This window comes from Acanthochromis polyacanthus, chromosome 18, assembly GCF_021347895.1.
Source record: "Acanthochromis polyacanthus isolate Apoly-LR-REF ecotype Palm Island chromosome 18, KAUST_Apoly_ChrSc, whole genome shotgun sequence".
Lineage (NCBI taxonomy): Eukaryota > Metazoa > Chordata > Actinopteri > Pomacentridae > Acanthochromis > Acanthochromis polyacanthus.
This window is the reverse complement of record NC_067130.1, coordinates 30,556,740-30,613,903: the sequence shown is the minus strand read 5'-3', so window position 1 is coordinate 30,613,903 and position 57,164 is coordinate 30,556,740. Positions and strand designations below refer to the sequence as shown.

General features: G+C 40.4%; 2 protein-coding genes across 2 annotated transcripts; both read right to left on the bottom strand.

The window, feature by feature from the left end:
- Positions 1–33,674: 33,674 nt before the first annotated feature.
- On the bottom strand, positions 33,675–36,094 carry LOC127530862 (tripartite motif-containing protein 16-like). The gene has a single exon (XM_051938629.1). It carries the CDS (start codon positions 36,060–36,062, stop codon positions 34,338–34,340), a length of 1,725 nt encoding a protein of 574 aa, XP_051794589.1. The 5' UTR covers positions 36,063–36,094; the 3' UTR covers positions 33,675–34,337.
- Positions 36,095–38,801: 2,707 nt separating this feature from the next.
- parm1 (prostate androgen-regulated mucin-like protein 1) lies at positions 38,802–49,897 on the bottom strand. Its single transcript, XM_022216679.2, has 4 exons — positions 49,759–49,897; positions 44,415–45,164; positions 40,003–40,081; positions 38,802–39,777 (listed from the first exon to the last, which is right to left on the bottom strand). The coding sequence occupies exons 1-4, from the start codon at positions 49,787–49,789 to the stop codon at positions 39,696–39,698; spliced, it is 942 nt and encodes a 313-aa protein (XP_022072371.2). The 5' UTR covers positions 49,790–49,897; the 3' UTR covers positions 38,802–39,695.
- Between the last annotated feature and the right edge of the window lie 7,267 nt (positions 49,898–57,164).

Below are 57,164 nucleotides of genomic sequence, written 5' to 3'. Positions count from 1 at the left end.
TCCTCTTTTTAGTCAAATCTATCAAACACCAGTTTTCACAGTGAGCTGCTGTTCTGACCTGGTTACTTCTTAAACAAAGATTCTCAAGACAACCTTTCAAAAATAATCAAACCCTCACTTTTTACAGTGAGTCATGCTTCTGATTTTTACACTGTTTCAACATTAAAGAATGTAAGAAATAGACACTTGGTTAGTTAACTCATTCATTAGGTTATGGCATAATCTGATCCTAAATCACAGGTTATAACATCACAATGTTTCCTTATTTAGCTGTTGTTCTGTCAGAGTCTCCCCTTTGTGGCTGATTCTGGGATCTCATATCTCCATGCTTCACAACAACGCCCATTCTTTGATTCCTCACAAAGACCAGCAGTTTTGGAGATGCTTTGACCCTTTCATCTAGTCATTGCACTTTGTCAAAATGGCTCAGATTCTTATGCTGCTCAGTTTTCCTGCGTCCCACACATCAATTTCAAGATGCGACTTTTTAGTTGCTTTTCAGCTGCCTAATATATCCGATCACCACGAAGAAGATCAATCAAATGCACATCACCAACGTCAGTGGCTCTGATGTTGGATGTTCAGTGTATATTTGTGTGATTTGTAAATGTTTGTAGCTGTTCAGAGGGTCTGATATAGTGACTTTTTGATAGATTTTATTGAATGCATGAGCATAAATAAGACTACTGTAGGTCTTCTTAGCAACTTTCCGATGTAATCTGTGTGTAACATTTTTAACTGGGTGATGTATTTTCTTCTTTGTCCAAATGAGTGTGAAACTATTTAAAAATTCAAAGACTTATCAGTCACATACACGAGCAGAATTTGTGGTGAAAGAGAGTGGATGTGCTAGAAACAGTAAATAGAAAATGTAAAGACAAAATCCAGACAGTGCCTCAAATCTGCATCTTTTTTAACAGCCAGCAGGGGGCGACTCTTCAGGTTGCAAAAAGAAATCCAATAGCAATTCAGTGACAAAATGATACATTTCCTGTTATCTGCTCCTTCATCGATCATTTTCCTAATCAGTTTATGATCTGATTGGTTAGTTTTGAGACTTTTTAACACAGTATGATGTCAATTTTTTTTTTTAAATTATTCTCGCATGTAGAGAAAATAAGGCTTTAAAAAAAGACAATCGCAATAACCAAATTCCAAATGTGAGGCCTCAAAATGACAGTCGACAAACCATGTGACGTCACTTTATCCATATTTTACATGCAGTCTGTGGTGAAAACTGTAAAATAAAGATTTGCAAAAATGTTTTAGAACAGATTTTAAGCAGCTCTTTGTTAAGTTTTGGGCTGTTGTAAAGTGTAACTGTCTCTAGATGAGGAAGCAAGTGGAACAGTTCCAGTCTTGTAGCTCCTCTCAGACCTCTAGTGTTTTGTTTTTGAAAGATTTTTGGGTGTTGAAGGACGTCCTGGTCCTGTTGACACCCATCCCCGCTGCCCTCTTCTTCACCCCAGCATCATCCCAGACCTTCAGGGACTCATCCACCAGTGGAAATACGCCTAAACTCAACCCTTACACAGAGGACTAACGTAATAATGGGACGATAACAGGATAATTGCGATGACTGCAGCTATCCATGAGTCACAGTCAATGGGATATGAAGAACAGATTAATAAATCAGAGACCAAACTGTCAAGAGAAGGAAAAGAAAAACAACATTTAAGACTTTAATGGACCCACCACAGTTTCTTGTGCTGCCTTCAGGGGCAGATAGTCTCTAATTTTAAAGCCACTGAGGGTTGGTCCATGTTTCTTGGTCGAAAAAGTGTAATTTTACAATTTACCGTAGATTTCACAGCCGTTATTATTCCCACAGGTTAGCAGGTGTATTTTCTGGCTCACATTTGCACACCACAAGCAAAATATTATTGCTCTTTCTTTGCTTCTGTCTCATTACATAAGTAATAGTTTAACATGTTATTCCAGAACCAGAGGCATTAATCTGCAGATATAACCGTCTGCTGTTTTCCAGGAAGGTTTTCCACAAGACCTGGCAGCAGAGATTCAGGAGCATTAGTGAGGTACATTACTGATGTTAGAGGCAAGATCTTCCACACCAAACTTGGAAAACCATTTCTTCATGGAGATGGCTTTCTACATGCAAAACACTGTACAGGTTAAATTGTAAAGGGTTATACACAAACTGTTGCAGCACATTATTATTGGTGCACTGTTGCATGAAGATTTTCCCTGAAGGTGTGTATATTCTTATTTATTTTGAAATTGCATCCATTAGTAGTCTTAATTCAGTTGTCCAAGCATCTAAACTGCTGTCAAAAGCCTGTCTGCAATCTTCGTTGACTGTAATAAATGATTTTTCCCACTAGATGGGGACAAGGCATTGAAATATTTCTCAGGGTTTTTGGTGTATCCAGCTAACATGATACATTATTGACCTCTATGGGAAAAATTCAGGCATTGCAGCAGCTGTATAGTAATAGGTACATCAAATAGTATATGATTCATTTTCATCAGACCTTTCTATGACCCTTGTGCCTTACACTGAAAAAAAAGAGAATTGTTGGACCAACTTCATTCAACTGCAAGTTACCAACTGAAGCAATTATTTTCACTTTATCTGAATTCAAATCATATTAAAGCCACTGGATTAAGCCAGATGTACTTAAATGATCTGATTCCTCTCAAGTGAACAGTTTGCAGTTGCATTGCTGTAACTACATTTTAAGGAAAGCCAGCTTGAAATCTCCCATATGCATATCGTAAAACCTGAACCCTATGACTTAATACCACTAGGGGGCAGTAAAACTACCCTTTGAATCTTAAAGCATGTGTGAAAAACACACTAAACTTCTCCGTTACGGAACCCTCTCTTTATACCGCATAGAGGAAACGTGAGAACTAAAGAGTGTAATTTATTCTTTTTTATATATATATTCTTTGGTTTTTATGCTTATCATAACACCAGTAGGTCTATACGGTTCTCCCAAGTGACTTATTGGACTCTGTTAATGTCCGATGTCCTTGAGTTTCTAAACAACTGGATTTAGACTCCATGTGGTGCTAAAAAAATGCGTCAAAATGTTGATAAATTCCCATTCATACTAAAATATGTCAAGATGATTGTCAAACCCTAATCAGATGTAAATGACTTCACTAATAAGACAGTTTTATGATATTTTAAATGATTTATTTATCATTATACACACACACAAAACACATCTGATCATGCAGGGCAAATCCAGTTAACAGACTGGAGTACAACACAGTTTATACCAACATGAAGGTGTTGTTTTTTTGGCTCTCTGCGCCGTGTTTAATTAGACGAAAGATAAATTCACAACCCGTAATTAAACCAGCCCCACTGCGGCAAGACCTCAGTCTTTGTCAGCATGTACAGACAACAGATGTGATGTTAGAAGACAAACAGGACGCACCCACAGTCCACAGCGTGTAAACACTCTGCTGTGGGTTACATACTGTGGATTCCTCACACACAAGGAGTTTGCTTTTGAACGGTTCCAGTGCAACATATAGATACAGCAACCATTGCTGGTTTACACATTTAATGGCGAGATTCATGTTTAAATGAGGCATTAAACTTAAGACAATCCTTAGGTAGACTGAATTTTAGCAGATATTCGGTGAATTTCCAACAATGAACAAAAAATAGTTAAAGTAGGCTCAATTGAACATGCAAGTAAGACACAGATGGGTGATGCTATGCCAACGTATATTTGTAAAAGTGGTTTGTAGCATCTGCAGCTCCTTATTGTTTATGTTGGAACGAGTGGCATCAGTATTTTCAAATTGATCTGACATTGTTCTGCCTAAAGACCTAAATCTGATTTGTTTTACAGTGTAAAGTTTGGACTATCTATGAAAATCAAGTAAATAATCAAGTAGGTCTAGTCTAGACTGCGCTAACATAAAGACTTAATTTGAAATAACAGCAAAAATGAGAAAGCAAGGCTCTGAACTGGCTCAAATGTTTTCTTGTAATTTTTTTTAAAAAAAGATGCACATTAGAGAAATTATCAAGAATTAGTTTCTTTAATGTGGAAAAAGCCAGACCACAATTGACCCACTGAACTTTAACTCTCGTAAATATACACAAAAAGCCCCAAAATGCATCCCAGTCTCCACTCAGTTACATTTCTGTACAACTAGACAACATTCTCAATTATTTTCTGATCAATTACATACATTTCTAATCAACGTATCTTTGTGATTCACTGTTGCTGCTTTTCAGCCAACAAATCATTCCAAGATGCTTTAAACTTGCAGAGGAAGTCGTATTTTACCCCAAAACATGACATTTTTCCAAACCGAGACCAAGTCATTTTGGTGTCTAACCATAACTTAGATTCTAACTCATAAAACTGTCCAACAAAGTGTGATCTTGTCATAACCACCTAGTTTTGATCCATAAACCCAAACCAGAAAAGTAGTTTTATTTCTGATACCGATGGTCTCTCGTACATCATTGGACACAAACTCTGGTCTTCTAGGTGAAAGTTCAGTAGCCAGTTTATGCCTCCATCCTCCCTTCCTGGCTCCTAACTTGAACCTTCCCACCATATTCCAGGCCACAAATTACATTCATATCAAATCAAAATGACATTCCCTTCAAGATGTATATTAGAATTCAGTTTAGTTGTATAGAAATGTGATTTTGTGGAGACTGGGTTGGAAAATAACCCTTGTGTACGAATATGGTTAGGTAATTGCTCAGTTGTCTCCTCTGTTGTCTGTGACGGGTTCTACTGTTGGGATCACATAAATAACACATTGACCACCGACACAAGGTGATGTGACATCGACAGGTATGGTCGGTGTCCCCGGCTGTTGCGTCATCTCCATCGTGGTCGGTCTGGTGGGTTTCGTGTCCGGTTCAGGGGCGATTGTACTTCCGTCCTCGGTAATGGCCGTCGTCACGGCAGCGGTGGTCTCAGCTGCTGTGGTCTGTTCGATGATAATCTCCTCAGAGGACTCAGACGACTCTGAGGATTCGCTGGAGTCGCTGTCCCGGTTGTACCCTCTGAACTGGTAAAGCCACCAGTTGTCCTGGTCCTGGAGCCCTTGAGTCCAGTCTTTGTCTGCGATGTCAGCGTCATGATGGTCACGATAACGCACCTGTGGAACGGGAAGCAATGTGAATTCAGAAACTGTCAAATAAAGCATCATAGTTTGTGTCCGATTTCCCAAATTTTATTTAAACTGGACGACTCTGCAGTGCATGATGTCAAAGTCAGAAAACAGTTGGTAAATTCTTTAAATTTGCAACCACAAGCTTTTGAAAGGACATCGTGACCATATTGTTGGTGCAAGAAATACAGAATTTCAACAATAGCACTGAATTTAAAAATTTTGTTGCCTGTAGTCCAAGATTTGACAAATTTCTACTCAAAAGAACAGTAAATACAAAGCATAACAGAAAACCCTACAAACGCTGACACAAGATATTTTTCAACTATTGTCAACTTGCTAATTAATTTCAGTATTTCCCAACTATTTTCTGAGCTTGTTTGTGGTTTAAAATCTTGCAAAGTCAAGCTAACTAGCAGCTAAAAATAATGAATAACTATAGCAGATATAAGTGCATAATCTTGCTCGGCATAAAGTAGTACAACATCTAAGTACGTCAAAACTGCAGGTAAGAACAGTATTTGAGTGAAAGCAGTGTGTTATTTTGCATCACCTCAAACACAACAGTAATAAAACAGACAGATAAGGAGCACTGAGGGAGGAAGACAGGGGAAGCCTGCAGTGTTATTGTGGTTAGCTCACCGGCTTAGCAGACGTTATTGTAAGGAGAGTGATGACGAGGGCGGTTTGCAGAAGCTCCATTTCCGATTGTTGCTGTCTGTGATGGAATGAAGCCGCAAACAAAAACACAGTTACATTATCCGCAAGAAGACACTGTTACTGTTAGAGAACCAGATATACAACAAAGAGTTAATATAAAAGGAAATTAAAGGGAAAAAGATGTTCACATATTTGGTAAGCTACTCATGAGCACATTTGAAAGTGATTCTGATTTAACATAATATGATGAGGCATAAATCAAAACAGCCAGAAAACTAAGTATTTTATTGAAAAAAAATAAATAAATCTTACCAGTCTGGTAGCAGATCTGCAGTTTTGTACGAGTTCCGTTAAATCCTGTGTAAAATAAATGGGATTCTGTGCAGCTGTGGTCAGTGGGTTTCCCTGCAGACTGAGCTCCATGCAGACTGCTGCTCATATATGCTGCCTGGGCAGAGAGGCTGGGCTGGGCCTCGATGAGCAGGAGGACCGGAGCTGAGGATTGGGCAAGACTGGATTTCCCGGAGCTAGAGTGGAGGTTTACCACACACTTAGAATAATACCTAAACTCTGCATCAGTGGCAGAGTTATTTGAGTTCTGACAACTTTTTGGAGCTAAATATGTCCAGAAGATATTTTAACAATCACAAACAAACTCACCGCCTTTACACCTTGTACCTTTGTAAAAGTGATGTTGGTTCAGTCAAACTGTAGTTTGCAATGAACATTCATGTGAATATAAGTGTGTCATCTGCATATATAGAGAATACGGGAGACAGAATTATGGTCAGAATTACCCCGAATTTCCACATAACGTGATCGCGCCGCGCTGTGCAACGGAGCGAAGCGCCGTCGTCTTGCTCCGAAAGTCAAAGCAGACAGCAAGCGCAGCGCAGCGGCGTGCCATCTGGATGGGGAGGGCTGCTCCTCAGGAGGCTCTCGTGTGAACAGCGATATCACGCGATAAAAACGCATGATATAAACAGAAAATAAATAAACCACACCTCATTTCGCTTCTACAAGGTCGCTCTGCTCGTCTCAGCCACATTGCTCTGTGATTTATAGTACTTCTAGCATGGTTGAGTACATGATTTATGTTTTGATCTCAAATGAGTGCTTTTCTTTATCCAATAGTTAATTTTGTATGGTTTATTCTGTATAAAAAATGGTAATTTCTCTTCGTCCATGGCGTCGTGTTGTATCTGGGACCCTGTTGACCTGATGCTCGTGCCTCCGGAGGTGTAATAACAACATATAGGAAAAAATTTACGTCCGAGAGGTTGTGTTTTTGAAAGTTCCGGTTTAACTTCCTGTCTGGTGCTTTCTCAACGACAGTGAATTTATGAGGTTTTGAAGTGGCGGCGCAGAAAATAGACCTGAAGCGAATCTCCAGCGCCGTGGCGCGCACCGGTGCTTCAGGGACGCGGCGCTGGCGCTCTGCAGCGCGTGCAATGGAAATTGTCTGATAGAAGAGAATGGGTTCTAAGTGCTGCGCAGTACGATTCAAGAGCACGGCGCTGCGCAGCGCGGCGCTTTCGCGTTATGTGGAAATTAGGGGTCAGGATGCAGTGTTGTTAATATGCAATCTGTGGCTGTTTTTCCTTCACTTTCACTCGGAAACAGAGTCTCTATGTTCTTCTTACATCCGGTTCTTCCCCGTTTAATATACATTTGCACCAACAAACTGCTAAACCTAATGATTTGTCCACATGTCTGCACATTAGTCCCATCCATTTGATTATCTGAGGAACATCTCAAGGGAATTGCTTCAAATTATAAACAACTAGACGAGCCCTCAGTAGAGGGCAGAACCACGCCCATGCATGATACTCTGTATCAATTTTGATCATCCTATGTATATCCCTTCCTACTTGATCTGCTGACCTCTAACTCCACAACTGAGCAGGGACCTTAGACTGATCTTCAGTGCCAAGTTTGATTATCCTGACTTCAGCACTTGCAGAGATATCTGACCAGACATACCCACCCACATACATACTTACCCAGCCAGATACCGAAGCGAATGCAGTAACCCCGCTGATGTACGTCAGGCGTGGTTAATTAGTCAGTTGGTCTCAAGGATAAAATGACTAAAAATTGTTGGCGGGAGGTCAAAGTTTTTATTTTTATAAAGCAATTATTTCTTTGACTTTTATAATTTGTTCATTTTATTGTTTTACCCTTTATATATCTAGTTCTTTTTTAAATTTATGTATATAGTTTTACCCTGTATTTTCTTTTATTCCACTATAATTCCTTCCATGACTTGGTGTTTTATTGTTCTGGTGTTATTGTACTCATTTATTTTGAAATGTTTATTTTTTTTAACTACTAACAACTCAGCCTTCTGTTGTTCAATTCTGAGTATCTTTTTCTTTTCCCCTTGTCTGTAAAGCACTTTATCAAAATACAAAAGTAACCAGTTCCTTTGTATAGCACCTTTTAAAAAACAGCATTTACAAAGTTCAGCTTCACAGCAACCTCATTTTGAGGAAAAACACCTTTCTGGTTGGTATTTAAAGCTTTACATTTAGAACAGAAGCAGAGATTGTTATATTTCACATAGGTTTGGGTACACAATTGGTGACAATCTGTTTGTGTAGAAAAGTGCTGACAGGTAGGTGTGTTTGTTTTCCTTATTAGAAGAACTGTCAGCTGTAATGGATCAGCTTAATTGGCCAAACATGCAAATGCTTGCAGGGATTTGATTCCATTTCAAACAAAGTCTTCACCACATGAGGAATATCACCAACGATGCTTTGGTGCCAAGTCAATACCACAATTATTTCCTTAGGTCTTAGTCTCTGGCATGATTTTTTTCAAATGTTAAAGAAAGAGAACTTTAGAACTCAGAGTTTTACAGAATCATCTGATATCTGCGTTCTTGACTGTGATGCTGTATGAAAGGCTGAATTTACATCAGACGAGGTGGTGACTGAGAAGTGATGACAGAAGTCTGCATGACTTTGCAGAGAAATGACTGAATATGGAGACAGAGTCTGGGGGGTGTCGAGACGTCGGTGGAATGTTACAGTAAAGACGGAATGAAGACACGCTTTGATCAGAGCTGCGTCTGAGGGTTTCACCACCGTGTTACTTCATCGCACCGAAACTTTCCCCTCCTGCCTTCCTCTCTGCTGTCTGTGAAAAATCGCCTCAGCGTGAATCATGAAGATGGATGTTGAGAAGGTTTCACTCAAGAAACAATTCAGAGATATTTGAGCAGCTCACAGAACCACGGAGACCAGATTTGTCTTTCTTTGAACAGTCAATTCACCAAATCCAGCCTTCATATACAGTATGATCAATGTTTAACTAGGACTGGTTTTAAACTTTACCTGTGCATGGTCAATATAAGTCTATGTGTGTTTTAATGGCTGCTTCAAAGCTGATGGAGATGTTGCTGAAGTTGCTGTAAGCATCTAATTGGTATACTTAAACTAATTAGCATTGCAATCCTCTGTGCTAATGCTATTGTGACTGTGTGTAATATTTCACAAACTTTTCTTTGCTAAAGGGCAAAAGTGAGCAGGTTTTAAGGCCGTTACATTTCTGTTTTACCCAAATTCCAGTAGAATGCATTGTGTTGCAAGAACAGATGGCTAATGCTAACATTTACTGTCTGTTTGTCCCTTGTCCTGCCAACATATTTAGCATACAAGTATTACCAGCTGGTGTGCCCGAAGACCACTAACCCAAATAACATAGCAAAATAGCTTCTTAGATTGTTAATTATGTATTTATTGTCATTTGACAAAAACACTGCCATACACCTGCAAAAATTAGGTTTATGTTCCATGCTAACATGCTAGCCATGATGGCAACCATGGTAAATTTACTTAACATGCCAAGGTCTGTGTTTGCACTGGGAGCATAGTTAATGCTATGCTAAGAATTTGGTGTTGGAAACATTGGTGTGCTACAAATACTGTATCATCACATTTAAATCAAATTTACTTATATAGAATGTTTAATACAATGAGAGTTGACCAAACTCTGCATGTTAACAGTCATTGCAGCAACAAAAAATGCAAAATGAATCAAATTGATGAAAATAAAACAAAACAAGGCAAAACAGGACAAGTTTGAAGACGAACATTGAAGACAAAATAAATATAAAATACTTAAAATTTAGGACCATTAATAAATTCCAAAAGTCACTGAAAACAGATACATCTTAAAGCAGAACTTCATTTTTTTTCCAACCTGGGGTCTGTTTTCATATGTCATTTCATACATGTGAGTGATGGAGAAATGAATTTTCGACATAGCGCCAGTATTTAGTCAGGCAGGCAGCTTTGCAGCTCAGCTAGCGAAAAGTATGGGGCAACGAAAACCTCCACATTACCTGGCGACCGCTCTTTGTTGTGGTCTGTATCCAAATCTCAGGACGCTAGAAAGCAAATCTCGTTCTGAAATCGCGCGATAGCTCTGTTTTGGCGCGAGCTATCGCGCGATTTCGGAACTCACTTCTCATCTCTAGTATGTTGTGGGACACTCATTGAGACTATCCAAGCTGTTCAGTGTGGGAGAAAAAGCACATTAGGGCGGACTTTGACGCAGGGGGGGAAGTTGCCCCATACTTTTTGCTAGCTGAGCTGCTAGCTGAGCTGCTAAGCTGCCTGCCTGACTAAATACTGGAGCTATGTCGAAAATTAATTTCTCCATCACTCACATGTATGAAATTACACATGGAAACAGACCCCAGGTTGAAAAAAAACGAAGTTCCCCTTTAAGGTAACAGCAGCCATTTTGTGGATGTGAAAGGCTTAAATTTTGAAATACCAAACTGCAACAAGAACTAAAAAATAACTTAAAGGGCCTCATGTTCATTATGGTGTCTGTAACAGCTGATTTGTTAAATTAGTGAAACCTGTAACAGTGTTTTGTTTATAAACCAAGCAGAAAAATTAATGCAAGTGCAGTTCGTCAAGTTGCCACTAGATGCAAACTCTAGAAACAAGTCAATCCCCACAGACCTCCATGGCTAAAATGTCCAACTTTACAGCAGAAAAAAAACCCAAGTTCAGTCTGGTATAAAAACAGTTTTGATCTCTATAGATGATTTCCCCATTTATGAAAAGTGTGAAGTGGGTGGATTTCTATACAACTGAATTGTTAAAATTGTATTAAGACTTAAAATTAAGCATAATTATGAGACTGGTTTGAGATACAGATGTTCAGGAAACCCATGTCATGGTGGGTTCATCTATTTTTATTTATAGCCACACATAATGAGGTCGAAAATTCTCCTTTAGTGTGATGTTGCAGATGATGCCCAGTCTGAATTCCTGGTATAAAGTGAAAATATAACCACCACACAGACGCTGACATGACTTCAGCAACATGACACATAATCCCACTTCCTACTGTAGCTGCACCCACACATCCAGCACAAGTTAATGGACAAATACAGCAGCACTGTTGAGTCACACACTGAAAGCAGTTTCAGTCATTAATTATAGTTTAACCGGTGGTCTTTGTGGAAAATCCCAATTCTGGCGAATGATTAGCATCTAAACACAGTCTCTGTGCTCATGTTTAGGAATTAGGACTTTAAACCAAGAGGTCAGTTTAGGAAAGTGAACAATGTTGTGGCAGGCAGACATTTGCACAGTAAACAGCTCTTAATGGTTAAACTGTAAAGCATTCGCTGAAGAAATGCTAATCACCGATAGAGCCTTTATTTGGTCACTTCACTGTTTTTACAGAAGGCCAATGTTACATCATTTCCTTGGAGAAGCAACACTTTACGTCAAAATGGTGACAAAATATATTACAATAGAAAACTTGTTCCCGTTTTTAAAATGACCCCAGATAAACTATGGGTGAATCAATGTTGAATCTATGTTGAGACCTAACGTCGAAATTATACAGAAAGTGCAAGGTTGATAAAATGTTGAGTCAACGTTTGCTTACATAGATTACATGTTTGCAAACATAGATTCAACATTAATTAAACATTGACCTGTCAAACATTTTAATTAAACCAAAATACAATGTAGATTCAATGGTATCTTTTAAACACAAACTTCAATGTTGACAAAATGTTGTAGAATCAACGTTGACCCAACCATCAGTCTTCAACCGTAACCACAATTCAACCTTCTTAATCCTAATTCAACATTGATTTAACATCTTTTGCTATCTGGGTAAAGTGTGATTTATGGTTGAAAAGCAAACGTTGACTCAACATTTTATCAACCTTGTGCTTTCTGTATAATTTCTACGTTAGGTCTCAACATAGATTCAACATTGATTCACCCATAGTTTGCTATCTGGGACAAAATCAGACAGACTGCACGTCCTCATACCACATTTGTTCCAAAGAAGAGAAAATCTAAAGAGCTGAAATAAAATGATAGGAAATAATGGCTTGAACTGCCAGCCCTCCCTTGCATTAATAATATTCCTAGCTATTAATATCTCAATCATTGTCTTTTGAAATGTTTGGATGCATTTCGTTTGTAGTTTTTTTGTTATCTCATTGGATGATTAGTTAAAAGTCCCTCTCCAGTCACTGATTCAACCCCTGAAACCTACACATTTAGAATTTTCTTGATGAAAATGATCTCTTCCCTTAAAAGAGCTTCAGATTTAACTCAACAACAACATCACCGCTTCAAAAATTTTATGCTACACAATGGCATGTTGCAGTATTGAAGTAGTTTAGCAATACATGTGGTTCTGCAAGTTTGTTTTGTATAAAACCTCAAAAATCTGAATCTTTGTTTTTAAGTAGCTGCAGTTTCAAGTTGGAAATGCTTATCCATAGCATTTGTTTATTTCGCTCCTGGTGTATTTTCAAGCATATGAAAACACACCATTTGGATTTCAACAAGCTGAAAAAAAAAACAACTCTGAATTTCACCAGAACGGTCTTTAAACAAGACAGCAACATGTGGTGCTGACCACAGATTATATTATAACTTCATATGAGGAGTTTAAATGTGTTTATTTCATTGAACAATTGGATAAACACATTAGTTGAGAGGTTTGAGTCCCCCTTAAAGAAACTTAAGGAAAGAACACTTCCTTTCCTCCATTCTGCTGAATTTTTGTGCATAAATGTGTAATTTTCAGCATCACTTAATGGTGTAAATACCTCAAGTAAGACACTAAATTCAGGCACCAGGTGACATTTTAAAGAAATCTACAGGATTATACTACATTAAGAACCCTAGGAATTCTGTTTTGTTTTTAAAAGTTTATTTTCTGTCCATCACCTTTTCCCTTCACCCATCAAATTTTATCTCTGCTGAGTCAACACACATTTATAGGCATGACTCTGATTTCTTCTGCATTTTGTTTGGGGAAGTTACTGATTTAAATGTGTAAGTGGCTCCATTTACATCAATGATAAATACATGAGTTCATTGTAAATAGTCTATTAAAAGGATACAAAAACCCCAAAATGTGCAAACTGGAAGCAGAAATGAAACACAAAGAGAATCAGGCTGGTGAACAGGAGGTAAGAAAACAGGATGAACTTGCAAACGACGGGCAAAAACTCAGGACTATCTAAAACAAAGGAACTGATTAGGGAGACAAGACTCATGTGGGATTGGAGACACAGGTGAAACTAATCAAAAGAGAAGGGGAAAGATGGAAAGGGAAGACAGAAAACAACCACAGAAACGAGAGGACATGGGTGTTTCTGAATAAAACAGAAGAAATAAGCTAAACTAATCCAAAGAGCATGACTATTTCTGTAATACTGTCTTTCATTTATTAAGAACTGAGTGGTTTCTAATTTACTACGAGCTAAAACTCAAACTCTACTTCATTGGTAGTCTCTCTCCCCTTAACGCTCTCTGAGTTGTTAATTGCAGAAGTGCATCCAGCTGTGCAAGAGGTCACATCACCTGTTTCTGATCACCCACCTCCACCATAAAAGCCCAGCTCAGACCTCCACTCTCTGTGATACCAGGGGTCTAGTTTGAGCCACATTCTTGTGATTTCCTGTGAAAACTGATGCAATACTGTTTATTTTACCTTCCACAACCCTGAAACTCCTGCTGCATTTCCCTACTGTCAGACCTTTCTCTGTAAAAATCACATCTTCTGCCTGCTTTTGCAACAGTCAAATACTGCTAAAGCTGCCAACCTGCCCCTGTTATAGCCTGAGCAGCTCAGACTCTGCATTGTATTCATGGTGCCTCTAGTAAACTCAAGCTTGTCCTTATTTCATTTGGGCTCTTAGCTGAACTCTAACATCCAACAAAGCACTCAAACAGAAACTCACTGGTTCCCAAAAAAGCCTCAACTCCAACAAACACACTAAGACTGTAGTTCAACTCTACTCCCTACAAAAGATCAAACCAGTGCTCCCCAAAAACACCTAACTTCTCCACATCTTCAGTCTCTGCTACCTTGCCAACAGAAGTCACCACTGGCCCAAAAATGCATGTTTTTCAAGATGGGAAAACAAACCCTTTCTCTCTAATTAAGCGGTTTATTTTCTAGTATTGGTGTCTCAAGAATCTTGTACAAAGACCTTTTTTCTGTTTGGAACAGCCTCCCAGAAAAGGATAGTCTGATATGAACACATTTCACACAGTATGGTGATTGGTTGCTGAACACAAACGCACTATTTAAATATTGAAATTGGCTAAAGGTGGGGATAAACCGTGGTTTAGACTTAGTTCTCCCATTAGTTGGTGCACAGATTTGTCCATATCTCTTGACACATGACTCATCCAATCTCCAATAACCAATCCTGTAAAAAGAATCCACCTAGAAACTTCTTCCCACTCTGTCAATCTTATTCCTTTTGCTAGCTGTGATGTAGCTACTGGTGGTATCTCCAAAGGAGAATTATTACAGCTGCCACCCTTAAACAGCCTTGAGTTAGCAGCTTCAGTGCAATTACTTGTTACCTATTTAAGGAAATATGAATATACTGTGAATCTAAGTCAAATCTCTTTATCTTTTTAGTGTGTTTGTGTGAAAACTATCCAGCTTGACCTGCCCCTGGTTGCGGCCATGTAGTCAGTCCTTCAGAGCGTGGGACTGATGCTCTCCCTCTGTTCAGGTCAATGCCATGATTACCTGCTTATAGTTGATTCAAAACACTCAATTCAGTGGTTCTGTTAAATCTCTACATGGTCCGACTCCACTCCACATTTCAGATAACGTGTCCCTTTATTCTGCACTTCATACCTCAGATCAGAGGATAAATTGGTGTTGAAAATCCCAGTATCTAGACTTAAACAAAGGGACAATGCTTTTACCGTTTTAGCCTCAACTGGTACCTTGTAGCTCCAGTTTTACTGGAGTGTAGCTCCAGTTTTAAATTTGTGTTGACTTTAGAGTGTTTTGTTTTGCATTTTTTTTTGTAAAATGCCTATTTTGTAGAAATCAAACATGTACACAAAGGGTACGTTAATGCAGGTGACAGCAGGTTATATTGGTAGCACTAAGTCACAACATTTGGTGAATGCTGAGGTTAATAGTTACCATCTAGGCAGACCTGCTGCAGTGTACAGGACTGGAACTAAGCATTCTTATTGCCTCGGTCATTGTATTTGGTCTGAATGGGTAACTTGTACACTTTTAATATCCTACAAAACTGAGTTATTCACTTGTTGAATGTAGTTTCTAGGACGACCTTAGAACTTCTTGGTCTGAGGCAAATGAAAGCTCAACAACTAGATCCTCGCTCTATTCTATACTATTCACAAATATTTCATCTGGAAAATTTTGATTTATGGATGAAGCAGCAGTCTATATAATAACTCAAAGTGAGGCCTGTTGCCAGCCTGCCTCATGGAAGTGAACTAATAAAACATTGTTGAAAGCTACTGGGGTGTGTTTTCTCGTAATCATTAGTAATGTTGGTGATGCGTCTGAAAAACAATGACTCAGTTCAGTCATGGTGCTGCAGGCCAAGATTCTATTTGTTGTTTTAGACATCTGTGGAAAGTCACTCATGAGAAAACTGCAGTGTTTATGTTGGAAACTGAAACGGTTACCACCGGCATATGTTTAATGGTAAAGTATTTTCCAGTCTGGAAGATGTGAAGTGGTTCAAAGTCCTGAGATTTATTTGCCCAACATCAACCATGGAGCAAATGAAGTTTAAGTCTTTGGAGATGAACCTGTGTGCCATAAATGAACCAGATTCACTAAGTGCTTCAAGACGCTTCACGGGTTTTTAACATCTTTTCTGATCTTTAATCAAGGGCTTTGGTTGACATAGGACTGGTTTAGTGCTTTACTTCCTGTTCCATTTTGGAAATGTCTTCGTGTATGCATTTACATCCCACACAGTGCATGTCTGAGTGGATTCTTCCCCACAAAACTGCAGACTGCTGTCTTGTATTCTGTTGCTTTGAATTCCAACAGTATTAACTCTAAGGCTGGGTTAAAGGTCTGGTGGGACAAAACATTTGATTCAGGTTAAGACACTTGATTTTAGTGAAATATTACTTATGTAAACCTCACTTTGCAGTTTGGAACAAGATGGAGTCATTTTAGGGGTAAATTGAGGTGACGGATGGCAAAACTCTGCTGTCAGGACTTGCAGATAAAGACCAGAAATGAGGGACGTGCACATGAAACATGGGCAATTTGAAAGTTGTTAATCAATCAATCTTTATTTGTATAGCACTTTTCATCCAATGAAATCGCACCACAAAGTGCTTCACAACATTAAAACATTGAATAAAAACAAGAAAATCTCTCCCTCCCACCCTAGGTATGTAATGAAGTCCAATTAGTGGTCTGAGCTTCTGCCTGATGGTTTTTATGATCTGTCAGTCTTTACTTTGAATTTGGCTGCTTTTAGTATATTGCAACACTTTTCAAAGGAAACAGAACAAACAAGAAATGCCCAAGAGGTACCGTTAGATAATCAGTCAAAAGGCAATATTATGAACTTGTCCTGAGTCATGACAAATGCATATTGTGATCATCATAATGATCATGTTTACACTTGATAAGTCTTTGCTGGGCTGTTAAAACTGCTGATTAGACCTGTTTCAATCCAAAACCTACATTTGAAAAAGTATGTCTTACCACTTGGCCTGGAAACCAGGAAAATCAATTCACGTACCATTTGTTCTGACAGAAATGCTGCTAAATTGCTCGATACATTCTAGCTTTGGTACAATGACAGTGCAGAGGAGCACCTTTGACTCCACTTTAGCACTGGAACGCTATGTTCCATGCGGTGCTGCTCGAATTGGTTGGTAAGTCCATGTAATTGTCATTTTTGTCGGCACCATGTCATAAAAAGCCAAGTCACAGGTTGTAGATGAATCTGCATTTGTTGATCTACTTGTCACCCATTTTACTGTAAAGGGTAAAACACCAGATCTCCCCAATACCCTCAAAATCAAGAGACCATCACATCCATACAGTAGTCAACATTTTCTTGGATGGTTTCATTACTCTAACTTGAAGAGAAGCTTTTTGTTAATCACAATTGTACTCGACTTTAATGCTAAGTATGGATATGTACATGTTTTTTGTTTTTTTTTAAAATTTCACTTTGTTTTGTTTTGGTTTTTTTTTGGCCTGACAGAATTAACTGTCTGGACCTCAAACAGTTCCTGGGTGTTCCTTGCTCATATTTTTACTCGCTGTGGGCTCATTTTTCACTGTATTATAAAGTCCTACACCTCCTATAGAAACGGAACAGCCAGGACTCAAGTACAGGAAGTCCTGCAGTTTACAATGTCAAAATGCAAAGAAAGAATGGAATTTCTTTGATTTATGTGACTAGTACAGCTCCTTTCTAGTGAAACCGGTCCTTTACAGAACCAGACTACATTGAGCATGCAGACTTTCCTTTCCTTGGAGCTTGTCTATTGCAAACACTAGTGATTGGTGCCATCTAGTGGAAATTAAAGCAAAGTGCAACTACAACAATGGATGAACCCTAAAGAATGACATTAAAGCTCAGGATTACTGGATCATGAACTGTCCACTGATGGTATCCACCTGTCACCCAAAGCAACCACAACCCTAATTATGCTTAAAGTTAAGGTTAGAGGTGATTTCTGCAACTTAATGTTTGTTTTTTGTTTTTTTGTTTGTTTTTAAACAGGCTGCTGCTTAAATCTTAAGGCTGTATGTCTCTAAGCATTGAGGCTTTTCTTTTTGTCTCAAGTCATTCGAAGCTTTGGGGCGTCGCTGTGAGGAGGAATAGTGGCATCTGGTAGCAGACTGTAATTACAACAGCTGTTTCATAATTTGACAAAAGCACTAGCACACAACATTGTTGTTTCAATCCCAAATGTGTGCAGTTGAACTCATTTAATTCTGCATGTTTATGAACAGATCTGACATGGAACACAACCTGTAGCAATGTGGCTTCTGACTTTAAATAGCAACCAGGTAAGTATTAGACAAAAGTATAGAGACCTGTGGTAATGGCTGGATTCAGTCTTTCAGCCAAAGTGAGGGGAAAACTTTTTTTTTTTTTTTTTGTTTCCCCAAATTTTATTTTAGGCCATATTAGTGAAGTATGATCTGATCGTGTCAGTAGCTGTGCTCTTTGCAGCGTTTGAACAGATCTTTATGGAGAAAAACAAGATATTTTCCACAGTGCTGGACTTCAAGTGGCTCCTTTTCTGACCATTTCCTCAGCTTTAGAAAAGATTCTCTCATAAGGAACAGAGGACACAAGTATACATAGATGCTCGGTCACTAGTAAGGTAATAACTTTATTTGTATAGCACCTTTCAGAAGAATATTCGCCAAGTGCTTTGACAGGTAGAACAGTGATAAAAGTAATATTACTTGAAGGCGAGTCTATAAAAGTGGAGCCGAGGGGCCCTGATGGAGAAGGCCCAGTCACTCTTAGATTTAAGACTTGACTTTGGAACAACTAGGAGGGAACCACTCAATGATCTAAGGCTGCACAAGGGGGATGTTGCGGGTTAGCATGTCTAAAATATGGCCAGGGACAAGGTGCTGCAAGCTTTAAAAGTGGTCAGTAAAATCAATTCGAAAATGGACCGGGAGCCAGAACTGGGAAATATGTCAGACAGATTTTTGTGAACTGTCCGATAAAAGCGAGTTGCAGTAATCAAGGCGGGGGGGGAGATGAGGACATGGATTTGGTTGGTTGTTTGTGTTTTTTTTGTTTGTTTGTTTGTTTTTCCTCCTAAGGTCTGACAAGGAGGATTGATTTGACAGGTTGGATACGGCTTATTCATCCCAAAACGCCAAATATTCAGGAAGGTGGTTGCAGCACCATCTTCAATTTTACTGTGGGTGCTGGTGGTGGAAGATCATGATTTTTAAAAAAAAAAAAAAACTTTGTATGCAAAATTATAGGCTTATACTCTCAATAATTTTTCAGTTATGGCATTTTCAAATTTTAATAATTTAGGCCAAAATGCCCTCCCCCCCAATCCTTGCCTGGAATTTTCAGGTTTTAAAATGCTTATATCTCTGCTTCTGGGTATCAGAGACTTGAAATTTTTTCTCCAAGCTCCCTACATGCTGGTGATGTCCTAGAAACAAAACACACACTCAGGAGAAGTCTCTACAGAGCAGGGGGGCTTGCCCAAAATGTATAAATTTGTAAAAAACACTCGCAGGTAGGGTTAAGGGTGTTAAAAATACCAGAAATCTGACAGATTTTTGTCTTAGCACCATTTAGTATTGCTCTAGACCAGACTGGTTTATAACTTATACAGGGGGAGCCCTCTAAGCACATTATTTAGATATGGACTGCTGAACATTGCCCCCTGTTACGGCCACCAGTATTGGTGTGCCGTCCGTTTTGAGGGGGTGTTTTGTTGGGGCCTTTGTGTGGGAGAAATGTGTGTGTGTGTGTGTGTGTGTGTGGGGGGGGGGGGGGGGGGTTCAGCTGTGGCTTTTACAGAGTCTTTGGAGCCCCAGCTGCTGGTCCTTTCAGCTGATGACACACAGAGCTGATGACGACCTGCACTTCAGTCTGGTTCTCCCCGCCCTCCGGCCATCCTGATTGGGCCACCCTCCAGCTCCTCCTCCTTCGACCAACCAGAGGCAACCAGGCACCACACCTGCCGACTATAAAGTCCCACCATGCCATTAGTCTTGGTGGCTGGTACTTTGACCAGTCCACCCTGGTGCCTCTCTGTACTGTGGTTCTGTGTGGTCTTTCAGTCTGGAAGCACTTGTGGTGGGTGCTCCAGACAACTTCGACCTTTCTGTTGTTGGCTTTAGTTTAGTGTGGAGCCCTATGTGTCAGTGGAGACTTAGGCTCCAATTCGTAGTTTGCCAACTGTGTATAGAAGCCACTTTGTATCTTGAGCTTTCGTGAATTGTGCTCAGTATGTATACCAGTTTCAGAGGCACCAGTTTTGTTTAGTTTGTTTTGTACACCTTTTGTATTAGTTTTTGTTCCTGGTGGTGGGTGTTGCTTCTGTAGTTTGGTTTGGCTAGGGAGTTTAGTTGTTTTCTTTGTGTTTAGCTTAGTTACAAACTCTGTTAGCCTTTGTTATGTTTTATTCCGTTCTTTGCTTTGGCAACACCCACTAGTCTTGTGTTTATTGTCACTCTTCTGTTCCTTCTACTACTAAGCAATAAATCCCTTAACCTGAACCAATAACATCTGGTTATTTTGTTGCATCCAGCCAACCCCAAGAGGTTGGATCGTAACATCCATGAAAAGTGCCCAATTTTTCAAGGACCCTGAAGTCAATGTAGCACAGGTGGTAGAGCTCTGCAAATTTGTACAGAAACTCATCTATCCTCTTACTATAGCCATGCAAAGTCCCAACTTCTAGTCATCACTGCATCATGCTCAATTTAGGATTAAAGAGTTAGGCTAACCCAAACCCGGATCTCAAGAACTGGAAGTCACGTCAATCATGTCACTGATAGCCCTTAAGGTGCTGATAGAGGGTACAAAGGTTGGTAAAGCTTTGAGCTAGTATTTGTTATACTGGCTAAAAATCTTGCAACCCTTTTTGCCAGGGTTGCAGTGTGCAAATCATCTCTATACCTAACCCTAAATCCTCAACCCTCGCTTCAAAACCCCAACCCTCAAGTCAAAACCCTAACACACATTCACAAAAAACATCACTACAAACCATCACCAATCGACTCCAAATGGCCTGAAACGTGCTCCTAAACACTTTCTGTGGAAAATTTTTTTGCCTTCCACACAGGCAAATTTCGGCTTCCGACTGAATACCATTCATTTCAATGGGAAAACTTCCGGGCCCAATATCTCCAGAACCGACAACCCTTGACCCCAAGGTCAAAACCCTTTATTTTACTATCAATCAAGACGTTTATTCATCTTTCAAACATGAACTTTATGAATCAGTCACAGAAACTCTTTATTTACTTATCAAACAAACAACTCATTTGAAATAACCATACCTGACTGTCTCGCTTCATAACATTAACAATTGAACATTAAAACAATAAAGTTATGAAACATGTTACAGAGGTTTTTATGCATCTAGCTCCCTCAGCTGCTTCTCAGTTTCCAGCTGAAGTGCCTCCCTCTTGAGTCGGCAGACATGGCTTTTTATTTTTTCTTTCATGTATGACAAGTCTCCTTTGATGTTGCTTCGCTTCCAAGCTCTTCACTGATATTCTGTGTTATGAAACATTTAAACAATGCTGCTACATTCATGAGATGTGCTCTATAAATACAGACTGATGCAATTTTCACATGAGGCTGGTGCAAATACAGATTATATTATGGATTTTGGTAATGTATGTCTTGGGGTTCATGGGTAAAGGGGTCAGTAAAGAGGGTGTGCTTGAAAACAGGGCAGTATGTATGCTTGGGAACAAGTTATGAGTTTTTATTCAGAAATAATAATACATCAACTGTTTTGGGACTCAAGCGATTCCTTCTTTTAGTGACAATCTCCCCACCCTTAGAAAAAACTCGTTCACACGGCACAGATGAGGCTGGGGTACACAATGTTTTGCAACATTGTATAAGTTGGGGTAGACAGTTCTGTGTGTGGCCCAGTAAGCCAACGGGTCTGCGGTTCTTTCTATTGGGGGATCAGCCAGGTAGCGGTTTACTTCCACAATGGCACTGGCTGTGGCGCTTTGTTTGCCAGGCTCTGCTTGCATCTTAGTCCAACAAGCTTCACAGTTGAACTGAAAAATATTTAAGATTATTATCATCATCAATGTCAGTCATGACATTTCTCTTTATCTTGAAGCCGGTCAGCCAAACACCTTACCAGGTTCTGCGCCAGATGTTTTGCCATGGGGGTGGTGAGCTGGGAAAAGATCTGTTTAGTGGTGTCTCAAAACACGGTACAGGGGGGATGATTTTTGATCCGGACACCCTCGTTTCCTCTGATAACTCGACAGTTGCCACCTGGAATGCAGCCAGCAGCTGAAATGACAGGTCATGTCATGTAGACAATACAATGCATTAATTTACATTAAAAAATACAAAGTGTTATTGAAATGTGTCACAGGGCAATATAAACCAGACTTACAAGGCATAAGTAATTATTTGTAAATGTCATGAACAGGCCTACCTAGGTTATTGGCAACAGCTGGCTGCTGCCTGTTCTCTGGTGCCGGTTCCCTCTCTTCCATGCTTGGCCCTTAAATGCCTCAGCATGGATTAGGTGTTGTATGACAGCCTGGCATCACAAAGCAGACACTGGACCTGTGAAAAAAAAAGTTACCAAAGTTAATCAGAATTTGAATGCATTCCAGTTATTATATTTTCTACAGCGACAGTATTGTACATGAGGGCTTGCCCTGAGTTTTCCGATGTAAATTTAGATGAAATAAAAATAACACTCGTAGTTACCATGTTATCCGGTAGCAATTGAAAATCCTCCCATGCACGGGACCTTTCTCGAGTTGGCTCCTGCTCCTGCGGCTCCATCTATCTAGATATATAGCTATATATCTAGATCAGGGGTCAGCAACCTGCGGCTCCGGAGCAGCATGCGGCTCTTTCAGCCCTCTGTTGTGGCTCCCTGTAACTTTGGAAAATAAATTGTTCTGCCTTTCAGATGCGTTTCAATGCATTTTAATATAGACAATTTCATTGTGAAATTACCGCTCTTATTTTGACGTGTCACTCCACCGGATGGGCTGCTGGAGTACTATTGCATGAGAGCGCAGAGTTGAAGCAGAGAGACAACACAGAGCTTCCGATTCCCACACGTTTCATGCCTTTTTTTGTTTTACTCCTGGAGAAGCAACGCCTGTAGTTTCACATCGTTTTGTACTCAAGAATGGCAAGCCTGTATATTAAAGCTCCACTCCAAGAAAGACACGTCTTGTCTTTGAGTCAAAAGTACTCATGATAGGGTAAGAACACGGCTCGATGTCCAGGCAGCAGGTCAGAGAGTCAGAGGAGTGTCGTCTTGGAAAATAGGGCAGCGACTTACCGGAGAAAAGTTATTAGCTTAAGATAAATAGATTTTACAAGTTAAATAGACATTCGCAAAATATTGATTTCCAGCTAACGTTATGTAACATATGAGGTCCAGGAGCAAAAAATTACATTAACCAAATAAGATAAATATTAGTGGAAGGACACGATTAAAAAAAAATGAATCTATCTAATTAGAGGCTGATTAACAAGGGCGTAGAGGTAAAAAGGTGATATATGCAGTGTTGTCTTCATTTTAAATGCCAAAAGGATTTTGCGGCTCCCGGTGTTTTCTTTTCTGTGGGAAACGGGTCAAATGGCTCTTTGAGTGTTAAAGGTTGCCGACCCCTGATCTAGACAGATAGCTTATCGATCTCTCTATGTATATATATATATATATATAATATATCGATCTATATGTAATATATCTATCTCTAACGTTAATGAGGACTATCTAATCTATCTGTCTATGAAATCTGACACACAACTAACTCTCAAAGCAACTAACGGCAACAACAACAAAACCAACCTACTCTGCGAAAAACAATTCAAATGAATGACGCTAAATAGGGATCTCCTATCCCGGAACACTCTCGATCCCGCCAAGTGATTCACGTGAAACACTGAACCAATCTGGTGATTCGAAGCAGTTGAGGGCTTCGAACGTCACTGAAGTGATTCAAACGTCACGAGTCACGTGACCAAAACACGCTTTGGCACAGTGGTTCAATACGTTTGCTTCATGAGCTACCACGCATGTGTCGAAGCGGGTATCAGAAGACCATCACTACCGGTGACCTCACCCTGGGCCCCTGTTCCTCCCCTCTGGTGACCATCCTGCCACACGGTAAGCTACAGCCACTCCATTCCTTTGTCTTACCTTGTTGTTTTAACAAGTTTTTAAATTTATTGTTTAAATAAAATTTGATTAATTAGTATTCATCTTGTCTCCCTCCAGTAATTGGGCCAGCTGATGTTTGTCACCCAGAGAGGGATACTCTCTGGTTTCTGGACCCCTGGGCATTTTTTGGGGGGGGAGGATTAAAAAGCTGGGAGTGGCAGGAACAGGCCCCCGACGCCAACAAGACCGCTCACACTGAAGAACATCCAGCCAAATTTCTCGCCGAGTCTACTTCATGTTCTCACCGGTGAGTAGGAAGATTCAGAATGTTTGTTTCTCTTCAGTGTGCACACCCAACCGTAAAAAGTCCTACCTGTTTCCTCTGGAAAGCAGTGTCCTTGTTCCCCTCATCGTCTGTCCGATGAGTAGAACTTTGGTGGTGGCTGTCATTTGTGGAGCGGCTCTAAAAAACATATTCTAAAAAACCTTTTTATTAAAATCATTAAAAGTAAGAGAAAAATAAAACTGGTTAAAAAAATAACTAAAACTGGAGGAGTTCCCTAACATATTGCTTTGTCAGCATCATCGGAGGTGAATGAGGGAGAGGCGACCCAGGTGAGTTTAAGTTGAGATGATTGCAGGTGTGTCACTCTGTGATTGGTCCATTCTTCTTCCTCTACAGGTCAGTGCTCTGCCCAGTTATTCATCCCATCCTTCGTAAGGCTGCCCCTACTGGTTGGAGGGCAGATGGGTATATCGCTTTCAATCCTGTGGTTTATATTTTCACCTCTGGGTAGCCTCCCTTCTACTCCAAAAAAAAACAAAAAACTAAAGCTCCAAATAAAAATAAATTAGAAAAATAATTTAACCCAAAAAAGAATTATCTCAAAGAAAAAAAACAATTAACACAAATACAGCGAAACACAACAAAATCACATTCAACAGATCAATTCAATAATACCAATTGAGCTGAATTGTTGTTTTTAGGTTAGAGTTGAAGTCAGGGGTTAGTAAGGTGTGTGGCGATAAGTGCCCGTATGGTTAGGTTAGGGGACAATACTTCATATCTCCAGAAGACAAAATGTGAATGCTGGAACTGGTTTATATCTGTATTATTTTTTGTTCTTGTTATGGTAAAATTAAAGACAAGTTTAAAAGAAATTATTTAAGTTTCAAATTACTCACCTAAAAACAGAAGCTAATGCAACCCTTCCTGGCACTGGAAGTATATTATTAGGCTAGGTTACTATTTTAGCCTTAAACGGGATTTTGAGTGCTCCTTTGATCCTTCAATAGGAAAAGCAACCACCTCTGTGCCTCAGAGAAAAAGGCTCCTCTTACTCACGAATCCAACATGTAGATCCAAAGCAGGTCTGAAGAGTTGGAGGTGAAGATAAAGCAGCAACAGGCGAGATGCGACAGTGTTGATCGTGTGTCCACTCAAGTTCTGCAGTGGGGTCCCTCGTCACAGCAGTAGCATAGGCTAATTAGCATGCGGTCCTCCAGCGAAGTCCTGAGTTCTCCCGTTCCTCAGTGAAAGTGGGGGCTGGTGTTTATAACTAACACTCTCTGACAGAAATATGTGCTTAAATGTCCACGTTTGAGTCCACACCTAAACTTTTTCAAGCTACTGAAAAAAAAAACAGTATCTGCGGCTAGCTTAGCTGCACTTCACTTTGAACCTCGGTATAGTGAGTCACTAAACTGCAAATTTCACAAAAGAAAAATCTGCTAAACACAGTAGTGCCTAGTGACGGTCTTCTGATACCCGAGGCTCTGAAACACGTGCGGTAGCTCATGAAGTAAACTTACCAATCCACTGCGCCGACGTGTGGTTTGGTCACATGACTTGTGACGTATAAATCACTTCAGTGATTGAGACACTCAACTGCTTTGAATCACCTGATTGGTTCGGTTTGTCACGTGAATCACTTGGTGGGATCAAGAGTGTTCCGGGATAGATCCCTATTTAGCGTCATTCATTCAAATAGTTTTTCTGATTATCTTTGAGTGTTTCACAGTTCCAGTGTCTGCTTTGTGATGCCAGGCTGTCATACAACACCACCTAATCCATGCCGAGGCATTTAAGGGCCAAGCATGGAAGAGAGGGAACCAGCGCCAGAGAACAGGCAGCAGCCAGCTGTTGCCAGTAACCTAGGTAGGCCTGTTCATGACATTTACAAAGAATTACTTATGCCTTGCAAGTTTAGTTTATATTGCCCTGTCATACATTTCAATAACACTTAGTATTTTTTAATGTAAGTTAATGCATTGTAGTGTCTAATGAAAATTTTCACGCAATAGAAAGCGAGAACTTGACGATGCTCTCGTAAACTTTGTCGTCAAGGATTCTCAGCCGTTCTCAGTCATGGAGGATGCTGGATTCAAAGAGCTTGTGGCAACACTGGACCCCACATATGCTCTTCCAACCAGAAAGGCTTTCAAGGACATGGTCTTTGCAAAGTATCAAGAGGAGAGGGAGAAGGCCAAGGCAGAGATCCAGGGTGTTGAGACCGTGAGCCTCACGTCGGATATGTGGACCTTCATCAGCACAGATGCCTATCTGGCTGTCACCTGCCAATATGTCAGTCGTAATGACCAGATGTCCATACTTCTTGGGGCCAAGCCTTTCCCAAGGTCCCACACAGCGGCCCACATTGCTGCAGAAATTGCAGCAATGATAGCAGAATGTGGTCTTGCAAACAAAATTAGGTACATTGTGACTGACTCGGCTAGCAATATGAAAGCTGCAGGAAATCTGAATTTGAGGCAATCCAAATGCCTTGCTCACTGTTTAAACCTGGTAGTAAAGAACTCCATCGAAGCCACTCCAGGACTGGATGAAATTAGAGCATTGAGCAGAAGGATAGTGAGTTACTTCAAAACGAGCACAACGGTAAAAGAGAGGCTGAGCCACATGCAGCAGCAACTGGGTCTCAGTGTGAAGAAGCTTAAACTGGAAGTGGACACACACTGGAACAGCACCCTTGAAATGCTTCAGCGGCTCTGAGGAGAGAGACGCTGTGGCATTAGTGCTGTCATCACTCAGCACAGACCTGACTCCTCTGACCAACCAGCAGCATGAAGTGCAGGGGAATGCATCAAGGTATGTAATAGAAAACCACAGAAAACATGACGGTAGAATCCAAGTTGTCTGGTTGGTTCATTGCAGAAGAGTTTACTCACTCAGAGCATCATACTAGACTGAACAATGAAATCAACTTCACCACGCAGTCAGTGCATTCAGATAATATGGACTTTCCTGTCATTTCAGCTGCTGGCCGCATTCCAGGTGGCAACTGTGGAGCTGTAAGAGGAGACAAGGGTGTCAGGATCTTAGTCCTCCCCCTGTACCGTGTTTTAAGACACACGACTGAACTGAACAGGTCTTTTCCCAGCTCACCACCCCCATGGCAAAACACTTGGCTCAGAACCTTGTAAGGTGCTTAGCTGACCGACTTCAAGACAAAGAAAAAAAAAAAAACATTCACTGGCTGTTGCGACACTTGTAGATCCGTGCTTTAAAACTTTTGGATTCACAATTCGGAGAGTAGCAGCCAGTGTGAAAGAATGCTTAATCACAGAATGCATTACAACTATTATCATAAAAAATGTGCAGCAGCACCACCACCACAGCTTCATCCTCCACCACCAGCAAATTCAACAGTGATCCTAATTCATTTAAAATGCTGAAGAATATAGTTCTGTCAAGTGAATACTTGCTGTGGGAATATTTAAAGACATTGAACATTGTGTAATGTCAGTCAGTTTGGTTTGGTGGAACCCTGTTGTCACAACTTTTATGTGTAAATTTTCTAAATTTACAAGGCAGGTGGATAACTTAACCTTCTTCCTTAATAGTTCTCTCTTTAGGTGTCAGGATTACTACACAGATGTGAAAATTGTCAATTTTAAACGATCTCTTGATGTTGACCAGATGTTTTGAACATCAAGTAAAATACCATATTTTTCAGTTCCAGATATCTGTGATTAAATGTGTTGTACCTTTTGTTAATAAAATATGATCTGTAAAGTGTAAATGATTGAATGAGGCATTAAATTGTGCTTATTGTTCTTAAGAAATTTCAGGTTGTAAATGATGCTTTGTAATAAGATCATTCATTAAATGTGAACATTTTTACAATGCACTCTTTTGCATTAAAACAAAGGGGAAAAATTAGTTACTTATTTATTATTAGTCTGTAATTTTACTGGTGCAGCTTATTGAACTGAGATGAGTTTGACACCCCTGGAATAGAGAAAAGTCATTTTAAACAGTGAATCCTCTTCATGAACGCTGCCTCTGCTGCATGTTGTCAGACTGTGGTTTTAACTGAAGCGTGTGAGAGGAAAAGGCTTCTTCCTGTTTCTCACAGTCTGACACAGTTGCTGCTCAGTGAGGCGAATGAATGAAAACCAGCCGAACATTCACTGTAGTTCACATTCTGTGCAATATTTTCTCTGAGAATTGCTGCCAGAAAGAAAACACATGTCAGAGTTGGTATAATCTCGATAACAGTGACAGATTGTGGTTCATGTTTTGGACTATATTTGTTCCAGTGTTAATGTCTACGTAGTAATTTTACGTTTCTGTGCATTATATATACACATATAGTGTTAGAACCCTGCTGTCCAGATGTTTTTAAAGTAAATAATGGCGCTGCCCTCCCCTCGGTGTAATTACAAGCATCCACACACTCTGCTGAGAGTATTCAGGGTCTGATAATAACAGTGCAGCTCAACAACCTGCTCCTCTGTTATTACTGCTGCTGCCCAGTGATGACAACAAGCAGAAAGGAGCTGAATCCACTACATGGAAGAAACTAAATACATTTAAAATACTGTACCTAAATACACCATGAAGGTACGTGTTTGTTTCTGTTACTTTATACTTCTATTTAAGGAGAAATACTTCCATCTATAGTCACTAAAAACTCTGCAGCTTAGATTTTGCTGAATAAAATGTGAATCTCAATGCCACATATGAGAAAATATATATCTTGGCTAATTTAAATATGAGGCTTAAAACCCTACAACGGATACATTTGACTGAAAATTTTTAAATATTAAGGTTGAAATCCTACAATAGTACTTGTCATATGAACTTACCTGAATAAATGTTATAATAAGGTTTAAAGTCTACAGTATTATTGTCAGGGCCTCCTCCTCGCCCCCGTGTACCCACTCGGATCTCCCTCCCTGTCCGTCCCTTCTGAACCCCCGGGACCTTCTGGACCTCCGGACCCTCTCCTCCAGTGCGCCCTTTCGGACCAGCCTGCCCGGACCCTCGGACGCTCAGACCCACCTGTTGCCTTCCCGGACCCTCGGACGTTCGGACCAGCCGGTTGCCTTCCCGGAGCCTCGGACGTTCGGACCAGCCGGCCGCCTTCCCGGAGCCTCGGACGTTCGGACCAGCCGGCCGCCTTCCCGGAGCCTCGGACGTTCGGACCAGCCGGCCGCCTTCCCGGGCCCTCGGACGTTCGGACCAGCCGGCCGCCTTCCCGGGCCCTCGGACGTTCGGACCAGCCGGCCGCCTTCCCGGGCCCTCGGACGTTCGGACCAGCCGGCCGCCTTCCCGGGCCCTCGGACGTTCGGACCAGCCGGCCGCCTTCCCGGGCCCTCGGACGTTCGGACCAGCCGGCCGCCTTCCCGGGCCCTCAGACGTTCGGACCAGCCGGCCGCCTTCCCGGGCCCTCAGACGTTCGGACCAGCCGGCCGCCTTCCCGGGCCCTCAGACGTTTTGACCAGCCGGCGCCTGCCGGGCCCTCAGACGTTTGACCAGCCGGCCGCCTGCCCGGGCCCTCAGACGTTTTGACCAGCCGGCCGCCTGCCCGGATCCTCGGACATCCAGACCCACCTGTTGTCTTCCTGGACCCTTGGACGCTCGGACCAGTCGGCTGCCTGCCCGGACCCTCGGACATCCAGACCCACCTGTTGCCTTCCCGGACCCTCGGACGCTTGGACCAGCCCGCTGTCTTCCCGGGCCCTCGGACGCTTGGACCAGCCCGCTGTCTTCCCGGGCCCTCGGACGCTTGGACCAGCCCGCTGTCTTCCCGGGCCCTCAGACGTTTTGACAAGCCCGCTGCCTGCCTGGACCCTTGGACGCCCGGAACAGTCGGCTGCCAGCCCGGACCCTCGGACATCCAGACCCACCAGCCGGCTGCCTGCACGGACCCTTGGACGCTCGGACCAGCCGGCCACCTTCCCGGACGCCCGGACCAGCCCGCTGTCTTCCCGGGCCCTCGGACGCTCGGACCAGCCGGCTGCCTGCACGGGCCCTCGGACGCTCGGACCAGCCGGCTGCCTGCACGGAACCTCGGACGCTCGGACCAGCCGGCTGCCTGCACAGACCCTCGGACATCCAGACCCACCTGTTGTCTTCCTGGACCCTTGGACGCTCGGACCAGCTGGTTGCCTGCACGGACCCTTGGACGCTCGGACCAGCCGGCTGCCTGCACGGACCCTTGGACATCCAGACCCACCTGTTGCCTTCCTGGACCCTTGGACGTTCGGACGAGCCTGCTGCCTCCCCGGGCCTTTGGACCAGCCCGCTGTCATTCCGGACCCTCAGATGTTCGGACCAGCCCGCTGTCTTCCCGGGCGCTCAGACGTTTGGACAAGTCTGCTGCCTGCCCGGACATTCAGATGCCCGGACCCGCCGGCCGCCTTCCCGGACCCTCAGACGTTCGGACGAGCCTGCCGCCTCACTGGGCCTACGGACATTCGGATCAGTCTGCTGTCGTCCCGGACCCTTGGACGTTTGGACCAGCCTGCTGCCTGCACGGACGCTCGGACCAGCCGGCTGCCTGCACGGACCCTCGGACGCTCGGACCAGCCGGCTGCCTGCACGGACCCTCGGACGCTCGGACCAGCCGGCTGCCTGCACGGACGCTCGGACCAGCCGGCTGCCTGCACGGACGCTCGGACGCTCGGACCAGCCGGCTGCCTGCACGGACCCTCGGACGCTCGGACCAGCCGGCTGCCTGCACGGACCCTCGGACGCTCGGACCAGCCGGCTGCCTGCACGGACCCTCGGACGCTCGGACCAGCCGGCTGCCTGCACGGACCCTCGGACGCTCGGACCAGCCGGCTGCCTGCACGGACCCTCGGACATTCGGACGAGCCTGCCGCCTCCCTGGGCCTACGGACATTCGGATCAGTCTGCTGTCGTCCCGGATCCTCGGACGTTTGGACCAGCCGGCTGCCTGCACGGACCCTTGGACGCCCGGACCAGCCGGCTGCCTGCACGGACCCTTGGACGCCCGGACCAGCCGGCTGCCTGCCCGGACCCTTGGACATTCGGACGAGCCTGCTGCCTCCCCGGGCCTTCAGATGTTCGGACCAGCCCGCTGTCTGCCCGGACATTCGGATGCCCAGACCCGCCGGCCGCCTTCCCGGACCCTCGGACGTTCGGACGAGCCTGCTGCCTCCCTGGGGCTACGGACATTCGGATCAGTCTGCTGTCTTCCCGGACCTTCGGACTCTCGGACCAGCCTGTGCCGTCCCAGACTCTCAGAACCGCCATGCCAGAGCTTACCGGCCGCCTTGGAGCCCCGGATCCTCCGCGCCTGGTCTCCGGTTGGAGATACGCCTGCCGGCGGAGTCCGGCCGCCACGAATGCTGACGACTGGGCTCCTGCTACCAAGAACTCGGACGACTGGGTTCCAGCTCCGAAGCCCTTCTGGTTCACCTCGCCCCCCTCCCCACGAACTCCCCCTGATTCTAGCAAATAAAATCTGTTGTGAACCTTGTGTTTCTGCAGTGGTGTGCTCTCTGCCTGGGTTCTCCTGCCTGAATCGTGACAATTATATACATTTCTGTGACTAATATAATAGTTCCTGTAATGTTATATAGATATTGAACAAACTTGAATGTAAAAGACTCAGTAATAGCGTTTTTTTTTTTAGTAGTAAATGATCTAATTATTGTATTTAATAATTATATTTAAAATTATTTATTTTATTCTTACTGCTACTACTAATTATTATATTTAATATAGTTAAAAAAATCAATATTTAAATATAGCTAATGATCTAAATATTGTATCTAATAATTATATTTTAGATTATTTATTTTTATTCATATAATTTATGCAGTTAAATATTAAATAATATTTAAATATAATTAATGATCTAATTGTTGTATTTAATTAGATTTAAAATTATTTTTATTCATATGATGACAATTATTAATGGTTAGCATTGGTTTTGTCTAATGTTAGAAAATGTTTGAGATACATAAATGAGTTCATTGTAGGTAAAAAATAAATAAATACATCTTGAAAAATCCAAGGTTAAAGTCACAAATTTACTGGAAGAAAAGCATTGTATATGACATATTTACCTGACTAATTAGATACTATAGTATTTATTATTTGAAATTATTTGACTAATGTAAATTTTATAAAACCAGACAATATTAATAGTAATAATCTACATTTAACTGTTTAATAATGGATAACCTTTGAGCGAGTTGGAAAAGGTGACATTATTGTAATAATGTACTGTTTCCACTGTAAGATTAAAAAAATAGAAACTGAACTTTCCCGAGATTACAATCACAAGTTTAGTACAACAAAGTCTGGTATTCTTCCAGATAAAAGTCACAAATTCATAAGAAAGTGTAAGAAAAATTATGACATCGCAGCATGGAACACGAAATTCTGTCTGTTAAATTGTAGTTTCTGATGCACAAAAGCTGTTTTAAATCTGTATGTTTTCTAGTGACCAGGACCAGTTTATGCTCAAGTCCAAATACTTGTAATAAAATGATGCTTATGTCATTAAATACACACTGATGAGGTGCAGTCAGTAAAATTCAACCAAGAATATCTGAGCAACAAAAGCAACAAATAACTTCGTGTTTAAACATTTATTTAATAAATTACACATTGGGACCATATTAGACGGTTAGAAATAGATAAGAGTTAAACCCGACACAGGAAAGCTGGTGGGGTGACATGAGGAGAGAGCGTGGGCAGCAAAGGGACATTTCAGGGGAAAGTAGAAGAAGAATGGAAGCTGCTGGGATGGGAGGGCAGCGATGACAGGACTGTCATTAAAACCTCCAGGGATAAAAGCTGCACAGCTGATCGAGGAGGAGAGACAAAGATGTGAAGCGAACATGCGTTTTGTGTGTTTCTACATGTGCTGAGTTGTTGTCGTATCATTTTATTTGCTGCAGATAATTACAGCCCTCGTGGTTTGGTATTTAGATCGCTGCAGGAGGGTCCTGATTTCCATGTACAGTCGTTGTACATGCGTAGAGGGAGCTCTAAGGGAAGGCGTCTGTAAATCATTAACTTCCTTTTTCATTATTTATATCATGAGGGTGATAATGTATTACTGTCAGACAAGCAGCTTGGTTTAAATATCATATCTGTAAATTATCTGTATCCCTCCATGTTTTAAATCACTTAGTCTATAAAATGTATGAAAATAATATCAGATGTGCTGAGAGTCATTTTTTTTTGAAAACCTAAGCAAAGTTGGTAGGGTAACTTCACCGTAAGCCTGTGTAAAGTTGTCGAGTTAAAAAAAAATCTAAATTAAAAAAACTAGGAATATATGAAAAATCTTACAAAACTGAATTTAATTTGATTTAAAAAATAAGAGAAAAATAAACAAAATAACAAAGAACATAAAATTGACATACACACACACACACACACACACACACACACACACACACACACATATATATATATATATATATATATATAATGATATAACTACTGACTAAACTAAAATGGCAACATTTTTACACAGAAAAAAACTAAACAAAATACCAATCCAACAAATTCTGCATAAATATCCATGTGAAAGAGAATTTAAGTGCACATTTGAATCAAAAGCTGATTTTTCCGTCTCCTCAGCTGGTTCCATAAATGCATCACTAAACATGAGGTTGAAGAAACATGAACTGAAATCAAAGGACAGCAAAGACCAGATTCAGAAGAACGTTGAAAGTCATTCACTGCTACATTTTCATGACATTTTTATGCTGCAAAATTGTTTCTGAGTAGGTAAAATGAGAAAACAGGGAAATATTTACAATAAAATGCGAATTTAGTGATTTTGTGTGTCAAGGTAATACAGACATTTACTGTTAAACCATAAACCTCCATCAGACATCACTCACTGTGTCATGATGCTTTAAAATGAGACTCAACATGTTGCTGCTTCCACACTGAAGCAACATGTCAGCCTCATTGTGAAGTTTCAGCTTCATGAAAATCAACATCACATCCCTATTGTTCAAATCCTGTCATTCTGGTGCCAGATAAAAGCCAGAAGTTCATGTTTCAGAAGCTGAAAGCAGATTTAAAAACGGTCAAAAACATTTAAGAATCAATCAGTTCGGTTGTCATCTCACTGATTAATGCTGCAACTACAGAAGTAATCATGAACTTAAATCAGGGCTAAACATGAACTGATCCTCAGACACTGGAATTATTCTAGTTGGGCGTAACTCTGCAGTGTCAAAAAAACAGCAAAGCCCAACTCCAGCATGTAAGGGCTCAGTGAATGCGGTCTGGACTTTGTGGAGGAGGGCCATGGTGTCAGAGACGCTGTAGAAAGACAGAATACCTGCTCTGTGATCCAGATAGACTCCGATTCTGGAGGACAGAGGACCAGAGACAGGAGTTTCAGTGTTGTTGTGCCAAAATGTATAACTGCCAGCGTTACAACGCAAAGACCAAGATTTGTCATCTTGTCCAAATACACATTCGTGTAAGTCTCCTTTTCTGCAGATGTTCTTCTTTGCGACTGCTACACGAACTCTTTTTCCTTCTCCTCTCCACTCCACCTCCCAGTAACAACGTCCAGTCAGACTCTCTCTACTCAGGACCTGACAGTAATCGGTGAATCTGTCTGGATGATCAGCATAACATTGGTCTTGTCCCGTAAGTTCTACTTTCCTGTTTTTTTCAGATAATAATAGATATCTGTGTGCTGTGTTTGGATCCAGAGTGATTTCTGTTGAATATTTTAAGAATCCAGCTCTGGTCTCTGGTTCTGACAGTAAAACATCCACTTCAGTGATTGCCAGTGAGATGTTTGTCCACGTGCCCCTCAGAATGTCCTGTAGATGATCTCTGAGCTCTTTCACAGCTGCTGTCACGTCCTCAAAGTATCTCAGAGGACGGATGATGATGCTGGATGAGTGTGTGGACTCACTGAGTGCTGACACTGAGGGGTAGTTGTGCAGAAACTGGATGTGATCTGGTGTATCTGAGAGCTGCTTCATCTCAGTGTCTTTTCTCTTCAGATCTCTGATCTCCTGCTCCAGCTTCTCCTGAAGCTCTTTGACTCGACTCGCTTCGGTCTTCTGCTGGCATCTGATCTGCTGCTCCACATCTCGCCGTCTGTTCTGAAGGAGATGGATCATCTCGCTGAACATCTTCTCATTGTCCCCCACTGTTTTATCAGCAGAGACACTGATGGCCTCCAGCTCCTGTTGAAGCAGCTCCATGTCTTTCTGTCTGTCCTGGATTCTCTGCTGGACGTTCAGTCGACTCACCTCCAGCTCCTTCTGCTTCTTCATCCTTTCTGCTGCTGCTGAGACGGTTTCATGGCCTTTATGTTCATCCATTGTACAGAGATAACAGATCAACTGCTGGTCAGTGAGACAGAAAATCTTCATCACCTCATCATGACAAGAGCAGATGTTCTCCTGGAGGTTCTTGGAGGGCTCCACCAGCTGGTGTTTCTTTAGTTGAGCTACATCATAGTGAGGTTGGAGGTGTTGCTCACAGTAAGAGACCAGACAGAATAAACAGGACTTAACAGCTTTCAGTTTTCTCCCAGAGCAGACGTCACAGGACACATCTTCAGGTCCGGCATAGCAGAGATCAGCAGCAGCATCTTGGAGTCCAGTCTTCTTCAGCTCGTCCACTAACTCTGCTAACAGCACGTGTTTCTCCAGGACAGGCCTCGGTGTGAAAGTCTTCCTGCACTGAGGACAGCTGTAGATTCCCTTCTTATCCTCTCCATCCCAGTGTGTTTTAATACAGTCCATGCAGTAGCTGTGTCCACAGGAAGTAGTGACTGGATCCTTCAGTAGATCCAGACAGATGGAACAAGAGAGTTTCTCTGAATCTGGCTGCTTTCTTTGCTGTGCCATTTCTCCTCTGGCTCACACAGACTGTTTTTAAGTTTCACTTCCTCAAACATGAGACTAGTCTGAACTCTGATCTACAAATCATGTGTTCCTGCAGTGAACAAGTTCCTGTCAGCTTCTTCCAGCCGTCTGCAGAGTGCAGATCTGAAGGGGTGGAACCAGGAAATGTGTGGACAGAGTGGAGCTGCTGTGTTCGTAGAGCAGGAAGAGGAGGAGGGTTGTCAGGCTGAGCCTCATTCCAGCAAAAAAACCTAGAAGAGCAAACAAAATCAAAACAAAAAATAAATAAAATAACATAGATCATAAAATGGAATAAAGGTTACAGTAAATTATGTACTTTTCCTCTTTAGAATAAAAAGTTTAATTTAAAAAGTAGATCAAATAAATTCAAATCAAATTCAAAAAGGTATTACAGGACAAACAAAAATAAAACAAAACAAAACAAAATTAAGTTAAATTAAAAAATTCAACAAAACAGTAAAATAACAGAATATAAAATTAAATGAAAATCACAGTAAATCCTGTACTATTTCACTTCTAGAATAACAAAAAATCTAAATATAAAGTTGAAGAAAAATAAAATATAATCTAGACTGAAATAAGTAAAGTAAAATAAAATTAATCAAACTAAATAAACTCAAATATAATGCAATTAAATTAAATTAGAAAATACAACAACAACAAACAAATAAGTAGAACATACATTAGAATAAAAGTTATAGCAAAACATGGACTTTTCTACATATTGTATGACTGATTACAGCAGTGGTTCTCAAATGTTTTTCTGTCAGACCCCCTTCGGCCGACAAAAACCTGGGGGCCACATACAGCCCAATTTGATCTCAAATGGACCGGACCAGTAAAATCAGAGCATAATAACATAGCAATAATTATACGTTCAATTTTTTCCCTTTGTTTTAGTTGAAAAAGTACATTCTGAAAATGATCACAATTAATTAATAAACTTTTTACAAAACATTATGAACATCCTCAAATTTCTTAAGAAAAATAAGTTTCATTTTAAGAATATTATGCCTCAGTTTATCATTTACACATGTGCATTACAAATGACAGATCAGTCTGTCTACAGAGGCACAAAACATTTAGTCACAGCTATCTGCAACTGAATGATAGGGTACTTTACTTTATGATCAAAACAACTTGCCAAGGTTTAGAAATTATTTAAAATTTACAGTTTTACAAATGCACAATTTAAAGTTAATGTATTCAGCCCCTGGTAAAAATAATCAGAGTAGATAAGATGAGATGAGATCAAGTATACTGGTGTTCCAACTACACATTAATGATGTGTTCTCGCATTCTCAGGAGTCTGTACTTCCACATGCAAGTATGACCCCAAGTATGGACTTGTGTACTTGGTAGTGAGAAACAGAGCACAGTTTGAATATTGTTGTACGCCGTGAAAAAGAGGCCGATGTTAAGACAATAGTTCAGCTAATTATTTCTGTGTCGATGGATCTTTTCCTCCCAGTAGCTGGGCCCCCCCATCATGTCTCTGCGTCCCTCCAGGGGGGCATGCCCGACACTTTCAGAAACATTGGATTATACTGATATAAAACAGAATTTGGTGCTTCTACTTCTTCAGTTTTAGTTAATATTCTGTCAATGACAAACAAACTAACTTCAAGCACAACAAGCCTGGATTTTTTTTCCTATTTTTGTGAGTATTAACTGAAATTCTGATGTGTTTGTTGACCTCTGACCTTTGGTTTGGTGATAAAATCAGCCAAACTTTCCATACAGACCACATTTAATGACCCTATGACCTGGCATGACATATTTGATTTTTATTATCACACCACTAGAGGCTCTACATAGCTGAGAATGAGAAGGTTTAAAGAGGACGAAGGCTCCATTTACAGCTGCTATTAAGGTGTGACCAGTATCTGGACACCATATGTTATCTGATTAATTATTTCTACTGCATGAACTTTGAATTATCACCTGTATTTTAATGCATTATGATTGTGCCCCCATTCTGATCCAGTAACAACATGCAAATTAGTTGGGTGTAAGAGGAAAAACAAGGTGCTAGTGCTGCTAATGCTCTACTTCTGCTTCAGTGCTAAGCTAATATTACTGCTACAACAATGCTAGCAACCTTGTGTGGCTATATTTATGAGAAATAAATGCTGATTTCAGCATGCTAACAATGGCGATGATGACCAGTATTAAGCTGATTGTGTATACCTACAGTGGTCACCTGCTGAGGTAACCATGCTAACATTTCATCACTTTAGAATTTTAAAGTTCTATCTGACGTTTTGGCCAGATACAATCTTATCAGATCATTGGATGCCTTTTTTAAATTTTTAATCTGGAAACACCAAGTTTCAAACTTTAACTTTGTTCTATTAGGTTGTACTTGTGAGCCAACTGGTGATTTGAACTCACGCAGGATTACCAGTCAGGTTATTTGTCATGTGGTTTACAAGATGAAAGGTTCTATTTGCATTTAACTTGTTTCAATAACCTCATTTAGACGTTTGGGTTATCTGTCATTTTAATGTATAAAGGCAAGTCATTCTTCATAAAACATTTACTTTTTTGAATCCAAAAACCTCTGAAGATCTCTAAATTGCTGAGAATTCAGAGGGAACCTTCTAATTTCTAGGTGCAATTTGCAAATTGGCAATGAACAAAGTAGAGATGAGGCTGGGATTTTCACATTTGACATTGAAATTTTGATGTGATAATGATAAATGAAGAGTCAGTCATTCGTGAAGGCAGTAGGCTTTTATTTAGGTACCTTGAACATCAGTGCAAAATTTCCTGACTATACACTCAGCAATTTTTGAGATATTTCAGTCTGGACCAAAGTGGACCATAATGGATAGAAATCCCAGTAACAACCTCCGTCACTTGCATAAGTGATTTAATCACACATACAATCACATCACACAATAAAAAAAACTTTATCTCTCATCACTCTCAAGTAAAACTACAATCAAAACTGCACTCTGGCTGAGCTGCAGATCACAGAATCTCACAAAAACATGAAGAAAATTTACACCAAAAACATTCAACAATATAAACTCACATAAAAAGAATTGATTGGAGATGAGAGAGGCAGTAATCTACCTTGATTAAGGCCATATTTTATGGAAATAAGATTTGAAAATCTTTTCAAAATCACCTGTTTTGTTTAAATGTGGCTCTTTGAGCTGGTGAGGATTCAGTGCTTCGCTCTAGGCCGCTTCAGCAGGACTCTGTGGGTTTTCCTGTTAAAAGGTCAGTCTATCTCTGCCTCATGCCTATTGTTAAAAATACACACTTAATATGAATAGTTCCATCTTAATCTGAGACATTTTCAAGTCTTTGTTCTCACATGTATGCTTAATAAACAAAGTGTCCAGTGGTGCACTTGGAATGTGATTACAAACTGTCAGAGCTGTTTGAAAAGCTACCTGAGTAGAAGCTGCTATTTTACTTCCAATAACAATTAAAAAAAAGGTTAAGAGAAACGTCGCATTTTGTTTGGCATCCAAACAACCAGACGTCTCACGGAATCTGACCGTCCTGAACTCATCGCTCACAAACTGTCGTGATCAGAATGGCTCCGTCTGCAGGTTGAGGACTTTAGGTTTTACTGGGATTAGGGGTCAAATGATAAATTCAAGGGTCGAACATGGGGTTGCTGAAGTTTCCTAAAGTGCCGTATGCGCTGCTTTCATTTAGACGTCCGTAGGTTGGCCCTCTGCGAGGAAAAATGGAGAGAAAAAGGAAAGATAAAGAGTTAATCCCCAAATTTACTTCACTTAATCTATTCATTGACAGAGATTAGACGGCAGTAGCCTTATGTCCAGAAAAGGTCCATCTCACTGGTGGAATCATCTACGATAATACAGGAAATCTGATGGAAACCTGTTGACACAGTAAAATTTTCCTTAGTGATAACATATTTATGATGCTCTCGACTCACCTGAACTTGAAGTAATACACTCCTCCCATCACAAGGACGACCAGTGCGATGAACACTAGAACGATGACTACAACACTTCCTGGAGAGAGGAATCGAGAAAGAAAGAGATAATTAGAGCATGTTTTAATATTCGTACTTACAAACTATGTAGTATGCCAGAAAAAGTACCATGATGTCCCACTACAGCACATATTACTATGCAGTATGCCAGTTGGCATGTTTTTCTGGTCAAACGGATGATTTAGTAATAAAGACGGTGCAAGGTGCAACATTCTTACAATATGTAGTCCTACTGCATGCAAGAATAGGTACTTTAAGGATGTCTACAGTACAAGTAGAAGGAAAAAGACTAAATAAGTAATTTGGAATGCTAGAAATGTCTGAAAACTCACATTTGTTTTTTATTTTAAAAGAAAAAAGTTTTGGTTACATGAACAAGCAGCTTTCCTTCCTGAAGTTCTTTCCTAGTTTCTTTTCTTCATACGTACTACTGAACAGTAATACATTAAGGTCAATCAGCCCAGCTTTGTCAAAGATGATTTTAAACTCCACATCCTCCATACAAACAGAAGTAGGTGACCTACTTCTATTTAAGTCTTGTTTGATTGATGCATGGATTAGTAACTGATCTAATTACAGAGTTTCAAATTGTGATTTCTTACAACCACCATAAAGTTAACAAACACTTTGCCTTCAGTTTTCAAGCTGGAACTAGACATAAGTTAGCCTACCGCCATGCTAACAGCTCTGTGAGCAACTGTAATCCCTCATATTGCTACGATTCTTTTACTAGCATGGTTTCTACAATGGTTCTGCTGATACTTTTAGAGATTTTCTGAGTGGCTTGACAAGAACAAAGGTAGCCATGCTAACAGCACTGTAATCAGATTAGATGCTAATGTCGCTAAATGCTTAAAGAGGCAATGCTAATAAATGTTGGTGCTAACCAGGTATAATAATTTCCACATTCACAATCTTAGTTTAGTGTGATAGCATTAGCCTTTGCTAACAGAAGGCCAAATCCTGCCTTCATGTATCTGCATGTACACAAGATGTTGATTGCATTTCCTCAGGTTCTTGGTCATGCACACTTAATAATTTATCATTTTAAAAGTTGTAATTGAGGTAACTGTTTCCATACTTTGGAGGTGGTTTGCACATTCTTTCTATCGATGGTGCTCAAACACAGTAGGGACTTTTAAAAATCCCATGTTACATCCCATCCAGTGTGCACACCACTGGAATAATCAGACATAGACCTAAAGTTCAAAACAATAGCACAACCAGCCATTCAGAAACATCGACTGGTGTCTTTTCCTGTTTGATATGAGAGGCAATGCAATCTGATGTATTCACTGGTATGAACAGAACTGTTAGTGTCCACTTTCTGCTCTCAAAGTCTTTGAATAGGAATGCAGAAACCATAAATTTTCTTTTACACTTAAAAAAGTAAAGCTGATGTTGATGTGAATGTCAGTAGTTATGCAGGTATTTGGTCATAAACCAAAGTATTAGACAAATAAAATTTTTGACCTGATGCCAGTGATAGACCAAAAGTCAGGGGGTTATTCAAAGCTGAGATTGAGATAACATTTTATCGCAATCAGTTGACAGAAGAAATCAAATCTGAAACATATCCAGAACTTCAGAATCATCCTTTATGTCCTCGAGGTCAGACTCTGATCTGTTTGTGCTGTAAATGTTTCAGTAGATTTCAGGTCATCTAAACACGCCTCAGATGGATGATTGATCTGACCCACATCGTATGACTGTACCTTCATGTGACCGACTTCAATCTCTGCTGGTTGATCTCCTCACGTATAAGATATTGACTGTTTTGCGTCAAACTGTACTATGACCTGAAGATAACTTCCTTTTCCAGCAGTAAAACTACCTCACCTTTGAGCCTCACCATTGATTAGTAATCTCTTGTGAAGAACAAACACACTGGAGGTCCAGTATAACGTTAAGACGCTTAAAATCAATCAATCAAACACCCACTTATAAAGGAAGACATTGTCGACACCTTCCTGAGATAAAACTGTAACTCGGTGACCTCACAGACTACCAAGTACTGGAGAACTTTGTTCAGATGGAGACGTGAGCACTTTAATGGATCAAGGACAAAGTTTGGGCTCTTAAACAAGTTAATCGTAAAGTTTTGACCATGCACCTGAGATTTTCAGTCTGGAACTCAATGTGGAACAAAAAGTGGTGCGATTTTTGATGGATGTGAATGTAGAATGAAGGTTTGCAAAACATATTCTGGAGACTTTAAATTTCAAACTATTCCTTTTCTAGGACAGAAAAACAACTGTACCTTAGATTTTACTGTAGTCAATAAAGACTTTCTTCCTTATTACAGAAAAGCAGTCAGATCATGTAAAGTGATGTTAGAGTGTATGTTAGTTGACAAACTTGCACTATAAAGCAGATAATTTCCCTTGTATTTTAATTAAGGTATTGCACTCAAACAAAACAAAACCAGATACTCTGACCAGTTAAACTTGTGTCTTTTAAACTCGGTGTCATGAATCAGGGACATTTCAGTAATTAGTCTGTGCCCTGAACAGATCTGGTCAGTTCCAATGGGTAACAACTATTGGTAGCAAACTGTAATGCTAATATCAGCTTTATTAATCAGTTGGTTGTGTTGTGACATTGAGGAACTTTGCTGGCCCAATTTTGATGAGTTGGTCATTTGAAGTCTGGAATGAGCCCAGTTACAAGACTCATCCCAATATGAGCATGACTGGAAGGGTGCACTAACCAGATTTTCACAAAAATTACATTCCTATACAACAAAACTACATCCTCAGCAACTTATTTTCTGTTGGATTATATTGTTGGTTATCTTTTCCATTTATTTTCTAACTTTTTTGTCTCCTTTTCAGCCAACCAATCATATTAGATGGTAAACACGAAAATGGTGGAAAAGTTTCAAATATAGCGTGAAAATGTCGTATCTGAAGTCATTTCGTCAGTTTCTGGGGCTACTTGGGCAAGCAAGCGATTCACTGTTTTTTAAAAAATACACCTTGCTAAGAAATCAAAACGTACAGTGCTGGGAAACTCCATAAACATCCCGAGTCATATCAGTTGCAACAATCACTTCTGATCGGAAAGAAGTTATGGATCCTACACATGCGAGGGGCAAAGTTCAAAACATTTACAGAAAAGAGAGGGCAAAAAAAAAAAATATTAGGACTTCATGCCTTTCAAAAGAACAATAAAGCCTTGTAAATATCTACAATGTAGTTAGAATGAAAAAAAGGGAGAGATTTTTTGCAAATATGTCTCTGTGTGTTTGATATTGCTCTATTGATTTATTCTTTGTAAACACTGAGCTTGTAACTTTCCCACACCAAGCTGCTGTCAAACTGTTACTGTGAGCTTCAGTCAAAATAAACAGCAGGAATAACTGAATGCCAATAAAAAGTAGCAAGTTGTTGCTTTTTGTTAAGGATAGAACAAACAGGGAAACAACTGGCCGACTGATTCTTCTCTGCAGACAGCTGCTGTTGGTTTTCACTCATACGGTTGGTTGAGACTCAACACCAAAGTAAACAAGGAAGTGTGAGAGGAAACCATTTTGTTCACATATTAACCGCAGATCGAGCAGCGTTGAAAACAGGTCAGAGAGGTGGAGGAACAGAACGGTGGGATGTGTGAACCAAGCATCGTTACATTTGATCTTTGAAATCAAAGTGCTGCAATCACCTCAAGTTGCTTGGTTTCCTTCAGGGGAGTTGTGAGTTTGACACATCTACAGGTTTTCACAGTTGGGGTGTTAAAGACATACACGTTTTAGCTCAGATCTAGGTCTGACACCTTTGGTTTGTGAAATTGCATGCACTTTACTGCTTTTTTGTTTTGACTATGCTTTTATAAAAAAAAAAAAACAAAGTTCATGAGTTAATGGCCCATCATTATTTTTTCCTAACACGACCACAGAAATGGTGCATTGCTAGTTCTGACAAAGTTAGTGCCAAAATGCTTTCTTGGAGGCTTCCATTCTTTTTGAAAAGTTTTTTTTTTTAAAAAGTTGTATTTCAGCACACTTCTTTCAAATGTTACACCAAGAGGGGAATTATTTTGTTATATTTTGACAAATTTCTGGTTACTAACCATTTTCGTAAGTGGTGGTGTACTCACACACCCAAACTCATTTTACACTTAACCATGTTTTTAAGTAAAGATGAATAGTGCAAACACCAGCATGTTAGCTAGTCTAGTCTCGCAGAATCAGTATATTTGAAGTCTTGCTCCTACAGTGCACAGATTTGCTTTTGAATTAAACACATAAAAGAGATATCATTTAAATGTGTGTTTCAAAGTGTAAGAAAACAATGTCTAAGCATGTAGACAAGTCTTTTGCACAAGATATTTGACACTGGTCAGATGTACAGTACCTGAGCTCAGAGCCTGGGGCTTCTGTCCCTCATTTGTCTGAGTGGTAGTGGTGCTGGTTTTGGAGGTACTGGTAGGTTTGGTGTTTTGGGAACTCCCAGTGGCTTGGGTGCTGCTGGTGTCACCCGTAGCTTCAGTTGGTTTGGTGTTTTGGGAACTGATGCCGTCCGTGGTTTGGGAGCTAGTGGTGATGGTATCAGTTGGATTGGTGTTTGCATTGGTGCTGACAGTAATCTGAGAAGTGCTGGGGGTTGTACTGGTTGCGTCGGTGCCATTATTTATTTCAGTAGTGCTGGGGGTTGTACTGGTTGCGTTGGTGCCATTATTCATGTCAGTAGTGCTGGGGGTTGTACTGGTTGCGTTGGTGGCATTATTCATTTCAGTAGTGTTGGGGGTTGTACTGGTTGCGTTGGTGGTTGTGGAGCTGTTGGTGGTACCGCTGGGTTGAGTGGTGCTGGTGGCTTCGGTGGTGCCTTTCTCGTTGGTGGTTTGGGAAGTGTTGGTTGTGTTGCTTGTTTGGGCTGTGTTGGGGCTGGTGATGTCGCTGGGTGTGGTAGATAAAACTTCACTTGTTGACTGAGGTTCTGAAGTAGGGTCAGACGATGTACCATTGGTTAGGCCGATGCTAGTTGACGGTGAGGGTTGGGAAGTGATATCCAGAGGTGTGGTCAAAGTGCTGGCAGCAGTTGACATCTGTGGAGTTGATTCATCAGTGTGGACTGTATCGAAGGATGCCAAATATAACAGCAGACCTGCATTTCAAGACAAAATATGTTTCTTATAGTATTTCAGCAAACACCTATCCTCGATCCTCTTGGCAGCTGGCAAGAAGACCATATTCCAATATTTATTCACCAGTACAAGTAATTTGTTTTATTTATGAATGTGTCTTATCTTGCAGGACCACTCCACTGATTTTACTCATTGAGCTCAGCATGAGGAACTTGTGAAAATCTCCACTTGGGTTTGAATCAAGTGTTTGTGGTTTTTGACCCAGACACCAGATGGTACACCTCAATGAACATCTTGACAAGCAGTTAATCAAAATAACAAAACATTGTACTGAAAAGTCTAGTTATGCAATTGTTAGCCTGTTATTTCAGACAGGATGTACTGACAAGGTGGAAAAACTCAACTCAGTCTCCTGGCTAAACGTAACCAATGTGGTGAAAACAAACCATGCTAAGCTTTGGGCAAATAATAAGATAGCAGGACAACACTAAGTGTGGCCAATTTGTACCCTAGTAATTCAGTAACTATCCAAAAAAAAAAAAAAAAAAAAAAAAAAAAAAATCACAGAATTCAGTGACTTGAACTCAGACATACAGTGAAGCAGAGGAGTAAATTAGCGACATGTGGGCAGATGGAATCTAAAGAGTCATATTGATAAACCATGCTGCTTTATTTTTAGCACACCTACACACGTGGACAAAATTGTTGGTACCCCTCAGTTAAAGAAGGAAAAACCCACAATTCTCACTGAAATCACTTGAAACTCACAAAAGTAACAATAAATAAAAATTTATTGAAAATTAAATAATCAAAATCAGCCATCACTTTTGAATTGTTGATTAACATAATTATTTAAAAAAAACAAACTAATGAAATAGGGCTGGACAAAAATGATGGTACCCATAACTTAATATTTTGTTGCACAACCTTTTGAGGCAATCACTGCAATTAAACGATTTCTGTATTTGTCAATGAGCGTTCTGCAGCTGTCAACAGGTATTTTGGCCCACTCCTCATGAGCAAACAGCTCCAGTTGTCTCAGGTTTGATGGGTGTCTTCTCCAAATGGCATGTTTCAGCTCCTTCCACATATGTTCAATGGGATTCAGATCTGGGCTCATAGAAGGCCACTTTAGAATAGTCCAACGCTTTTCTCTCAGCCATTCTTGGGTGTTTTTGGCTGTGTGTTTTGGATGGTTGTCCTGTTGGAAGACCCATGACCTGCGACTGAGACCAAGCTTTCTGACACTAGGCAGCACATTTCTCTCCAGAATGCCTTGATAGTCTTCAGATTTCATCGTACCTTGCACACTTTCAAGACACCCTGTGCCAGATGCAGCAAAGCAGCCCCAAAACATTACTGAGCCTCCTCCATGTTTCACCGTAGGGACAGTGTTCTTTTCTTCGTATGCTTGGTTTTTGAGTCTATGAACATAGAGTTGATGTGCCTTACCAAAAAGCTCCAGTTTGGTCTCATCTGTCCAAAGGACATTCTCCCAGAAGCTTTGTGGCTTGTCAACATGCATTTTTGCAAATTCCAGTCTGGCTTTTTTATGAGTTTTTTTCAGCAGTGGTGTCCTCCTTGGTCGTCTCCCATGAAGTCCACTTTGGCTCAGACAACGACGAATGGTGCGATCTGACACTGATGTACCTTGGCCTTGGAGTTCACCTTTCATTTCTTTGGAGGTTGCTCTGGGCTCTTTGGATACAATTCCAACGATCCGTCTCTTCAATTTGTCATCAATTTTCCTCTTGCGGCCACGTCCAGGGAGGTTGGCTACTGTCCCGTGGGTCTTGAACTTCTGAATAATATGAGCCACTGTTGTCACAGGAACTTCAAGCTGTTTAGAGATGGTCTTATAGCCTTTACCTTTAAGATGTTTGTCTATAATTTTTTTTCGGATGTCCTGGGACAATTCTCTCCTTCGCTTTCTGTTGTCCATGTTCAGTGTGGTACACACCTTTTCACCAAACAGCAGGGTGACTACTTGTCTCCCTTTAAATAGGCAGACTGACTGATTATGAGTTTGGAAACACCTGTGATGTCAATTAAATGACACACCTGAGTTAATCATGTCACTCTGGTCAAATAGTTTTCAATCTTTTATAGAGGTACCATCATTTTTGTCCAGGCCTGTTTCATTAGTTTGTTTTTTTTAAATAATTATGTTAATCAACAATTCAAAAGTAATGGCTGTTTTTGATTATTTAATTTTCAATAAATTTTTATTTATTGTTACTTTTGTGAGTTTCAAGTGATTTCAGTGAGAATTGTGGGTTTTTCCTTCTTTAACTGAGGGGTACCAACAATTTTGTCCACGTGTGTAAACATACAACTTTCCCTGGTGAGGGAGGTGCATTACTAATTTTAATGTCTTGCTTTTGGAATGAAATGTTCTCAAGTGTATCCACACACTAAAAAACAAGTATACCTACCTACATACAGTATACATAATTATATAAATAGATTTGATCAAAGGAAGATGACTATTCCAAAGCTGAGGAGCTGCAACTGTAAAAGTCACCTCTGGTTTTTAAATAGAAATGGGGTCAATCCATGCAAGGCCTTGTTTGCTAATGCTAAAATGTTTACATTGATTCTGTTTCACTGGAAGCCCTTGAAGGAAGGCAGTTGTGGTGACGTAGAACCAATAATTGTATTTTGCTCAAAGCATAGCCACTGTATTTTTTTCTGTCAAGTGAAAAAAATCAAGAAGGAAAAGGCAGATATGTACCAGAAATGAGATTTTGTGTTTCTTACTTCAAAGAAACATGAATGAATGAGCCTTTAAATGAGCTTTAAGAGAATGAATATAAATATTCTTAAAGCAAGGTATTGATTGTTGTGTCATGGTTAAGTAGGTTAAATAGGTACAGATGTGCGTCATCAGTATAGCAGTTTTAAGAGTTAACACTGGAGGAGTTACTGAGATGACCTTGAGATCACATTTACTGAAAACAGAAGGGGTCCAGGGATTGAAACTTGAGGGATCCCACATAGGAAAAAGAACAAAGCTAGATATGTTCAGATAAAGGATATCCAAGTTGTGGAAGGGAATTAAGGATGTGTTTGTCAGCAGCAGATTGTAATCAAGTTCTTAAACGTGGAAGCAGAATTATTGTGTCTGTTCCATGAGAGAAATTGAAAAGACTGAGGTAACATTAGGAGATTAAGCAAGTAAGCTCTTAATGGTTACATGATGGTGGTTGCTCACAGTATCAGTGAAAAGACTATTGGTTTCTACAATTGAGATATTGTGACAAAGTGGAGGCCTTTTAGGGCGTCACATGAGGCTCAAGACTAAATGACGCTTTCTGAATCTGCCAAACGCCGCAAGTGTCCTTAAGATATCTGTGTGCAGCAACTGACGGTTCCAAAACGCAGCACAGGATTCTGGTGATCTTAGATTTTCACACTACGTCCGCCCACTGAGCTCAGGAACAATCACTGATACGCTGCTACAACCTAATCTGTAACTGAAAGGCTGTGACTTTGCACTTTTTACAGGATACAACAGACATGCACTGAACTTCAATACAATCATCTCCATAAGACCTACATGTACTGAGTGTAATATGAGTACATATGCATAGAAACATCCTCCATCCAATTTACGTCTGTATTAATCTTGTGGAATCATGACTTGGCCTTTTGACTGAGCTTAAAAAGGGTTAAATGTATGTAGATCAATCAGGATGGTGACACACAATAATCATCAACAAAAATGTGACTTGATGTTGTTGAAGATAAATGCAGCTTAAAATAATCCTCAAACCAAACACTTCCTCCAGCTTGAATAATATTTGGACTTCCTGATTCTATTTAAAGATGAAACTACACATTTGGAGGCTGCTTTTCAGGATTTTGTATCTTCAGAAGGAACCAGTGGTGCTTTTTGTCTTTCAAAAGGATTTGTTGACAAGTTAATACAAAATAACAGCCTTATCCTTTATTAGAGCTATTTTAAAGACCCATTTGCATTTAGAGCAACGGAAATACCCAAGAGCTCTGCGTCACAGTTCTTTGTAATTTATTGCGATAAGAGGCAGAGTTTCAGGAAGACAGACTAGAGATCTCGTACAACGCATTTAAGGTTTCACTTTCAACTGATTCATACATTTAAAGTACAATCGTTTGAGGAGATGAATTAAGTTTTCAGATTTATCCTGGGAAAGTCTCATTCCAACACAATTAAACTGACATTATCCTGTGACATAAGAGCTCCATCAGTGCCCACGTTTCAAAACAGCGGTGTGTTCTTCATTCAAAAAAGAAAAAAAACAACAACAATTTCCTCCTTCGTCATCGCCAAGTTAAAACCAGCAGAAATATTTCCCCAAATCAAACATCAATGAAGCAAACCTGTTGTGTAAAACCACCATCAGAGGGAAGTTGGCTTGTGACTTCTTGTTTGAAACGGTGAAAAAAAGCTGACTTATATAGAGGCTGTGACTTCAGAGCAAAAAGATAATCTCACCTAAACTACAACTTAAATGAAGCTAAAGGGATGTCCAGCTTCCTCCCTGAATTAAATTTAACTTACAGTATTGTCTAAGTCTCGCAGAAACAAAACAAGATAAAAATCAACCGGTGTGGATGCCAGAAGTCACTTACATGATATCAGAGTTTGCAGCCCGACCCTCATGGTTGCTTCTTCTTTGACGTATATCCTCAGAAACAGTGGAGAAGCAGCAGCTCTGAGCTCCCTGTGGACTGCTGTAGTGTGTTTAGCTGCCTCTGACTGTAGGTGACTGATTATAAGAGCGTGGGGGGGGCGAGGCTTCACAATGAGTCACGGTCTGAACATCGGAGGGCGGCCCGGTCACGGTACGAGGCTGTGTTAGTGTAGAGTAATGATTAAAGACCACAAGAAGTTGCATCAGAGGTGAAAACTGTTATTTAAGGCTTATTTTTAGAGTGACTGGATCCTAATTCTGTGGCAAACGAAACTTAACTACCAGGTATCCTTACAATACTCCCATAGGTGCCTGATTAGGATGAGAAATTCTGGTGCCAGATATTGCTCAGAAAATGTAAAACGACACAATATAAACACACAATACATTGCAAATTAAATAATAGTTTTTCCCACAATAAAATAGATTATGAAACATGTCTTTCTGTAGGGGAGAAGAAAGCTGGGTCTGCATTTCAATATTTATTTTAATCTTTTGCATCATCTGTTGCATATACATGTAGACTGAGAATAAATAAAATCAGTGTAATTATTAACACACAGCAGCAGAGAGCAGCACATACATTAATGATGTGGTTTGGGCTTTTTAATCAGCAGAGATTTATAATATATATAATAGTAATTAAGCACATGAACTGAGTCAATGCCATGAAATCATGATGTTAATGAATCAGAAACAAAAATCTAGCTGCTTTACACCAGAAGAGGTGGATTTATATATAAATCATTTCTAATTTATTTTATATGCTGCTGGACCTGGGTAACATTTTGTTCCTTCATGTTTATAATATATTACGACAATAAGCTGAACTGAATTACGCACCTCTATGGACCCATTTCCACAGCCTTAACATGTTGTTCCTTTTGTTTTCTGCCAGATTAATCTTGCATAAAATCAGAAAATTCATTTATGTAGCTTAAAAATTAAAGAACAAGATTGAGGGTTAAAGTTAGAAATTATAATTTAAAAAAATTTGAGAATTCAAGGATTTCGGACGACATCAAACCAGAGAACCAGGCAGCTATAAGTAAACTAAAACAAGAGGGAACATATAAAATAAACAGGACATACACTCAACAAAAATATGAACGATCCACAACACTGACATCAGAAAACCACTCACCCACACATGCTGTCTGCCATCTGCCCTGAACAGTGTAAACCGGGATTCATCCGTGAAGAGAACACCTCTCCAACGTGCCAGACGTCATCCAATGTGAGCATTTGCCCACTCAAGTCGGTTACGACGACGAACTGGAGTCAGGTGGAGACCCCGATGAGGGCGACCAGCATGCAGATGAGCTTCCCTGAGACGGTTTCTGACAGTTTGTGCAGAAATTCTTTGCTTATGCAAACCCATTGTTTCAGCAGCTGTCATAGTGGCTGGTGTCAGACCATCTTGGAGGTGAACATGCTGGATGTGGAGGTCCTGGGCTGGTGTGGTTACACGTGGTCTGCGGTTGTGAGGCTGGTTGGATGTACTGCCAAATTCTCTGAAACGCCTTTGGAGACGGCTTATGGTAGAGAAATGAACATTCAATACACGAGCAACAGCTCTGGTTGACATTCCTGCTGTCAGCATGCCAATTGGACGCTCCCTCAAATCTTGCCACATCTGTGGCATTGTGCTGTGTGATAAAACTGCACCTTTCAGAGTGGCCTTTTATTGTGGGCAGTCTAAGGCACACCTGTGCACTAATCATGGTGTCTAATCAGCATCTTGATATGGCACACCTGTGAGGTGGGATGGATTATCTCAGCAAAGGAGAAGTGCTCACTATCACAGATTTAGACAGATTTGTGAACAATATTTGAGAGAAATGGTGATATTGTGTATGTGGAAAAAGTTTTAGATCTTTGAGTTCATCTCATAAAAAATGGGAGCAAAAACAAAAGTGTTGCGTTTATTTTTTTGTTGAGTGTAATACAAAATAGAACACTAAAATGAAATAAAACTAAAAGTAAACTTCACATAAAAGCAAGTCTATAAAAGTGAGTTTTAAGGAGAGATTTAACAGAAGTTACTCTACAAGCCTTATATTGCAGATATATTGCAGGTCGTGTGTTGTTAACCCTGTGCACTTTAATTAGGGTTAAATTTTAACCAAACATCATTAGATAATGTTTTATGTCTGTTACTGCACTGGTTGACTAATGTGGAGAAAAGCCTTTTGTGTGTTTTGTGGCCGCATACAGTCCTTAAAAGATGTGTTTTCATAAATTGTCTTTCTGTTCTGTGTCACTGTACTTAAAATTGACATCGACTATTAGTTTGCCAACTCCTGTAACGTCTGACTCTGTGGACATGGAGCTCAGTTTAATGTGAGGTCTTGTACTGTTAAACATCCTCAGTACTCAGTGCCAGACAGATTGAGTAAGTTCAGTGTGACTGGATATACATTTTGAAATGAAGTGTTCACGTTCTCCTTGTTGTGTATTAGAAGGATAAAGTGTACAGGATTGTGAAATCAACCAGAGTTATTGTGGTGAAGCAGGACACGCCTGTAGAGACTAAGGAGTGGAGACTGGAGCTCTGTGTTTCAATGTCTGTTTGGCTCATGAGTGGATAAACTCAAAGACAGAGATGGGCATGGAAGCATGTACTGTGTCTCTGTGGTGTTTTATTGAGTAAGCTGGTTTTATATTTAATATAAATCTTCAATTAATATACTTTCAAAGTAAGTGCATTCGTGAGGTGAGTAAGTCAGCCTTTGTTTTTTGGGTCCCATTTATTCTCGTCTTTTAATCATGTACCGAACTTGGTAAAACAGTTCTTTCTTTTGATGCTCCAAGCTCATGGAACATCCTCCAACACTCTAAAAATTCATGTTCTTTCTTCTCTGTCACAGTTCAGGACTTTGATTTCTAACCATTGTGTTTCACATTGCAACTGTTTTACCTGATTTTATTCTCTACCTTGTCGCTGATGAGATTATTGTTCACAGTGATTATTCTATACTTGTTTTATTGTGCTGTGGTTTTAATGTGTCTGTCATCTCGATGGCATTGGAAATGAGGGAAACCTCGAGGTCCTTTCGAGAATAACTAAAGGTTTGAAATGAAATGAAATAATGTGACCTGGTCATGTGTTACAGCGTCACCCCAAAACCCAGTGCATGATTGAAGTGGAATACGAAAGTAATAGTAAAGAGAGGAAAAAATCTATAAATGATAAAACTTCATTCAGGAAAGCTTCACGTTTTCCATGTACTGTTTAAAACATTTACAACAAACTTTCATAACACATAAAAACCAATAAAATTTTGTGGATTTTTATGTATCTTTGCTTGTAATCGGTTTGAGACTTTTTTTTTCCATGGAGCCTGCCAGAAACAGAAGATTCTCCCCAGTCTGGGAACACTTTGACCTGATTTCTCCTAATAAAGCAGACACATAGCACAAGTGAAGTGTAACATGAGTGACTATGACAACACTGCACATCGCTTGTTGTTTTTGACTGGTATTTTAAAAGGTGAGTGTCTGTTGTGTTCCAAGGAGCTGAAAAAATATTGTCCAAAAAAAGAGAAACTGCCTGAATCCCAGCAGTATGGAAAAAGTGATATTTTTGAATAAAAACTAAGAAAATGCTGTCCGTACTTTGTTTTACAAATTGTAACTGGTACCACAAACACAGTCACAAAACAACAAGTAGTACAAGCACATGAAATTTTATTTATATAGCCTGTAGTATAAATAAAAGTATCTAAGCACTGTTAAAGCTCACAGCCTGCTCTCAGATCAGGCTCAATCTGCTGCACCTGTGAGATTGAGCTCGGCTGTGTGCTGTTGCCAGTCAGCTGGATGGAATGTAAGGAGGGATCTCCCAGATGCTCAGATGGTTGTGGGTGGGTGACCAGGAAAGTTTGACACCATGAGTTGGCCTTCTTCTGGAAGCTAGACTGTCTTTGTGTTGTGCCAGTGTACACAAGTCAGCACTTCTGTAGCTTTGTTTTGGGAAATGTTTTTCTTTTAAGGGGTCTTAGTTGGTTGTTGTACCACCTTTGGTAGATATAGTGGTATCAGGCAGTTGTGTGGGCGGGCATTGATGAAGTGGTGTTTAACTCAAACTGCAGAACACCTGAGTCCAATATCAGTATTAAGCACAAAGTCACTGCAGGAGATGAATGAGTGGAAGCTAAAGGATGACAATATAAGATCATTGTGCCGCACAGTGAAGTAAAAATAATAAAATGGTCTAAATCTTGCAGTAAAAGTTTTATAAGGTGGGGAAAAATGGGGGACATCTACATGATAATTGAACACAGTTTACTTAGTTTTTTTTTATCTCTATAGTCTGTGTGTTCTTTATTTCTGTATATTCATTTAATGTGCTGCAGTTTCCTTGAATTTCCCTCAGGATCAATGAAGTATCTACCTTATTTTGGGGTTATCTGTAATTTTACAAAATGAAATAATGGCACATATTTAGTTTATTTGTAATTTATGTAAAGTGTAAAAAAAAAAAAAAAAAGCAGTACTAGAGGATGAACTGCTGACAGTTACTTGAAGCCAGGGCAGAAGTGAGTTGAAATGACTGAACACTGCTGGCTTTAAAAAGCTCCCATAGACTCCAACCCAAAACTCATCAGGAAAGCTCAATGTGATTTTTACTCCTTGCTTACGGAATCTTGAACTAGTTGATGAATATTATGGGTAAACGCCCTTAAACATGTGGTGGCAGCCAGTGCAAATGAGTCCTGGTTGTTCATTTCACCAACGTGTGCACGCTCGACATTTTCTGAGCTTCATCAGGTGCTCACCTGAAATGGATTTCACTTTACAGCTCTGCCTTGTTCACATTCGTTTGTGGACTTTCTCATAATCAAACCATAGGGTGGTTATTTTGAAAGACATAAAACATGTTTTGTTTACTATATAATTCCATATGTCTTCATTCATAGTTTGGATGCCTTCAGTGAAAATCTACAATGTAAATAGTCATGAAGAAAAAGACCATTAAATGAGTTGGTGTCCAAACTTTTGACTGGTAGTGTATATGCAGGCTAAAGTGGATTAAGAACATATGAAATCAAGTAGTTCTTAAACAATGCAAAGTTTTAGTAGACATCAGATGAACACTATTGCAGCATATGCAATCTATCAGATAGTTACTGAACAAACAGAATAGGAAGGATTTGACAATACAGGACTTGATCTCCAATGATTGAGGGCACAGGAATAAAAGACAAATGGAATGGGTAAGTACACATGCAGTTCAAGGGAGTGATATTGGACATTCAGTCCATGGGGGTTCTGGGATGAAAGAGGTTCCAGGATTTAGGTGTCTCTGGCTCCTACAGGCACACAGGGCAGAAAAAGAACAGCAGCAGATGGTTCAGCCACAGCTCCAGTGGTACCAGCCATTACAGGGGTGGGGAGTTCCACAGACGTGGTACAGCAGTGCAAAAGGCCTGATCTCCCAGTGAAATGTATAGAATACTGGGGTGATCATGTTTTCTGACTCCCAGCAGTAGGATCCTAGCAACACTGTTCTGAATCAGTTGGAGATTTTTCATGGACAAGCTTCTCAGAGTTGATACGGTGAGGGAGGGACAGAGTCTGGCAATGTTCTTCAGGTGAGGGAAAAAACAGGATTTACACAGATGTTTGATATGGTTTTCAAAAATCAGCATTATGACTGCTGAAAACAAAATATTGACCAGCCTGTTTCCTTGATGGGCTCTTTGACCTTTTGCATCCTGAGGTCTTCCCCCTGTTTCAAACTCATGTCCCACCTTTAAAAACAAACTGGCACATGGTAACTTAACTGAGTGCAGAGTTTGTCTGAGCTGAAGTCGACGCCACATGAGGTCCCATCTTGCTGATGTTGGTGTCTGATTGTGTCACGGGACCGCTGGGAGCAGTTTACACCTCAGTGGTTCATGAAGGCCATGTTTAATAGAGAGCTCAGAATTTGTTGAACATAAGTCCTCATCCCAGATCCATAGACCCTCCTGACACCATGGGCATCCCCTACCTGGTCACATCCCCGCATTTTGTCACGGCCTCATTCTGAAATCCTCATGGATCAGCATAGAGGGACCTTTCAAGTTGTGGATAGATTGCATTTACAAAAGAGCAACAGATGCAATAGGAACAAAATCGAGCTGGTTTGTCTAATCTGAAAGTAGCCAAGGGCTTTACAGTCAGTGTCCAATGGCTTCAATCACAAATGGCTCCCACCATGACGTTGAAGTCCATAGGACTGACCTGCAATTATGAAAAAACATCCTAACACTCTACACAACGTGATCATTTTTATATCCCTTACCTTCTTTAGGCCTTTGACAATTCAATGCTAGATATGTCATTTTGTAGGAGTCTATCAACATTGTTCTTTCTCCAGCTGTCCTCATGTCACAGACAGCAGTTGTCAAGTATGCACTGACCTCTAAACTTCAATGTTGGGTGTCAAAAAATAACACTTTCAATTTTACTTATATATTTTCTTTCAATTTGCTTTCCTCACTTTCCACAAGTTTGCCTGGAACAAATTGTTCCTGCAGGTTATATGTGAATAATTTGTAAGGGCCAACCTGGCTTTGCAAACCTCTTTCTTTTGCCCTGCCCAAATTTTATGTACCACTGTGGACAGAGACACTGACAAATCAATTGCAACAATAGACATCATCACCAAAAATTAGCAGCAGGAAATTTTCAATCTCTATCGTATTAGGATCCATTTTTGAACACCTTTCTTTACCTTAACTCTCCTTACTTTACCTGCTTCTAAAGTGTCATGTTGTACATCAGTGCCCTCTGGTGTCTCTGACATGCATGGCGCTGAGGAGCTGACTTGGACAAGTTACCCATCTGAGTCTCTCCTGTAGCGTAATAGGGCAACTGTACGCAGTTAGCTCACGGAGTGTCTCAACCTCATCAAATGCATATTTTACCAAATAAAAACATTAAATATATATGAACTCACTCCAATCATCTGATGGATCAGAGTGTACATACATTCATAAAATAAACAAAAGGACAACAAGAAAGAAACCATTTATGATCCCATGCTGTGCTCTCTGACCAACCAACACCAGTGGCAGACTACAGCTCCAGAGGGCGCTACTGAGCCAACAACAATAAATACAACCAAATTACAGCAAGTGTAATTATTTATCACATACATTCTTACACAAGCAGATTTTCTACATTCATAATTACCAGTAAATATAAAGATGTATATTCAAAAAAAGGCCAAAAAATGTTATCTTCGTGATGGTGGGCCTTTTTGTAATTGTGTAGTCCAAGTAAAGCAAACAACATGCCCTTTTTGCTGGGCTGATGATGGTACAGGGTGAGGAAGCAAAAATGTCCTATTGA

Excerpts from the sequence above, each read along its gene's own strand:
- LOC127530862 (XM_051938629.1), bottom strand. The coding sequence starts at position 36,062 with ATGGCACAGCAAAGAAAGCAGCCAGATTCAGAGAAACTCTCTTGTTCC.
- parm1 (XM_022216679.2), bottom strand. The coding sequence starts at position 49,789 with ATGAGGGTCGGGCTGCAAACTCTGATATCAT. Across the intron at positions 45,165-49,758 it reads GCTGCAAACTCTGATATCAT|GTCTGCTGTTATATTTGGCA; the intron begins GTAAGTGACTTC and ends CTTGAAATGCAG. Across the intron at positions 40,082-44,414 it reads GCCCCAGGCTCTGAGCTCAG|GAAGTGTTGTAGTCATCGTT; the intron begins GTACTGTACATC and ends TCCTCTCTCCAG.